Source organism: Amblyomma mixtum, chromosome 1, assembly GCF_055824585.1.
Source record: "Amblyomma mixtum isolate Tamu chromosome 1, ASM5582458v1, whole genome shotgun sequence".
NCBI lineage: Eukaryota > Metazoa > Arthropoda > Arachnida > Ixodida > Ixodidae > Amblyomma > Amblyomma mixtum.
The window spans coordinates 284,671,418-284,743,506 of NC_143012.1; the positions used below are offsets into that span (position 1 = coordinate 284,671,418).

Below are 72,089 nucleotides of genomic sequence, written 5' to 3' on the forward strand. Positions count from 1 at the left end.
GAGTACCAGAAGCGCTTATTCTTTCACTGCAGCAGTTTTCTGGCCGCGTGTAATATTCCCGTGCCGGGTGCCCTTGTCTTGGCCAGTTGCAGGCGTACGAGAAAAAGCGGAATTCCTGGTCCCAGCGAACTTTATCCATGTTGTCTCGGAATTAATCACCCATGGACTAACGGAAGAGTGATTTCGTGTGGTTTTCAAGTAAGATTTCCGTCTGCCCCGTTACATGCATGCCAAGCGGCATCGATAATCTGCTTACTTTAAAAAAAAGTGTATTCGGTCTCCTGCGTTCAGCGCATTTCGCAAAACTGTGCAAGCCGTCTTTGCATGAAATATTATATTTCATAGCGAAAAAAAAATTGCTCACAGCTGTTCAATAGGGAGGAGCTGCTACCACCTGTGCCATACTTTGCTGGAACAAAAAGGCAAACAACCAGCTCGCAATAGACATATAATTTTGATAGGAAATATAAAAATAGATTGATTTGTATTAAACACTATATTTATCTCTTTGTGACTTTTAATATGCATTTGAGGGTGTGACACGGCAAATTGGGATTAGAAATTAGCAATACGGTGGGAAAAAATTGTTAAATTCAATTCAACATTTTGCTATTAGTATGGGGATTTATATTAAGAGTCATTTAGAAATTATACTTTCAACATATGTTGCGAGTACCTTCTCGCACACTGCGCGCCACTAAGATCAATGTGTTATTTTATTGTCTTTTTTCTGCGATGGTTGTACTTACACTCATGATCACATCATGCACCTCTTTGCAGCTGCGATGTACAGCCAGGTCATCGTGCAAGAGCTTCGCGAGGAATTTGTTTCAAGGCACTGCAAAAGTTCTCTTACAAGAGGAGTGCAACGATTAGTGCCGATATGACTCATCGATTCAGCGGCTCTGGCACAATGCATTTCACGATGTACTGGCACCGTAGATGCAATAAATTTTGTTCTTTGAATCCGTTCTTTCATTTTTGTATGTCTGCTGACTGCTCATATGTAAAATGTTACACATACAAGCTCCGGTTGGTGGAAAACAAGCGGTATATGTCTGCATTGTTGCTGGCCAGCAAGAGGTGTGGTACAAAACTAGGTGCGACCCCCGATCGCGTACAATTTCCCACTGGCCTTGCAATTGATATGCCACCTATAAAAGTTAGATCAAGGGTGGAAAAGTGGGCACAAGTCGGAGCAAACCTGGGGCTATTATTGATACTGGCGGAATGTGGGCATACTATTGGCTCGAATTTCGGGCCATTATTGACAGATCGACTGAATGTGGGCATACTATTGGCGTGTGATTGGCTGAATATGGGCATAGTATTGGCACGAATGTCGGGCCATAATTAATAGATTGGCTGAATATGGGCATAGTATTGGCACGAACGTTGGCCATTTCTGGATAGGCTGGCTGAATGTTGGGTCAATGCTGGTAGCTAGACTGGCTGAGTATAGGCACAATCTTGGCATGAATGAAGGGCCATTGTTGGAAAAAGTTTCGGATTGCTCAAATGCCAGTGTAGGACCAATATTCATGCCAATTTCCACCACTCTTTTGCCACTGTTGGACCAATCAATTTGTGCTGCTTGGGCCCAGGTAGCACACGACGGCGGGCCAATATTGGAAATCCACTGGCAAAGCGTGGCCCTAACTAGGCCCAGAGTTGCCAGTGAGTATCCGATATTGGTTGTGCCACTCCTTAGCACATCCAACAATGGCCCTGGTTGTCCGTCGCTTTACCAGTATTGGCTGAGCCCTCATTAGATCCTGGCTATCATGGGCCAGGTTAGCCAGGATTGCCCCACTGTTTTCCATTGCTGGCTGTGCCATCATCGAATCATGGCTATCATGGGCCATGTTAGCCAGTGTTGTTCCACTCTTTGCCAGAATTGGCTATGCCATTTCCGGGAGCTGGCTATATTGGCCTAGGATTACCACCGCTTATCCAGTGTTCAAAGTATACTGGCAAACGTTGGTAAACATTGTGTCATCCATTAAAATGGGTTCAAAATTAATTTTATTGTCGAGTACCATATCGGCAGTTCATAATTTTCGAACGCGCTAAAACATGCGAGTTCAAAGATTTGGTTTTATTTTTTATTATATTTTAAGCGAACACTTTTGCAGTTTGTTAGCAAAGCTACCCATGATTCCGTTGGAAAAACTGCACTCTGGTTGCGCAGTGAGCAGCAATAATACGTTTAGAATTGCGATCGAAGTCCTGTTGATCAGAATTAACGTTCTGATTACACCCGAGACGCCTTCAACAAAAATTGTGAACAGGTGCCTTCAACAAAAATCAAATAAGTTTCATTTTATTAAATTTTTGGAATAAAAAATCACTTTTTTTATTCGCTCTAGGAATTCACTGCCGCAGTGCGCAGCTGGTGTCTGCTTCAGGGAGATCACGATACAAACGTAATAGATTAGCGCAAGTGCATTCGCTAAACCGAAATTGTGCTCAGTTTTGGCAACGTCCAGAAACGAAGCAGTCGCCTCGTAATTTTGAATTATGCGTTGCGCTCGTGAAATATTAGGCGGGTGCTTCATAAACGCACGCGGACACGTGCTAAGCGATTCCTACGCTTCCCTACGTCGTGCCCTGTGATTGCGCCTTTCCCGTGTTTTCTGATTTGCTATTTCCTTCCTTTTCTGCAAATCGTTGTGTTGGAAATTGTTGTTTTTGACCATTTTATTCTTCTGTTGCGTAATTTGCATTGGGGGCAATATAGCTCTTGCTCACGTCCTTGCATATTTACTCGCAAGTTTTTTTTTTCTTTCGAACATGACCTTTATTGATGAAAACCGTCGAAAGTAGTTGCGAACCACAATTCAACATGCCTTTGTTTGTTTTTGCTTTTTTGCGCGAAACTTCCTCACCAACAAACAATTTGAGGATTCATCGACGACCACTGAATAAATGGACTGACAACTGGCGTTAGACGCATGTTAACCTAGCTTGTTTGGCGCATGTACGGTACATGAAACTATGAAAGAGCGCGCATTCTGCTTGGATATTTTTTTTTTGCTTTATATTTTTGTTATTATGTGGTAACATTTTAAGCTATCTTGAACTAACAGAAGCCACATCATACGGCCCCACAAAATACGCGAGTGTCTCAAGTCGTTTTGGCGACATGCATCTTGAAGCTCCAAGTTTTTCACTTCAAAATTTTCAGGCTTTTGCTGCAGCTTTGTAGCAATACTTTGACGCTTCCGTGTTTCCCATCCACTTCTCTCTTGTAGATATTCCTTTCTGTACTGCCTGTGGCCATGTGACTCATTCTCCAAAAATTCCAAACCCTTTTCACGTGTTTTGGCCTCTTTCCCTTTCTCTTTCAAGTCTTCAAGTCCAATATCTCCCCACCTGTTCTCCCGGCCGTGCCCTTTTCCAGGTAGCGGGCTAACACCCCACCCCGCGAAGCGCTATTTTTTCTTTCTGGTTGTCACTTTCTCAAACCTGTTTTCCCTCGCGCGCAGCTACGCGCTTCGCTGTTCCTCCACCTCCCTGTCTCCACCTTTCAGCTCGAGGACTTTTCTCGGAACCGCAAAACCTGTGTAAAGGAAAATTCCTCTCTCCCCTCCAGCCAACCCCCCACCCCCCCACACCATCGTCTCCACTGCTCGTCTTGGAACCGCGCGACTCATCACAATAAGGCCCAAACTCTGAAAGCTTCCTTTCCTTAGAAGCCTTCCTAACCTTACGTGAGGCCGCCTTTCCGCGAATGTTCGATGGAGGAAGCCAGCTTACTCTGAAAGCTCTCCTCGCCTCTCCTCAAGTAAGGAACGCATGCCGCGTGTCTGGGTTTGAGGGTTCCTTCACATTGGCCAATAGGACGCCGAGTAGGAAGTTGCATTCCCGTGGTGACAACAAACATGGCGGCGCCCTTCGAAGCTGGGCCCCTCGATTCAAACTGAATTCGTCGTCGTTACTGCGTTTTTCAGTGCGTTCGCTGGCCATAAATGGGCCATCGGTCTTTCGCTTCCTCTCATCTCGCCTCTAAGGAAAGTATGAGTGATAAATTTGCCTTAATTTTTTATTTAGATTGGCGATTCAGCAGCTGTTAGGCTTAAGACCATCGGTTTGTTGACAGACATGGTTTCCGTCCTAACAACGAGATGGCGCCACTAGGCTGAGCTAGGCGGAAAACTCGTCCACCTGATGCAAAGGGAATAGCCACGTAAACGTCAATCGTCATGTCATTTCGTCGCTGTTTGCATAAGCTGAATTAAAAGTGGAAATTTGAGAAACGTTGTAACGTCCCGCAAAATACCTGCGTTTAGCGTACGTAAGCATGCACACACGAGCGGCAACGTGGTGGCCGGGAGGTGTGAACGAGGCAACATTTCGGCGGCGGCGGATTTCGCTCGCTCTCGCCGCCGAATGCCCAAGTGTGACAGAGCCACACCGTTGCAGAATCTGAACGCAAATTCTTCCTCTGAGTGCACTTCCACTGGATTCACCGCGTCGCGAAGCAACCTAGCTGTTCGAGGATACAGGTACACTTCATCGAATGCGTATTCACAAGCACGGTTAAGAAATTGCGTGTAGTCGCCCGCGTAGCGGTCAGTCCACGCTGCCATTTTCCCCCGCCTGCTCAACTGCACTCACGCCGGGCTCGCGTCCTTGCGCCGCGTCTCGCCGCCCGCATGAGTGTGCGGAGTCACTTGTGGCAGCAGTGAGGTGAAGCACTCCTCCAGGGCCAGGAGCGACGTAAGGACGCATGAAGGCAGCTGGCAGCTGCCTCAACTGTGAGGAGGCACCAAGGACGACCTTACTTAGGGCTCCTCAGTAAGGAAGCTTTCAGATTGACATGAGGGCTCCTCACTGCAGTGAAGGCTCCCTTACTGAGGTAAGGAAGCTTTCAGAGTTTGGGGGTAAGACATTCTTGACTGCACGGCGGAGCTCAACCACGTGCAAACCAACGCGACGAAAATGCATGCACACTCGAGCTAGCACCGTTCATAGTCTGCGCACGCGAAAAGCCACACTCATATATTAGGAGAGCTCCGACGCTGTTCGTACCGCCTGCAAGATCTTTTGTAAGTACTAAAACTCTTTTATCTTGATATACGTCTGGAAGTTAAAGTGGTTTTTGTAGTAAATGTTGCTTTGACTACATGCGCCTTTATTTTTTCGGCAGGAGAAGAGATCGAGCCAAAAAGCACGAGGACGACTTCTGTGTACCCACTCTCATTGCGAAATGGCTTGCTTGACGTCGTGCGCAGTGGAATTGTGGCCGAATGGTGAGAATTTAATTTTTCGTCTTTGGTGAGATGAACTCACTAAAGATTCACTACTTTGGCTAACAGCGGGTTTGAACTCATATGAATTGAGATAGGATGCATTCGGGAATATGTCCTTTACCGCTTATGCACGACGGAAATCAGAACCGCTTAATTAATTTTCCACTGCAGACTAGTTGGTAAGGATATGTGTAATACTTCCGTAGTGTTTCTTTTTGCCTTCTACTCTTGCAGACTCAATAGAAAATCCGCAATTACTGGTTAAAGCTTTTGCCCAAGTTCTCTCGCAATGAAAAAGGGCATTACTCTGGACTATCAGACTAGTATTTTTGTGTGGTTTTCAAGTTGCAGTTTCGAATCCAACTATAGCATGCATGCGAAGCAACTAAGGTAAAACAAAGGTGCCCTGAGTTCCTTGCGTTCAGCGTATTTCGTCAAAAGTCGCAAGCCGCATTTTTGACCCCATTAAATAAAACTAATCAAAAATGTTGTTTTGACGTCCATGTGGAAGAGACGCTACAACCTGTGCATATTTACTGGAATAAAAAATTACCTCGCAATTTAGAGACACAAGTTATGATATTAAAACAAAATAATACATTAATCTGTTTTCAATATCACATTAATTTCCTTATCTCGCATTGAATATATTTACTGGGAGTGCGACACGACGCATTAAACTAAATTAAACCATTTGGTGTAAGGGAAGTTTAGTAAATTAAATTCCACTTTGTGCAACTAATGTGGGGCTGGTTCTTAAGAATAAATTAAAAATTATCCTGTAAAATATGTTGCTAGTGTCTTCACGATTACTGTGTTTCACAAAATTCGGTGTTATCTTTGTTATGTTTGTTTTTGTTCTGTGATGGCCATAATTCAACTTACCATGACATCATGCATCTCTTTGCAGGCTTGGCACTTCGTGCGGCCATCGTGCAAGAACTGGACGAGGAATTTGTTTGAATGCAGTCCAGCAGCCCCCTTGCAAGTGGAGTGCAACGATTACTTCGGATATGACTGATCAGTTCACTGGAGGACAGCTCCGTTGAGCGCTTTTTGGATGCCTTAGCCGTGCCGCAGCAGCTTGCCGAGATGCTTTGTCCAACCTGATCGGCACTCACCAAACTTGAAAATAAATTGTTTTCCCACAGCCTCTGCCACCATGCTCTTGGGCCCCTTTTCTTTACTCCCCAGGGTGGCTGGTGGTAGCGCAAACCATCCTGTGTGCGCTAGAAGCGTGATTCTTGTAACTCAAAGCAATAAACGGGTCTTTTTTCTGGAATTCTTTCGCACCCTCATTTATGAATATTTGCTAGGTAGAATGTTATGTATGTACATCTATCCACAGTGCCGATCATTGGCGAGTGGGTTAATTGCATGTGCCAGCGTTCGAAAGCTGGATGCCATTATTCGAAAGCTGGAAACCATTATTCGAAAGCTGGATGCCAATATTCGAAAGCTGGAAACCATTATTCGAAAGCTGGCTACCAATGTTTGAAACTTGGCTACCAATGTTTCAAAGTTGGATGCCAGTATGAGACCTTTGCTGGTCCATGCTGCAGAACGAACATCGGGACTGCGTTGGCTGCTTGATCGGCCGAGCGTTGGCCCAAAACTGGCATGAAAGTAAGGCCAATGTGTGAAGTGGTAGCGCTCGGCCCAAATGCCAGTGTAGGACCGATGTTCGTGCCAAGTTTTGCCAACACTTGCGCGACGTTCGGCCAATGTTGTTGTGCTGCCTGAGTCCCCGCTCCTTCTCGCCTCTTAGGCACACGTGGCATAACGTGCGGCAACGGAAGCTACGAGTGGTTTCGAGACAGTTCCTGCTTGGTCAAAAGACCTGTACTCGAAGCAGTACTTGCTTTGATCCACTTTGCTGCCTCCCACTGACATCTTATGCACTAGCAGTGTGGGGATATGTACTACGTTTGGACTATGGGTCGTCCTAATGCAGTTTATATGTCCACGGAAGTGCTTTGGCACTGTCTCCCGCACGTGCATTTCCCTATACGCCTGCCATGGTTGTGAAGTCGGGCTGCAATTTGGGACTACCATATTCCATGGCCTATTTCTAAAGCATGTGGAAGTATTTGTGTGGTACCGTTTCGCACTTAATGTGCAAAGTGCGACGGCTCTATTGCCTCCATCTTTCACGCATTTTCTCAGAAGAAAAACACTCGTGCATCCGTTTCCTCGAAACTTTCAGATCCCATTCCTGATGGACAGGGAATGAACTCCGAAGTTTTCGCTAACAACCAACGTGCAGGCAGCGGTTAGCCATCTCAAATCCCTGTGGTGTCTGCAAACCAACCATTAGTGACCAGGAGTCTGAAGTGAGCCGAATCGACATTACTATTTCGTTCGTACTACCGCATGGATGTATGCGAGAGGATTTACATCGTACCTCCTGAGTTCATCTTGCGGTGTTTACGTCGAGTGGCAACCTTACCTAGTGGTCTCCCCCAATCCCGAAGCGGAGAGGCAGGTTCTGCTTCCCTCCCTCGAGAAAGTCAAGCAGGCGCACAGATTGCTGCAGGAAATTCTTTATCCGCGTCGGAACCGGTTAGTAAGAAAGGCTTCCCGTGTCCTACAATTTCTTCAAGAAACTCTGCTCCACTTGAAATGGTGACACTGACAGTTCGACTATAGGGGGTGCTTGCGTGCTCGTCTAGTTAGCAGGACTGTGTGACAAACTCTCCCTCTTTAATTTCTTTTGTAATCTGTTGCTACGCTGGAACCCCATCTGTAGCCAACCCCATCTGTATCCAACGTACTAAACTTCTTCACCAAAGCTAACGCCATTAAACATGGACGGAGACCTTCGCACAGTGATTCCTATAATATAATGAAGGCGAACTTCATATTCTTTCGCTCCCTCTTTCGTGCCGATGGAACCCATCACCCACCGGTATCACTCCCAAAACTCTAGTGAATTTTTGGGTTCGCGTATGGGGTTCAAAGGTGTGCTAAAGGGGATTTTGAGCTCATCTTTTTGTCACGGGAACTCAATCCACACGTTCCTAGCATTCTTAGAAACTTCGAATTATTTTCCTGTGAGGCCTAATATGCTTATAAACAGGATCAAACATACCGGCTCTCTCCTTTTTTAACGCCACAGCGCTAAAGTTTCCGTTAAGCAGAAAATTCGCTGCCGGTGTTGTCTACGTTGCACAACAGAAACTGTGGGTTGCTATGAGGGCTACACGCGCAATAATAGCATATTCATTAAAAAACAAATTGGGAGATTGGCTACCACGGTTTAATGCGAAACTCAGCTACAGCTGCCATGGTGTTGATACCTTAGGATATGCTGTGGTAGAGCATATAAGAGCGGCCATGCATCTGTATAGCTCTAGGGCACTCTTTTTAGTTTTTTCTTTTACCAGACCACCGCAAGAGAAGCGCCGAAGAGCCAATGATCCCCTCCTCAGGTGGCGCGTTTCGCCGCAGCTGCCGCAAATGGAGCATGCTACATTCCTCCGCTGTCGCCGCACCCTTCCTTCTCCTTCTACAGTAACGACGCTCTGAATGGTGACCGTGGTCTAGCCATAGCTTCTACCATCTTCCGGGCTGTTACTGTTGTTGTAGCCATCCTTTGGTTAAGCCTTATCACGCTGTCGCCATAAAGCCTACTTCCATGGTAGCCCTTCACGCCTTTCCAGACGTAACTACCCTCCAGTTGGTATCTTTGACAACCGCCAACCGGTTGCTCCTTCGTACGCTCTCGCCATAGCATTTTCCTTCCAGGGTAAAAATCCTCCGGTTGGGGTTTCCTCCACTCTCTTTCGGATGGTTCCGGTGGTAATTACTGACCGGTTCCACAATTCTCCGCTCAAGTCATACCTTGCTCCTTGCACGCTAAGCACCCTCCCCGTGGTTCCCATCGCGAAGCACGAACTGGCTACGCCGACCACAGCGTATACGACAACGACGCGAAACACAGGCGGGGGCGTTGAACAGTTGTCGCTGTACGATATCTAAGTTGTGCCTTGTTATTTTTCTTCGGAAATCAAGATATAGGAACAACAGGGCATGCCAATGTCAGCGGGCAGAGTACGAGGCATTCTAGTCTTTTCAACAAGTGTATTCGGAAAGAAGATGGTTTGGTTTGGTTTATGGGATTTAACGTCCCAAAGCGACTGAGGCTATGAGAGACGCCGTAGTGAAGGGCTCCGGAAATTTCGACCACCTGGGGTTCTTTAACGTGTACTGACATCGCACAGTACACGGGCCTCAAGAATTTCTCCAAAGAAATTCTAGCCGCCGCGGCCGGGATCGAACCCGCGTCTTTCGGGTCAGCAGCCGAGCGCCGTAACCACTGAGCCACACGGCGGCTATGCGGAAAGAAGAGTGAGACTAAATGCAAAATAGGGATCAATGCTCTGGAACAGGGAGCTTGGCATTATATAATATACAGTTCTGCTGCGAAAGTTAAGCAATAAAAAACAAACAAGATATCATTCTCAAAACAGAAAGTTTCAGGTGTTGTTGCTCTAGTTATGAGGACGCAGCAGAGCCAGGAGAGAAATTCACTGCCTGTACCATCTGTAAAATTCTCTCGAAAATTCACAGCTCGGCGCTCAAGTATTCTTTCTACCGGAGTTAATAAGGTCTTCAGATAGATTACTGTTCAGGAAAGGCATGTGTCTGCATAATAGTCGAAAAATATTGCTCACTAGCAGATAAGTTGGCTGTATTCCAAGGCCTGAAGCTCCAGATTGCTCTAGAGCCTGCTGTACGGAAGATTCTTAGCGGAAAACTTGTTTCTAGGAGCGGGCGAAAGCTTCAAAGAAGCCAAAATATACTACAACAAGGAAAGCAACAACATCGGTTCTGTGAAGACTAGGCTTTCGAGTTTTTGAAAGCATTCAGCAGAGCGCTTATTCAGAGTGAAGTGAGAGCACTCTATTCAGCCACACATGCTCACTGCCTGAGAGGGTAGTAAATCAAAAGGGCGCAAAGTCGATTTGAAGTGATTGCAAGCCTAGCGTTCGTAATCTTTCATCTGCCAACGGGCCTGCGCATGGTATTCGTTGATTTTCCTTGCATAGCCTTGCTTCTGAAAATGCTGCTATGGACGGAGTTATTGGTCGTTGTAGCGTTGTTGCTTTTAATACATAGAAAAATTTTGCAATATAGCAGAGGGAACACCATTTCGGGCTAGATCTATCTTAGCCCTTTTGTGGCTCCACTATAAAGAACACATCCGGCTGATTTGCGAAAGTCCTTTGTTGGCAGCAGGGAAACGTTACTGTATAATGATTTTTTTGTTATTTTTTGTTGTGGTAGGAAAGCATTCGCATTTTGCTTGTAGCCACCGCGCTGGCTCAGTGGTTATGGCGCTCGGTTGCTGACCCGAAAGACGCGGATTCAATCCCTGCCGCGGGGGTTGCATTTAAATGGAGGTGGAATGCTAGAGAGCCGTGTACTGTGCGATGTCATTGCATTTTAAAGCACACCGGATAGTGGAAATTTCTGGAACCTTTCACTACGGAGCTCCTCATACCCCGAGTCGATATGATACTTTAAACCCCCAAATCCATTTTGCTCTTGCGGTTGCTGCTAAACGCACTGGCATACCGACTAATGCATAAATCTGTACGTTCAGCCTTCCGCAAAATATGCAGGCTATAAGGTTGGCATCAAGCGTGCTTTGCATTTATTGTAGAGGGAATATTTTGGAGGTAGGGAGAGCAGTCGTCCTTACGCCTCCGGAATTAGGAACTCATAAACGTCGTAGAAGACCTCAATCGGATTACTTAAAAGCAAACCCCTTGAGCGAGATTTTTGCAGAAAATTTTGTACCATCGTGATATATGGCATAAAATTACAGTCGTTACAAACTAATAGCAATGTAAGCGGATCATATCTAGGAACCTCCTAATTCGTTATCACTGCATATAATTGCTGCAATAATATTCTACACAAAAGATACTTACTATCCGTGACATGTGTGAGTACTGTTTCTCTCTCCTGGGATATGTATATTTCATTTTTACTCAAGCAGTTAGTTGTTACTTCTAGTTGGACTACCATTAAACTGCGATCTTTGACATATTAGAAAGTAAGCCTCTATCGGCATAGTTACTTAATGTCCTCAGAGTAGGGTGCAGCGTTTGCCCGCGAATGCTTATGTAACTAATAGGTGAATAAAACAGTTATTAGTTCTCAAAATGATTCCACATGTACATGCCGATTTGGAAATTCGGCTAGTTTTTTGGCAGTATACTAACTAACTGATAAATTTTATGATGGTGATTAGTTGGTTGCGAAAATGATCAAGAATTATACAATAAATACCTCCGACTTCGGCAGGGTGCTAAACAAAAGAGAAGCGCGCATCTGCAGGGTAATTAGTCATCTGATACAGGCGCACGTAATATATGTGAGATAAGAACTCTGAGGATACGCGCAGAGAGGAAGATAAAACACGAAAACTTTACTCTACCAAGTAACGGTTGTGCTACTGGGCAAATGAAGATTTTCTTTTTCCTTGAAATCGGACACGGTCAGTAACATCACGGGGGGGAGGGTACCTTCATTTTATATGAAACAATTTTCAACACTGTTTTTTTTTTTCGGGACTGTTCTTTGTCACTTGAAGGGCGCCTTTATGCTCCCGCGACTGCTTCACCTCACTACACGTGGTTTAAATCCCAGGAACTAAATTCAAATAGTAAACGCACGCCCAGGGGTTTTAAACGCATCTGTTCGTCATTTCTTTTATATAACGTTGTGTCCTAGACGACAAAATGCTTACTTCTGGTTCAGTTTGATGTACTGTTATGTTTACGGTTCGAACAGCCCTTCCGTATTGCAATTATGTATCAATTTTGCATATGATTTCGTGCGTATTATTTTTTTTTATCTGTATGTATTTACAAGAACTGATTATGATGCTTCTGTAGTGTAAATGACGGCAAAGATCGCCTTTTTTTGTTGTTCTATAATGCAATACCGCTCCTGCTGCTGTACCCAGCCGAGGGCGAGACCCAGTCAGGAGGTTCAGCACCTCCTTTTGTCTTGTCTCGAGGACAGTACCTGTATGTTGCCCGAAGGAGAAATAAACAAAGTAAAAAAATAAACAAAAAACTTTGAAGCAATATAGATAGACACTGGAAGGCAGTTAGAGACTTCTAGCTGATCATTAATAGCCAACAGTATCTATTTTTGTAAATTCGAGAATGTGATTGTTTCAGCTTTCTGGCTCAAAAATGTTCATTTCTTGCACAATTTGAAATTCGTACACCCGCGTTGCGAGCAAAGCGACTGCCAGCAATGAACATAACTCTTCTGCGCACTTGCGACGTGGCCTCCTCGTACCCGCCACGGCAGAAGGATGAGCAGCGGCGAACAGCACAGTGGGCGGGGCAGAGAATGTCACTTGACACGTGCGCTGCGAATTTGACAGACGTCGCTTTACGCCTCGGCCAGCGTGCTACTTTTTGGACTGTGCGAGAAACAGCGCTGATTTCTTGAGCAGCAGCAGTAAGGGTAATCGGGTTTTAGTAGTTCTTAAAGCTCATATGCGCAGTTTTAATTGTCAGTTGCAAATATCTCTTTGCAATCAAGTGCTATCTGGAATATTTAGAAAGTAACTATAAGTATTTAGCTAAGCATACAACTGGTTAACATGATTGGCTTTACTGTACCGAAAAAGCCATATTTTACATCCAAAGCAACACTCACACAAGCGCACACACACACGCACACACACGCACACACACACACACACACACACACACATACGCGCGCACACACACACACACGCACACGCGCGCGCGCACACACACACACACACACGCACACGCACACACACACACACACACACACACACACACGCATGCACGCACGCACAGTTTAAAGTTTCGATGGCGGGATGAGCTTTCGCCAGAAAAAACCACGAAAGGGAAAATAACGTCTTGCGTATGGATATGGATCGCGATATCTGTATCAAAACTCAAACAGCTCGCGATATCAAAGCTCGCGATATCTTAGAAGAGTGTACCTTGGTGGCAATCGCGCAATGACGCATTTAAAAATGTGCAGTACACTACAAAGCGTAACAAAATAAAGCGTATGTATCCCCAAAAAGGCACCTAGAGAAATTACACAATAGATTACAATGGCCGAAACAAGCAGTGATTACATACAGTGTATTGAATTAGAAATATTATAGCGCAAACAAAGACACGGACAAAAAAGAGAGGAAACACACACACAAGCGCTAACTGTCAACTGAATTTATTCGGTGAAAGCCACACCTTTTATAGGCCGAAGGATCGTGAGAAAAAAATGACAAAAAAAAACAAAACAAAGGTTGAGTCAGAGCCATCAAATCGCGAGCGCATGCGCGGGTAGACAAGGGCATCACACTTCGGTTTATCTTCCATCTAAGTAGCTGCATTAAAATAGTCAATCTCAGCCTGGAACAGAGATAAAGAAGGTTCGCTGATGCACTCGCTGCCAAGTTTCCGTATGTGGTAGGCTTCTAGGCTTATCCGTGCTGTCCTGTCTTTACTTTTGCCAAGAACCTTTGTCTCCTCAAACCGGGCCACGCATGCTCCACACTTACTTACATGTGCAACAAGATGCTTGTATTTATCGCTTTTATTTTCTAAATTTAGGGCGTGTTCCCCTAGACGGTCGTTGACACAACGTCCAGTTTGGCCTACATAAAACTTTCCACAAGACAGGGGAATGGAATAAACCACTCCAGTGGAACACCTTACAAACGGCTTCTGATGCTTTTTCAGGCACTCGCGCTTTTTTGCACTGCAAATGCGCGGACAGAGCTTTCCCAACTTGTTGGGAGCCGAGAACAAAACTGGTACTCCATGCCTGCCAGCAACTTTTTTGAGGTTGTGCGAGATTTTGTGGAGGTAGGGCACAACTTCTGGCCTAGGGGCTTTTTGAAGAGCATCAGCCGTTTTTTGTCTCGTTCCACGTTTGAACTTCTGAAGGATGGCCTCAGAGACTGCTGTCAGAACCGACCAGGGAAACCCTGCAGCCACAAGCCGGCTTATCTGATAATTAAAGCTCTGGAACATCTGATGTGGGCACGATTTTTGGAGAGAAGATTCCAAGCATAGCGACGCTATTCCTCTCTTGATAGTCTTGGAGTGCGCCGAGACATACGGCAACAACTCCTTCTTTGCTCGTGGGTAATAGCCCCAGCAGACGTGTCCTTCACAGAACGTTAATTTAAGGTCTAAAAACTGTAAAACCGAAACTTCGGGCAGTTCATGGGTAAAAGACAAACCAAGACCGTGTTTATTAAAAGTATCTAAAACATCACCTACTGTAGAGGGGTAGGTGATGGTCTCCTGCTTTGTTAAAAGTACTAAAAAATCATCTACATATCTAAAAACTTTTAAAACTGTCCCCCCCGCCTTGAAATGCTCATCCAGCCGCTTATCTACCTTATCCACCAGGGTGTGGCTTTCACCGAATAAATTCAGTTGACAGTTAGCGCTTGTGTGTGTGTTTCCTCTCTTTTTTGTCCGTGTCTTTGTTTGCGCTATAATATTTCTAATTCAATATGAACTACCAACTCGCCCAACAGGAAGTTTTAATACAGTGTATGTAGGCCAGAAAATATTGCTCTTAGTTGTTAGAATGGGGACCATTGAAAAGCAACAAATCAATGTAACGCGGCGAAAAGCAAACGTGTAAAAGTGCAGTATGAATGGCCAGTGAAGGTACCGGGTAAAGATGGCGCTTTCCATCGAGTGCATTATGCGCTTCTGCAGCACGCAATTGCATTTGTATTTCTTTATTTCTTTGTAGTTCAAGCTTTATATAACCCCTGCGTGCCTCATATGTCATTTTGTTACTGTTGTATGTCGCCACGCTGCATTGCTTTGTTACTTTTTGGACGCTCCACATTTTACACTCTAAAAGGAAAATTTCCTGACCTACATTTACCTGTTTCATTGCTTGTTAGCTCCATTGCAATCAATTTTGTAATTTCGCTCCCTGCCTTCTTGGGGCTACATATGCTCCTTTGCTTTTTTTAACGTATTGCACAATTTGTAATGCGCCACCGAGCGATTACCACCAACGTCGGAGTTTACGCTCTTGAAAGATCTCACCCTCTTTCAGCACTGATACAGAAATAACCACCCATATATATCTGACACAGCTAGCCGTTTCGTGCTTTTTTTCTGACTAAGGCCGGTCCCGGCGACGATACGTTATTTAAACTTTCTTTTCTCTTTCTTCTGAATCATTGTTGTAAGTATATCGCTAACCGATCCCAAACAAGACTTTCTGGATGTATATATATTTGCAAATACATGTACATTTGAAGGAAGCCAACAGTCACCAAAACAAGGGGCAATGGGGATTGTTCCTACCTTTATTTTTTGGTGTCTATCAACAGTGCTTACCAATAATTAATTGTACCACTTATAGGATTACAAGCACTCACTCCCCAAAAACATTGTGCGATGTGAAGACAAAATACCGATTATTCAAAAACAATGCACACGAATATAAAAATATCTCTCAAACGTACATCCTACCCTCTTTATGCAATTGAGAATAACCTGCAGTAGAAAACTATTTGCTTCGGTGAACGATAGGAATTCGCTGAGGAGCTGGCGATCCCTAATCCGCCTGTGACCGAGTAGCTGTGGAGGGGCACGGAGACTCTGGCCCGCCGCCTCAATACTGCGAGGCTGATAATGGCCACCACTCACCCGGAGTTCGTAAGGCATGGTACCATCCGACGAGCTAAACATCGCAAGCAAAAGATAAAACGCCGGTTTATTCTGCCCCCTCCCCTACCTCCCCGGCCCCCCTCAAGAAAAAAACAAACAAAACACAGGGATGTGCGGCACAGTCATAGTACGAAGAAACTACAAAAACAGTGCATGAAAATGAGCTCTACAACGGTCATATGATCGCGGCGGTTCCAATGAGCAGCCCTTGGCTAACTGACGTAGCCACTGACAGGTGCCACATCAGGCTCTGTCAAGGTGCAGGCTGCCGACGGACCCTCGCTGCAACGCCAAGACGTGCGACATGTCCCTAGGCGTTGTCCGGCAACGTTTCGGAGGCGGCGACGAGCTACTCCAGCCGCGGTCAGCAGGTTAAGTGAGGAATGAGGACAAAGACAAAGAATCAGGAATGACTTCCACTACGGAAATCGAGGTGTCTAGCTTGTGTAGAACAATCACAACTGCCGGGTGAAAAATAGGGGTGGAATCCGAAAGGCGCAGTGGAAAGGACCGATTTATAGGGGGCAACATTCCCCCACTTGCCTTTTCGTTGGATCTCGAGTCGTCGGTTGCTATCGCAATGATTTTAAGAGGAATGTTTAAATGATCTTCTAATAGTCCACTTAAAATAAGGGGTGTTAAAATGTTTGCAAATTGGAGGAAAAGTTCGTCGCGGACAATCTGAATAGAGTATAAACTGCCCGCGCTGGAAGGATGTCATAAATTTGTACACTTAAAGTCTCAACCATGCATTGAACAAACTTTACCAGTTTGGTATGAAAACGAGGCCACTGATGACCAAAAAAGGAGGTCTGCTGGGCACAAATAATGCTTTGTGAACGATGCAAACGCGGTTCACATATCCCGAGGTAAGCCTTTATAGTTAAAAACCGTAGTCTAGTGAGGTCTCCTGGTTGGACCAATTTTCGGCCTGCATAATAAATAAATAAATAAATAAATAAATAAATAAATAAATAAATAAATAAATAAATAAATAAATAAATAAATAAATAAATAAATAAATAAATAAATAAATAAATAAATAAATAAATAAATCATATTACGAGAAAATACAGGGAATGTGGGCTTCAAGGTACAGCGCATTGTTATTCAAAAATTTAGGGAGAGCAAGGCACATCCGAAGCGCGTTTCGCTCCGAAATCACAACGGTACAAAGCTTATATGCACGCGAGCCTGAAAACAACACAGATACAAATTCTAATATTATTCTCACACACAAGGCAACTCAGTAATAACCCTTCTTTCAGCATTCCGGGCTGATTACTGCCCAATCTGCGTAACATCCCCACGGCACGAACCTCTTTCACCGCGACATGCTCAGTGTGAGGGCGCCAGTGAAAATGAAGTCATGAGTCGCACCTTGAGAGTTTAGAGATTGACCCTGAGGAATCGGTTAAAGTTGATTTGTCATAGAGACTACTGAATCCTGTATTGGAGAAAGCTGGATGGCGCACTTTTTAACATTGAACGTGAGGTTTAAGCTGCTCAACCAGTGCTCTAGAGTACTTATATATGATTGCAAGGTATAAAAGAGAGAGTGTAAATGAGAGGCAGCCGTCGTCGTCCACACAGACGTAATTGCGAACATGGCGATGGAGAGAAAAGGCATTCAATAGTATTTCGAATAGCACACAAGAGAGAACAACTGATTGCTGTACACGTCTCACTTGTTTGTAGTTTTCTGAGTGTACACCATTAGGGACGCAAGAAAATTCTGTTTTGGAAGAATGCGGATTTCCTCACAACAAAATAAACTGTGAAATGAAGTCTGTAACATGTGTAATAGGATGCAGTGCTATACACTGCCGTATTATTTGGGTACGTCTAGCGTAACAAAAGCAGCGTACAGTTGACGACGTCGACCAAGCCGGAAACCAATTTGGCTGGGACTGAGAACTACTTTGCGGTCCATCAAGCCCAATAGACGAATAAACCAACCATTTCTATTAATTTTATCACGTTCGGTTTTAGGGTGTGAACTAGCCTCTATCCTGATATTTAAGTAAAGAGATCACATTTGCCAGCTTCCACACCGAAGATATCCAAGCGTTTTTCATGGAATATATACGGCATCAGGGCAGGGAGCAGCAGCAGGAAGATGGTTGGTTTATGGTTGGTTTATGGGGTTCAACTTCCCAAAGCGACTAAGGCTACGAAAGACGCCGTAATGAAGGGCTCTGGAAATTTCGACCACCTGGGGTTCTTTAGCGTGCACTGACACCGCACAGTACACGGGCCTCTAGAATTTCTCCTCCAAAGAAATTCAACCGCCGCGGCCGGGATCGAACCGGCGTCTTTCGGGTCAGCAGCCGAGCACCATAACCTCTGAGCCACCGCGGCGGCGCAGCTGGATGAGGAGGAGCAGGAAAAACAAGTATTAAGAGCATAAATTCTTGGTGGACTCGGTGGGAGAACCCACTGGTCGTCATCATAATCCGGCCCCTCTAGTCAAGGTGACTGCGGCTATGAAGGGTTGCCTCCCAGCGCTTATATGTCGGATTAGTATTGTGGTCCAAGTCTGGGTTTTCCTTGCATTCTCAAACTATGTGAAACAGTGTGGCAACTGCTCCACAGAAGGGCCAGAGCGAATACTATGTGTATGTGTCTAAATACCTTTCACGCATTATGTACAGTTTGGGCACAGTATTAGTTTGTAGTGGCCTGATTATGTGCTCTTCCAATTCCAGAGTACTACTTCACAAAGCTCCGAAAGATTAACTTGAGAGTCATAATTAATTGGCGTCACTGGAGCCAAGACATTGGTTGTATAGGTAGTAAAAACAAGAACTTCTTTTTCAATCCCTTGAAAATTGAGTAAACCGTCTCAACGGTTTTTTCTTGGTGTAAAAACTAAATACATATGTGAGTGTATATACATGAAGCTGTTCACCTAGCATCTACCTCGACTTTCTCTTCTTCTTGTCGAATTGTACTCTTCTGCCTCCTGTTCTAACTTGCTTCAAATGTGTTTGATAATTTTACAATTCTCCTTTTAACATATTCTTAGAAATGTCTTTTGGGACTTTTGGCACAACGGACTCTTTGTAGAGAAATTCGTTTTTGTTCATATCGTCAACTTTGTTTTTAGCTGAAAATTTTACTTTGTTTAACACGCTGTTTTAGCGAAGAGATTAACATTTCGGAAAAAGATTTTTATGCTAATAGACATGTTATGACATGTTATTTGAGATTATATTATGAACAGTGGCAGGCCTAAGAAAACTTCTGAAGCATGTTAATGAGCAAGTTAATTAATGTAAATTCAATAGCTGACATTTTCTTTAATACGGTAACATAGCAAATTTTAATTACATACCCGTATATACGGCTAGTCAATCGCGATGAAAACATTAGCTTGTACACTTTAGAAATTATTCCTTCTCAGCCATTCACGGCAGGAAATTTCGGTAGTGCGAACGCAGGAAACCGAAACCACACGGCCGCGGAGCTCACGCAGCCACGCCTACTAACGCTCTTCAGCTCGTGTCGCGCATGTTATGTGCTGCTCAAAGTAGCGCTCAGGCAGGAACGGTCCGAAGAGATATTTCTTGAACCAGGGCAGTCATATGAGAAAAGACAAATGAACAGTGGGTAATCAAACTCCTGTTATTGCGTTGGAAAGAGGATTGTAAGAGCTTATCGGTGTTTATTCAAATTATTGTGCTTTAGCTTCCAGGCGTTTTTAAGAAATCGGAGCGTTTCAATCAGCCTCACTGCATTTTCTAGAAGGATTAAAGCATGTACATGGTTTGACATTGCATTAGGCGCAATGAAACTTGATTTCTTTCAAGCTTTGCAGGCAGCCTGCATATTTTCATTTTTCTTGAACTGTAAGCAAATATTTCACTGGACACATAACGCACGAGGCAGCTCACTTTTGTCACAGAAATACGAGACAAATATAAGCTGTAATATTTCACTTGATGTAATAAAGGCTAAAGTCTCCACGAATATACCTGGACAGCAATCAAAACTGTAAATAGTGGCTCACACTGCATCACACAGTACTAGACAGTAAGTGAGCAGTCAACGTAAAACGAAGGACTGCAGAAATGTTTTCATAATAAGATGAAGTCACTTCTGGAAAGAGCAATGGCAGTTTAAGCAATACAAATTACGTTCACGTTCAAGTCAAAATTATAGCCCCGGAATCAATCTCTTCCTGAAAGCTACATCTCCGAGCCGTAGAATATGGACGACGCAAAGCTTGCGCGGGATTTCCGGTGACGTTCTTTTTTGGGATGCGGCAAGTCGAGCGTGGTTTTCATGTATTCCAGGTCTTCTTTGTTTTCAACGACAGGAATGATGCTAACTAGTATTGGAACTTCATGTTTCGGCGGGAAAGTGAGCTGAGCGATCATCACAATGATTAGCGCCACTCCTGATATGGCGAAGATCACATCGCCGTGGCCCATGTCCGGATGTGCTAGCAGAAGGGCAGCACACACGCCTCCAAAACGGCCGATGCCAAAGAGCCAAGAAATCGTCGTACCGCGGATGGCAGCTGCGCCGACACTCATGACACTCGTGAATACGAGGATGTTGCAAGCATATACAAGCGGCTTGCCCAAGAGGAACAGCAGGTCCGTAAAGAGGTCGTATTTTCCCGCGAAAGTGAAACTTATCAAGCCGGATATGACGCCCAGCGCTCCTAGGGTTGCAGCCAGCACGCGTGGCGAGGTGGCTCTCCTGGCCGCAAGGCAGAGCAGCGTGAAGCCCGCGAGGTTTGCGCCGCTGGATATCCATTGGAACCAGGCTTTTCCTGCTGCTGATACCTTGAACTCGAGAAGCAGTATCGCGAACATCATGAAAGTAACGGCGAAACTTGAGGCGAACATCACGGACGCACGGCGCTGCACTTCAAGGGCTCCGGTGGAGTCTCCTCCGGTAGTTGTGAGACGGTTATCGATTCGGGCAGCCTCATCATTGAGCTTTTCCAGCATGATCATCGTGGTAGCTAGAGGGAAGTGATTCTCCTTAGCAGCACTGATCATAACAATGTCGGCGCTGGCCATGTGTTTGCTGGCGATGTACCAACGCGATGACTCGTGCGCTGCGTTGAATGCGTAGAGCGTGAGAACCGTTGGTGAAAGTATGAGGCTCTGCATAATAACCCAGTCGAGACGTCGCAGCAGCCTCGCCACGGCAAGCCACCCTTCAGCCATCACCATTCCAGCGGCCATGGCGGCACACAGGTGTAGGTTCCGGTGTCTGTGTGTCGACGCCTCAAAGAGCAACGTGGATGTAAGCACCACTACCGTCGCGACGCAGCCAGAGTTGAGGAACCTCGACAGGACGTACACGTGGTACGAGGCGGCGAAGCACCCGCCGAGAGTGGCCAGTTGCAGGACGGCCACCGTCAATAGGAGCACAGGCAGTCGACCGAAGCGGTCCGCCATGAGACCGACGAAACTCAGGAAGAGCGGCGAGCCAGCGATGTAGACTGCCTGTGCCACAACGCGGAGCGGCCACCGGTGGCACACCAGGTCCCAGCGGCTCACGATGGTCGTTCTCTCCTGCTCTGGGTCGTAGTCCCACTCTTCGCAGCTCAGAACCCGCGTGTCGTTAGGGTCACCCGGATTTGCGTAGACGGTACAGCTGCTAAAATGTCCGTCACTTTCCAGAGGAATAGCCATATTCCTCCAAGAGACAGCTGACATCTTCACTGCGCCTTTCGGTTGCTTGCACCAGTGGTCGACTTCGCCGGAGATGAGACCAAAGACGAGCGTGTGGCACTGCATAACACACATGGCCACCATCGTGAGAATGAAGAGCCAGCGCTGAAAGTTGCCGTGGCCGAACACGTCGCCACAGTCGAAGCACTCGCTGGTCACCAGGTCGATCTTGGCCAGCTTCCTGGTACCCAGCAGCGGCATCCTCGTAGTCAGTCTTCTTAATTCTTTCAGGCCCCGTCTCGGCGCGAGATTCGGCTGCTTTCTTCTTCTCCACAGTAAACATGGCATATACCCACGCGGGTAGATTGGCCTCGAGGTACGGTGGGGAATGCCAACGAGGTATATGTGCGGAAAAAATAAACTAAGTAGACTAGTAGAATGACTGAAATTAGAAAATATACTAATTGGTGAACTTTTAAAATATAATAAACAAATTAGATATATCAGGCGAGATTCGGCTGTTTTCTTCTTTCCCTTCGTGAATGGTGCATCATAGAGTTTCTTACTATTACCTAGAGGGAAAGCTGGCAGCCCGTCTATGGGAGTTTGCATGGAGACCCCACGTGACCACCTCAGCCACCATGGGCGCTCAAAGCATCATGGGGCGGTGAGCTACTTGTTGCGGAACTGCAACTTTTGGCGAAGAAATAATAGAAAAATAAAGCTGTTTGATAACTACAAACGTCCTAACGTTCAATATCTTGTCTAACGATTGCAACAAACGAGTAGAAAAGCATTTAAGTGCAAAGTTTGCCCAAAATAAGAGACGACTCGCTCTCCTATTGGCCAAGCAGTGAACACTATAAAAACTAATATTTCGTAATTAACAGGCGCACTTTTAAAAGTAAATATGTTTTCAAAAAAGATGTTGTTGCTTAAATGCTATAAGAGGTTTTTTAATGGCATTTCGGAAAAGTTAAACCTTTTATTGGCGTCGTGTGTCGTCGCGGTTTCACTACTATGAGTTTTGCCCACTGCGTTCGCGCGAAAGTCGTCTGCGCACACACGAACAGCGTTTTCAAAATGAAACGTCTTAGTAGTGCCACTCCATGTTCCCAAAAAATTACGACTGTGCCGCAACAAGTAGCTCACCGCCCCATGATGCTTTGGGCGTCCATGGTGGCTGAAGTGCAGCGCCGCCAGCTTTCCCTCTAGGTAATAGTAAGCAACTCTATGTGGTGCATGGTCACGTACTGCGTCAGGCACTACAACAGTAGCGATACCTAAAGGGCACCCCCACCTCATGGTAAGTCTAAAGTGAGCTGCCACTGATGAAATTCAATTATTGCGCCACTCATAATCGCAGGAATTTAAATGCTCTAGTTTTGTCAATGCTCCATAGATGGTGCCAGCAGGTGTCGAATACATTGTACTGTGAGGTTTTATGAAGTTAATGCCGTATCATAGGAGTAGTGCGTCATTAATTAGTGTCCAATATATTGAAGAAATACTCATTGCTGGGTCGTGATTGAGTCCTCAACCTACACCACGGCCAGCAGGAACTTAGTCGAACGGGCGAGAGGACGATGAAAGGGAGGCTGGTCAGAATGTAAGGGCTTAAAAGGAGGTGAAAACAATAGCGTTGTGGCAAGGAAAGATTGAACTGAAAGGAAGAACACAAAAAAAGAATTTTCAGGGAGAAAGAAGAGTACGGTCAATAGACTGTTTTAGTTCCGATTATAAGAACGAATCTCATTGAAATGTATTAAAATAATTTTAATCAACCTCGCTGAGCTCTAAACACCTCAGATATTCCAGCAACGCACACTTGTATACTTACTCCACAAATTGTGTACTGGAACTGATGAAACTGGTTGGTCCGGTTAGGAATCAAAAAGTTAAAATTTTAAAATGTATGCTACCGTCACGATAAAATTTTTTCATAAAATAAAAAAATTCTCGCTTGATTCCAATTAAATTGGTATTTGAGTGCATTTAAATGCATTTTATCCATTTAATAGATTTTGTTTTACTGGATGAAGGGGCACAGTTACACTATAAATGGCAGTATCTTTAGTGAAAACAATACAGTGCGGCAAGAAATCTCTGCAGCTGCCTAACATCCTGGCCGGTAGGCAGCAGGTTGCATAAATCATGTTCGTTTTTGGAAAGCACCACGGAAGGCATCGTGAAATTTTGATTTTTGTGCATCGATGCAATATTTCGTGAATAGTTTGTTTAGCTGCCCGACATCCATATTAGCAATCATTGTTTTGTAAAAGAGCAGAAACAATCTAGAATGTCGATTTTGAACAGTGAAGTAAACCAGACAAGTGTAATAAACTACAAAAATGCTAAATGCTTACATTAGTCACACGAAAATAACTCTATAGGCCGAAATTGCAAATTCTCATTTCACTAGTTTGTGCGACTCTATATTTTCATGAGAGTCATTTTGAAAAACAAGAATTCCTTTCAGGTTTATTAAAGGATGTCTAGAGGTATTATGACTGCAACACAATGAATTCAGGGGTAATTTAGTCTGCGATATTCTAGAAAAGTTTTCCTTTTGGGTACATTTCTGTTGTCATGTTTTATTTAGAGTGTTGATGCGGAAAAAGGAAAATGCGAAAACTAATTGTTGTTCAAACTGCGACACAAGGATGTGCAAACCTTGTAACTATAAGTTTCACTGGCAGAGGAATACCAACACACACAGCACATTTTCATTCCGCTAACGGCTAAGTGCTTGAGGTAGAATTGAGCACCCCGAAGTTCTTCCAGGGGCTAATATTTTGTATTTCCGTTTTTTTCTGCGCAACCATAAATTTAATTTTCAGTGATGATGTAGATTTAGAAGCAGGCTGAGTACGGTGCAGTTCAAAATTCATCAACCTTGGGCTCCTTTGAGCGGTGACACTTTGTCGATAAGCACGATGATCGGCCAGCGGAAACATCTCACTATTTTTGTTGGGCCAGATGTCGCAGAGAAATGGGAACATCACGATTCAGCTCCACTACTTATGCCAAACATGCCCGTGTCAACAGACATCACCTAACACCGGCCTGCAGAAGTATCGGCAAGGCAGCTTCGGAAACGCGGTGGCGGTTCCTAACATGAAGGAGAGAGTAAATCCTTCTCGTTTTCTCAAGGACGACGCTACAGCATGACATAGTGATAGGGGCGTGAAATTGATTGCCCTTCCTTTATCCCCATGTCCCGACCGTCTCCAACGCGGCGTAAAATTAAAGACAAACAAATCAGCCGCCTTGCTGTAATTAATTTCGGAGAGCTCGATCCGCGGCAGATTACAGTGGAGCGGTGAGCCCAGGTTAGAGGCCCTCCATTGTATGCACTCGCTGGCTGTTCTAGCTAGGTTTGCTCCCTCGTAGCTTTGAACTTTCAAGGGGGCCGGAGGACGAGAAGGAGTGATCAAGTACACAAAGAGATATTATAAATCTACTTTCGCCCTCGCTTTCTCCTAAGCGGACCGGTTCTGGGCGCCTTGACGAAGCAAGTAAAAAGACAGCGAATTCAGGGATACCGTGATTGGGTTATTGATTTATCTAAGTGGCTGACTCAGTCGCAGATCACAATGATGGTGCGGGCACCTCGCAGGTAGATATTTAAAAACGTACTAGAAGGGAAAAGTTTATCTGCTAGAGGAACTAGACTTTCTGGTGTTCTTTTTTTTTACTATTTATATTTGGGGAATATAATTACTAGGGTTTGCACTGTGGCCTTGATTTACGGCGGTGTTAGGACAGGAGAGGCGATCTTAGAGGAGGTGTCGCCTTTGTTGGAGAATAACGTTTGCAGACTTACTGTAGCCTTGTAGTTTTCAAAAAAAAAAAAAAACCTAAGGAGAGTTTTGAGCTAACTAATCAACTTTCGCCAGGATTATAAAGTGGATTCGCTTATCTTGATATGAGCGGTTCCATGGCACAAAATTATCGCATGTGCCAGCCTAACTAAGCGCCTTTTGAAGGATCACATCGGTAAAAAAGTTTCACAGTTCTTTGAGATGAGGAGCATGGCGATGGGGTAAGGTTTTCGTAAGGTCACGACAAAAATTAATTTCTTTTGTTAGGCCAGTACAGTCACTTCCGAGCTAGCGTGTTAGGCAGACTCCAACTCCTCATGATCGCGAAATCCATCTAGAGAGCAGAGAGGAATTTTTAGCACACTTGGATGCATAATGTTTTCAAAACGCAAAACGTAAAGCTTAGTGCCCTATCCAAAAAAATAAACTAAAAGCGATTCTCAATGTCCCATGCTATTTTTTAGCTGTGTTGCTTACACAATAATAGTAGAACTGGGCTTAGAGTATGAACTCAGCTAGAGCCTTATGCGGTTCTCTTCGGATGCATCCTGAAAGAGAGGTCGCCTAGACAGTCACACACCCACAGCACACGATCGTGCTCAGTGATGCAAACGCTGTGCAAGCCACAGAAGTTGCTTTTAACCTGTTTGCAATAGAAGTGAGGCTGAAGAGGTAAAAAAGAAACAACCCTTATCTGAAACGCGATGCCTTGTGCAGTAAAAAAGGGGTCTTCGCGCATACAACCATCAGTTTTGCGAATACATGTCAATACTTAGAGTAGCCGGTTAAGCAAAAGAAAGTTCCACAAAACTCAGGCCAGCTCAGAGACAGCGAGAGGTACAGAACAGATGTGGAAATAAGGAATCAGGTGCGGAGGGCGAGGGTGTTATCATGGCCGTTTTAATTAGTAGCCAGCAGAAACTCAGTAATCTTCCTAGACTACGAAGAAAATTTCGATGAGAAAAAAGGCTTGCTTTATTCGTTTTCAATTTTAAGAAGTTGCTCATTCTCCAAACTACGTCCCCTCACCCCCGGTTTCTGCCTTAACGTGCTGGTGAGTTTCCCGCTGCCTGTGGAGAGCAAGGGTCCTCAAACACTGCCTGAAAAAATTGTTTGCAATTGCCTTGTTTCACCTCTTAATCCGTCGCTAGCAATGATTGTATGTACACCCTATGACTGCCCAAGGAGATCCCATAGCACAGGTGCATTGGGAAGGACGTACGCGGAGGCGCTTGAGCATTAGCTTATCGTTACCTCCCATAGTGTATTGCCGGATTTCAGGAAGCTGGTACTAAGCAGCATCCAGCTGAAGAGTCATTACTCAAGACCTGGCTCCATCGGAACACTACTTGTGACTTTCAGCTTCTTTCGACTTCACTGTGCACTGCAACGAACCGAATATAAGGTGCAGCAGCATCGGCTCGTTTTTAGAAACTGTTCAGTCGGCTGTTCTGGGATATGCCAGTATCTTGCGCGATTGGAAAACTCTGGGATCGCTCGACAAAAGAGACACTGTGTGGGAACCATAGCGCGCTTTTGAAATTCTTATTAGTTTCTGCCTCTCTCTGCATGCCGGATTTTCGATATCGTCATAAAGCAAATACAGAAACCATAACTGCCATAACAGGTTTCTTTTTAATCTCCGTAGTCGGCCACATAATCAGCTTCTTAGTTAGCCTGAAACTGAAGTATTTTCTGAATATTGTGTATCCGTAGCTTTTGTTTAAGCATAAGGAACCGAGTGCCTCAGCAGTTCTCAAGCGCATGCTTTTTAACGTGCCGCAAGAAATGCTTGCGACTGGACGCCCGCGTTGACGCGTGTGGAAAATCTGGACGCACGAACTGCGTGTGCGGCACAACAAAACAAGAATAACAAGTGTAACAAAAAGAAGCAACTTTTTGCTTCATATTGTTTCTCACTCGCTGCAGGACTTCAGATTATAACTCTGCTGCGGAAGAGCGGACATATAAAGAAACTACACAGAAGGTTTACTACATTCGAATCGCTCCGAAATCATCGATTTTTGCTACGTAGAAGACGACGATCAGCGGGCAGTGCCGCGGAACGGATCGCTCGCGCTAGGCCAGCTGCGTACACGCAAGAGACGATTTTGTTCGGGTAAGGACCACCGGATAGGCCACGTAGGAAAAAACAAAGAGGAGGCAGTGCCGTGGGACGGAACGCATTTGCAAAATCCTCTCGCTCAATTAGGACTGCCGCTTACTCTTTCTGTTCTCCTCTCCTTCGGTGAAACAGTACAACGGCATGCCCTTAAGCTGGTGTGAACAAGTTCTTCATATGTGTGTTATCGAGACCAGGAGATTTTTATGTTAACTATTCCCTTTATTTCTCTCTCAGAATTTATTTATTTATGCTCATTATTTTAAAAAAATCTTTTAACCTTCACCTCTGTTTCCTCCAATGTTATTCAAATCTCTCAAAATTCGTTCTGAATAAATTGGTAAATTGGTTTTTGAAGAAAGGAAATGTCGCAGTATCTGTCTCAGATATCTCTGCGTACACCTCAACCGCACCGTAAGGGAAGGGAGGAAGGTGGGAGTGAAAGAAAGAAAGAAAGAAAGAAAGAAAGAAAGAAAGAAAGAAAGAAAGAAAGAAAGAAAGAAAGAAAGAAAGAAAGAAAGAAAGAAAGAAAGAAAGAAAGAAAGAAAGAAAGAAAGAAAGAAAGAAAGAGGTGCCGTAGTGGAGGTCTCCGGAATAATTTCGACCACCTTGAGATCTTTAACGTACTGACATCGCACAGCACACGGGCACCTCTTGCGTTTCGCCTCCATTGAAACGCGGCCGCCGCGGTGGGTTTTCCCAGATTCCGTAATTTTTATTTACTGACCATTTGAGACAAGCCTGAATTAATTTTTATTGCGAAAGCAATACTACTCCCAAGAACGGCCTTTCCCGTAGCGGCGGCCACTTGCCATGTTTGACCTTTGGAATGACCCCTGACGTCATACCATGCCTAGTGACGTCACAGCGTGACGTCATACTAGGAGTGAAGGAGCGAGAGACGGGCTACCAACTCGGCTCGTCGGGTAACGGCAAGAGCATCTTGTCTTGGCGCTGCATATGCAGTACAAAATATCTGCTTTCGCAACCTACCAGGATTAACCAAAGCTAAGCCCCCTTCAATTTTTTTATTTATTTGGATCTGCACCAAACCCTGGCCAATCGCCCACCGTGGGTATGTGCCATCGCTTCAGACTCAACAACAACAAAGACGGAGCGCTCGTGCTAGGCATACAGACAATACGTACAGGCAACGAACGATTTAGCTCGTGGTTGGTACCGATCGAGTTAGCGCTTACGAACGAAACCAAATTCAGGAAATGGTAACGACGCAACAATAGCAAAGAGATCAGCATTAGTAGGCGAATAAAGCATCTAGAGAAGCAACAGCCGGCTTCGTTTAGCGCCCGCAGGCATTGGCGGATGGTGAAGGCGCGAAACGAAGCCATCCGTTCCTGCGCAACGAAAGAAAGCATCCTTCCATTTTTGGCAACTTGTGTGAGTGGGAAGTAGGTGACTAGTTGGTAAAACAAGTAGCCTACACTGCTAAATTGGGGTGAGCACAAACAATCGCGAGGATGAGCGCACGGGACCTTCTAGCGAAAGCACTGACAAGATATTTTGTTTCTTCCTTTATATCTTACAGTCTTCTTTTGCCAATAGGTATCTCCATGCGAGACTTCCTTTGCTAGGAAAGGCATCGGTGTGAGCGATGTTTAGTATCTACACCCGCCAGAATTGTAGCGTGCTTTGACGTACGGAGCAAGCGTTTCCGAAAATGAACTATCTGCTGTCATTGGTAGAGAGAGGGTGTGGTAGATGGTCCTTGGCGATCACAAAATGAACAAGGGAGGGGAAAACCTCAGGTTGCTTGAGCCAACGTTTCGACAAGGGGACTTGTCTTCGTCTGGGCAAAACGTTCATCATTGGCAGGGATTAAATAGGGCCTTCGTTCTGAGGAGGAAGGCCCCGGGGGTGGGGAAGGAGGAAGGCCCCACCCCCGGGGTGGGGCCTTCCTCCTCGGCCACATCGCGGGCCACATCGCGGCCCGCGATCGCGACCTCCTGGGCCACATCGCGGCTGTACGGGGTCGCTCGTGACGTCGTTTATTTTATTCTACACCACTTCGTCCTCCGTCAAGGCGCAACTCGGGAGCTTCTCAGGGACAGGAGCAGTGTATTTTTATCCGAGGTAGTTCAAGAGCTCCTCTAAGCATGTTAAACCGTACACCGTGCGACTACTGCTTGCCATCCGCAAACAAACGGCCTCACGGAGCGATTAAATCGCACTCTGGGCGACATGCTCGCAATGTACGTCGCGTCTGATCATTCCAACTGGGATCAGGCACTTCCGTTTGTGTCTTTTGCGCATAATACCGCCCATCAAGCGGCGACAGGTTTCTTCCCTTTCTTCCTCTTGAACCATCCTGTACCATCGACACCATTTTACCCTACCAGTCCGATTCTTCTGAATACACAACTATCTCCGACATTGCCCACAAGGCTGAAGAGTGCCGTCAGCTGGCCCGCACCTTTACTTCCGACACACAAGGATACCGCAAAGACGTGCACGACAATGCCAGGCCTGATCCGACGTTCTCCACTGACTCTCTCGTTTGGCTTTGGGTTCCTGCCGACAGCAAGTTCTCGATCATGTACTATGGCCCTTATCTCGTCATCCAACGCACGTCTCCTGTCAACTACCTCACTGAGCCAGTTACACCCTCCTCGGACCACCGCCATCATGGTCGCGAGGCCGTCCCCGTTAGCCGCCTCAAACCGTACTAAAACCCGCCTGTCGTTTCTTCGTCGCAAGTCGCCGGGATGGATGGCTATTCCTTCTCGCCGGGGCCATTGTAAGAAGAAGAGGAGGACGTCACCGCAGTGCCGCACTTCGTCGTCATCGCTGGTGGGTCGGGCGCGAGTCTAGTGCTGGAGCTGCTTCCTTCGGCTGGTTCTGCCGTTCTGCTACGACCCGACCGTTGCGTGCGTTGGCCGTCATGACCCCTTAATAAATCCACTGTTCGTTACAAAGATCACCTATATCATCACTTAATGTTTAATGTGTCACAAAATCGAAATAGGACTTAATATAGACTCTCGAAGAGCCCGTGATGACATCAAATTCTGTAGAATGTTGAATATCGATCTTCACGCACTGCCTCCTGTTATGTCTTTGAGAATATTGACACAAATGAATTATTTGAGGAGTTTTTTTTTTTCGAAATGAGCCAAATCCACAAACCGAAAGTAACGCAACCCCAACTGTAGTGGCAAGCTAAGCCAGTCAACTTTCCTTTAAAAAACGGATCAGAACAAAATGGGTCAAATCACACCAACTGAGCTAGCCCGCAGATCACGTTTCAAATCGAAAACGAGCCAAATCCTTCCACTGCGTGCATCGAAATGAGCCAAATCCGTTCAACCAATAGAAGACTGACCCGGAGGCCACGTGATTCAGCCAACATGGCAGCCTCCTTCTGGCTCGTGCCGGCGGTGCTCATGCGTGATAGCGCGGACTGCGTGGTCTGTTTCGCGAGCTCCTTTGTTTTTTCAAGACTTTTGCTTTGACGGACTTAGTTCCGCATGGATTGCGACGGGTATGAAGAGGTCGGTGAACGTTCTCTGGAAGGCGTACTGTACGGAAGTAATGAGATCAACGTCCAACCTGCCTTTCAAGATTACTGAAACGAAGGTTTTTTACATTCAGAGAAATGTGACAGGCCGAAGCCCTCAAATTAGAGCCGAACCCCACTACAAGGTTTCGGTGTCTAATTTTGTATCGGTCCTAAAGAGGGGAAAGACCCTTGTACAAACACCGAAACAGTGCGAGCTGTATGCACACCACCTCAACGAACTGAAGGTGAGAGACGTGACCAACCTTCTGGTGACTCACTTTGGTGTGTCATGGAAAGAAAACGAAGAACTTGCGTATTTTGAGGCTGCCTTTCGTCGCTGTCAAGAAAAGGAGCCCATGGCAGATTGCGAAGAAGGCTGCTTATGCTGCCAGGAAGACAGGCCTGCTATCGATGTATGAGTGTAAAGCGGGTGACGCATACTTGTAATTTTTTTTTCTGCTGAAGTCACAGCACAAGCATTTTTCCATATTGTTTTGAATGTAACCTGAAACATACTGCAGTAATAATGAAGTTCGAGAAGAAAGCTAGGTCGAATCTGATGCTTCCTTTCGATATGAGCCAAATCCAATGTTTCCATTGTTGTATAGGCCAAACTATGCACGTAAATTTTTGGCGATTAATGCTGTTCGACTGCTCTATCTGCCCCATAAAACTTGTGAGGTACTAGGTTGAATAGCAGCGCATTCCTTTCAGACAATAAATTATGGCCTTGTTCTAAGTTTCTGTTTTGGTGGATCTGGCTCATTTCGAAAAAAAAAACTCTTCATTTTGTTCATTAGAGTTAATGGGTACAGCAAAGGTCTGAATGGTGTCAAATTATCACATGAGTGCATAGAGGCGAAAAAGCCCATTTTGCATGTGGTAAAGAAGATAAGCATTTTAAACGTACTGTAGTATGTCTTTGCAGGCGGTATGTCTCAAGTTCTTCAGCCAGTGTAATTATTTAAATTGGTCTGTGACGCAACGGTTACCATGTTGCTGGTATATCAAAAGGCACAGCTGCTCTGAACAGCCGGTCACTACAGGTAGAACACGCTCAAAAAGAAAAAAAAAAGAAAAATTGGTAAATGCGGTGCTCATTCACAGCACCTTTCAAAAATCCGTTAGGTATCATGTCAGGCCCTGCAGACCTTTTGGAATGGAGGTTTAAAAGGAATGAGATATTTATTTTTTTACCCGACAGCACTGCTGTCACCTACGCATTTCACCAGACGTTCCAACAGAAGCTCAATCTAGTTTTGATACCTTCAGGCAATAGTCTCCTGAATGCGTTTTAATATCCGTTGAGAAATTACTGTTTCCATCTCAAGAAATTAGAGTAAAAATTCTAATGCAGGTTTCATTACTGTTCATTGCGGCCAAGATTTTGAAAGCATTACAATATTTCTGTTTGGGAGCTATAATTAAATCTGTATTCGTAGCAAGGACGAAATGCGTCGTTTCCTGAATAATCATCCACCTGTTAAATCTCGTTAAGGTGAGACTCCCACTTCCCGTAGAAACACGTGCAGCAATAAGCTCCCCTAAAGCTGGGCTTGCCACGCTATTTCCATCTCGCGAGTCTGTTACAGCGGCTCCTCTCCCGCTTGGACGAGCTACTTGAAAAGAGATTTTCCGCCCGAGAACAATTTCGCCGCAGTTTGCAGCGGTAACGCGAATAATCTCCGAATAAGACTCGGGGAGACTGAGGCTTTGGCTCATACGGCATGCTGCGGATGTCATTAAAACGAAGATGCGAAGAGCATGATACGACGCACACCTGTCACATCGCGCTATGATGAGGACCCGCTACAAAATATTCTCGTATGCAAATTTACCCTTCTACGCTTAAACGTGCATACATTAGTGCCGTTTCCTTGACGTGCGGCGTCTTAGGGTGCACCAGTGTCGCGTTATATTTTTTTGCGTTATTGCAGATGCATGTGTCTTCTCATCTTAATGCTGCGAAGCAGCCTGTAATGCGTGAAATTATTCAGAAGAGGTACGCCGCAGAGACCGTATTCTCTGTGTATTTGGCAGGCAGGTTTCTGTGAATTTTTTCCTTATGCAGCAATAGTCGGGACGCAAAATACTGCTTTCGTGTGAGGACCCATCAACAATAGGTAACTGCGCTGCGGCAAAGGTTTTTTGTATCAATCTAAAAATTATCACGTAATATCGTTCCTCTACCTTCTTTCAAAGTGCTCGCGAACTGAATTTTAAAATTCAAAGTTTGGTTGAATAATTCAGCAAATCTTTTGACCTGTGAAAAAAAAAATGGAACAGTTTTGTACTGCCACATTTTTCTCACGTCTAGACTGTTCCATCGTTTTCCTTTGCGAGATTATCGCGTTCAACGGCGCACGGTACTCACCGAATACATAATTTCCGCGATGTCTTCGCTCTTCTGGCATTTTAACATGTGGAAGACGGTGTGAACAAGTATGCCAATTAAGACGTGTCGTTTGGTCTTTGATCCTGACTGCACGACTACTTACACTCATCTGCCTGATCTCGTTGATAAGCATCGCAATGCCGCAGGTGGCTCTAAAATGCATCCTCTTCAAAATGTAGTGGTCTAGAGATTGAATTCGTGATTATAGAATGTGTCTTCTTAAGGCTAAGAGTATGTAGAAACCAATAGGCAATAATAGAAGGACTGGCATCCGATAGGAGCAATGGATAACTTCGGGATTTCGTATTAAATTAAAGTTGACAAAATTTCAGCATGGACATTACCAGCTACTGACTGTAAATGACAACTCACGCCACTGCTGCCCTCAGAAACCTAGGTTTAGATTATATATTTTTCTGGGAAAGATTCCCATAACAAGGGCGAATATTCGCGCAAAGACTACTTGTCCATACTGAAGGCAGAGAATATCACTAGGAATTAATCTCAATCTAACAACCGACTTCTAGGCATGTCTAATAAGATGCTTCTCCCCGGCAAAACGATAGCGTCGCAAGAATTGAATTCCAGAGTGGTATACCTACATATTCTGGAAAAAATACTTATGTAATATCCCTAATGACACACATACATCACCAAAGCACAAGGGATCATGATGCACTATTAAATGTTTTTTTTTGTGGCTCTTTTTATCCTGAGCCGCAAGATATAAAGCAGAAACCTGTATTATACAATTTAAATGACAGCCTGCAATAGAAGAGGCTCTGTTGTATTCCTTTTTCTTCTTTTTAGCACGTTCTTTCATCCAAAAAGCCCTGGTAGAATATACAGCTTGTCATGATTTAAGTGCGGATGTGAAGACTGTTTCTGAGAACCTATGCAGAAACAATTTTTTTTTGAAAAACCTAAATACATTTTCTCAATCCCCAATTTTGAAAAACCTAAATACATTTACTCAATCCCCAACTAAAAAAATATCCTCGAAGTGGATATTACATATTGTACAGAAGCGGGAATTACCGCACCAGATTAATGAGGGCAGAACAGGACTAGCCTTGGTGCATGCAGAAGTAAAAGTAAAGCATCAGTCCATCCCCTGAAGAGAAGCTGCTCGCGAGGCACGCTTCATAGGCACGCGAAACGGCCAGGAGTTTTCAATCTGCGAAAATGATCCATGCGAAACAAGACACTACGAAGAAATGAAGACACGGTTAACCACCGTTTATGCTACTCAGGACCGTAGAATACTAAACACTAGTTCTTTTGTAAGAAAACGAAGAAAATTTACGGAGGATGACATGTGCACTAGTGGAATGGAATGCTGATCCTGACATAACCTCCCAAATGGAGATTTTTTGCAGCCATTTGCATTCGCATTTATGTGTGTGTAATTTTTTGTGGTCTTGTTGTATTTAGGTTTTGAAATATCGGTGAGCACAAAACGCTCAAATTAGCACCTGCCGACCCTTGTACACTACAGTGCCGCAATAAAAAGTGGTCTCTTTAATCAGGGTTGTCATGTTAAACAAGTTAGACCTGTTAATAAATGTAAATCTTGTGTTCAGACTTGTGCTTTGATTTTCTAAAATATCAGTATCGTCATATACTTTGATATAACTTGAAAGTATTTGGTAGTGATAACATAGGTGTTGCACAAATGATACTTGTACGAACGAAGATCACACTCTAAACTGTTGAGTCTTTCATAACATGTAACAACATACTGCACTGACAGGCGAAAGAAAAGTAAACCAAGGGATGTAAAGAAAAATTTAAGCACATGCTTTTCAGTGACCTGAATATTGTCTGCGGTTTCCGAGGAGACTTGTTGCGTGAAGATTGAGCTGAAATCCATTACTATATACCACTCTGAGGCGCGAGTTTTAGTTACGACCTTCCGCCTGCGAGAAACATCCCATTGACAGTGAATGTCAAGGCCAGCAAGAAACGGCAAAAGAAAATATGAAGCAATACCATGCAACTAACAACTCCACAAGTAAACCAAGATTGGCTGTATATCAGACTGACCGAAGGAAACATGTCGTTGGTTTTTTTTTTTTGGCTACAGCCTCAGTGTGAATGGACCGAGTGGGAATTGGCACGAAGAAAGCCTCTACAACTTTTTTTTCTGTATATTTCCAGCTGATGTTCTCAGGTGGCTCATCAGAATGAAGGTTTTGAAGTGTCTCGCGCTTAGTAGCTCCTGGAACACAGCATCTTGCTTACATCTGTCCCTGCGTTCTGTGAAAATTTCTTAAAAGTTCTTGACCAGTGGATAAGAACGTCGCATAGATGTGTAAACGTGTGCTGCTGTGTGCACACGTTTACACATCTCGTGTGCACTTCAGCACACGAAATGAAAATATGCCGTCAACTTAGACTGCAAGAACACCAGTTTTCCAGGATGCTTCAATGTCCAAGCAGCGTAGCTTTCCACAAAATACGGGATTCTTCGAACACGTTACAAGTCTAGTACGCTAATACATGTTAATTGCACTGAGATATGAAGCATGTAGCACGGAAAAGTACCGCTTGGAGCGGTATCAAAGAAATCCTCACTGTAACTCCGCGTCGGAGAGAAATTCGGTCGACTGCCATCTGTTGTCACCTGCAGGTCGCACGTCTGTTAGTAGTAGTAAAAGACTTTTATTCGACCAAAATTTATAGGCCGAGCATTTCGACCGCCTGGGCGACCAGAAGCCGCTGTTCTTCTTCCCCTTCAGCGCCAAGCCAGTCGAGCCAAGTGGTGATGGATAGAGAGGGTGGGGGGAAGGAACCCGACTGCTGAGCAGCCGGGCAATAGAAGAGGCAATGGGCCAGGTCCGCATAGATACAGGGGCAGTTGGGACAGGAAGGGTCCGATCGATAGCGATAGAGGAAGAGGCGGGACGGGGTGATAACTGCATTCATCTGAATGTGCCGAAGAAGGCGAGACTCCGGCACCGTGAGCGATGGATGAGGGGGAGGGTAAAGGCGTTTGTCGAGGCGGAGCTCAAGGTAGACCTCTTTTATGGTGCGGCGAAGGGTGAGTCTCCCACCGTCCTCCGAGGGCTTGGGCCAGGGGATCAACGGTGCCCGGAAAAGTGTCGCGGGCGAGCTGATGGGCCAGCTCATTGCCGTCAATCCCTAAATGCCCAGGGACCCAGCGGAGGAAAACGATGGAAGGCTGCAGTGCGGAGACCGCTCGTTCGACCTCCTGTTGGAGAGAAGTGGTCAGGGTGCGTTTCTGTATGTTGTGTATAGCGGCTTGTGAGTCTGAATAGACTGTGTACTCTTGGAGAGAGGGAAGGAGGGCAAATGACTGGAGGGCATGCGCAATGGCGAGAACCTTGAGGGACAGTGCGTCTGGAGGGTGTAGATACGGCCAGCTGGTGTGGGTTTCAGGAGCAGGGAGGTGTGGATGGTACAGGGCGTAGCCGCAGGAACCTCGAGGAGCCACGAAAGAGGCATCCGTGTAAGCTACACCCTGGGTATCAAAGAGAGGGGAATGGTGCTGTGCGGCCGCATGACGACGTCCGGCGTGCAGGACGGGGGACATGTTAGTCGGGAGGGGAAGGATACACGTCTGTTAATTTACTTCTTGGAACGTGACAACGCATCGTATTGGTGGGGCACGTCAGTGGTTCAAACACTATAGAGACACTTAAATAGCAGTTCTGGGCGTAGTAAACGAGGCCACACAAGGCTTCCACTTCGTTGTTATGTTTTTACATTATTCATCGTAATCTCGATTGCAGCCGCCGCGGTGGCTCAGTGGCTATGGTGCTCGGCTGCTGGCCCGAAAGACGCGGGTTCGATCCCGGCCGCGGCGGCTGGAATTTCTTAGGAGGAGAAATTCTAGAGGCCCGTGTACTGTGCAATGTCAGTGCACGTTAAAGAACCCCAGGTGGTCGAAATTTCCGGAGCCCTTCACTACGGCGTCTCTCATAGCCTCAGTCGCTTTGGGACGTTAAACCCCATAAACCAACCATAAACTAATCTCGATTGCACTTACCGTTGACGTTGTGGCACCAGGAACAGGCACCAGCATCTAGCTACACAATTCAGAGAATAAGTTTTGTGAAGTGTTGAAGTGTTGCGTGTTGCTCACTCAAGATGGGACACGTTTGAACTAGAGAGTGAAATTGGCGGATAGAAAACAAAATGTGCTTGACCGTCTAGGCTTCAGGCCAGAACCTGACCGGAGAGCTTAAAGGTGACACAGGTGTCGATCTCGAATTAAGCTTCCGCATGGCTGTTACAGCGAGATAATGGAAATGGCTCATCTCAACGACCGCCCATTTGTGACGCTGACTGCGCCAGTGGAGTCATTAATAAAAGCGTATCTAACACTGCAAGCGATGTCGCGCGGCCGGTAATGGTTTCGCTCGCTACGGAAAGCACTTTTACTAGAGTTCTGCGAATATAGCAGCTAGCTATTCTCGTTGTACCAGACAAAAAAAAAATGCACTTCGGTAGCGGACGCAGTGAGTATGAGGAAGAATTTGATCGCGGCAAGATTATTGCCATAAAATGTCCGGTAAGGATCTGCAGTTATGGTGGTCAATTATGCGGAAATCTAAAGCCCGAAAACTTTCCTTCATGGGTTGGCAGCGGCGCATGTTAGTTTGTGAACTTTTTAGAACAGAAAAAGCACAGTTTTTTCTCTTATTCACGAAGAAATTCATCGTTTTTTCATTCGAGAGCCACGTTACAGACGAGTTGCTATTCTGCATATTGCATTCAAAATGTGGAAAAATAATATGAGCAATGAATGTTGGTAAACGTGTGCTTATGTACAGGGCAATTTTATCTTTAACAGGTATTACATAAGGCTGCGAGAATGAGAACAGTTGTTACTGCAAACGTAGTTCTAAAAAAAACACAGACAGCTAGTATTAACGTGCCAGGACACCTTATATTCTATGAAAAAGATTTCTCTTTTGATTCTTTTCGCTCTCTTGTTTTGGTTTCCGCTTCTTTGTCGTCACAGTTGATGCGTGTTAGCTGTATGTATCAAAGAGGAGATCCGCCAATAATAAATGAGTGAAGAAATCAATTGGTGGAACAGCCTCTGCAAAACGAGTCGAAAGATCATTACTCCGCATCAAACCAAACCTTTAAGTCCAAGGCGGTCTCTTTGTAGCACAACCATAGTACCGTATCGACAGTTTGGCGACCTCGGTTTTTCTTTTCGTATAGCTTGTAAACTATCGCTGTAGAATAAGTTGCATTCAAACACATTCTCATCGAACAAAATCCGCTGCAGCTATTGTATTGGAGTCACATGCTTCAGTAGAATTCATTACTGAGCGCCGTTTGCAACTATGTTATTGCGGGCTACAACACAATACTACTGACATCTTCGTGATACCAGTATAATAGGATATGGAAATGAAATAACGCAATGCGAGATTACAGACTCTCAAACGAGTCCTGAAAACTGTGTTAATGATCATTTCATCGCAAAAATAGAAACTGAAACAGAACTTATCGAAAACAGAATAAATTGGTAAAAGGGGGTACTGCCACACCTACGGCATAAAAAAAAAAATATTATCGGAAACCGAATAGAACACCCAAAAAAGAAAGTATATAAGGCAGCAGTCATGTGTCCAATAAACTGTCGTGAATTGGGTTTTGCGTTTTTACATGTCGCTTTCTTGTCTTGGCAAAGCATTCTCTTGTACCGCGCAGGAAACAAGATGCAGAACCACTTAGTCCTGCTTTAGCACTGCATTGAAGAAGTGCTCACTTTGCACGATTTTCATGGCGCGCACTGCCTGAAGTCTTCCGTTTTTGGAAAACGAAGAGAAGAGTGATTAACGCGTAGAATCATGCTAGGCTCTTACTGTATTGCCACCTAGTATTGCCAGGTGGCGCATACGAAGTAGGGCGACGACGACGAAGTAGGGCTCGCGCCGTGAGGGATCTGTCGCCTTTGCTGACCCAGCTTGCCTGGCCTTCTCTGTCTTCGTGCCTGCTATTAAAGCCCCCTTCGTCACTCACTTGGCTGCGGGCATGTACAGAAACTCTGTTCTAATATCACGTAATCGGAGCGAAGCAAGTATCGAACATAGTCGGATATGACTGAATTTTCTCGTCATTTTTGTTTTTTGCTTACATCCACTTTGCTTTAAATATTTCCTTCTCGCACATGTGATTGGGGATGTTAGGGCAAGGACCGATGTACGGGTGCCCTGTGCTGGACAGTTACAGTGCAGTATGTACGCCTTTGCAAACACAAATACCTCCATTTCAACATCCAGGATGTTAGGAGTTAGCCCAAAAAGCCTATGACTGGCTTGACAGGGGATACACCCCTACACACTTGTAAAGCGGCAGAAACAATGCACGGATGGAATGCTATCAACAACAAAACGACTGTTGTATATGCTACATATTCCCTTGCAAGTCATATGTTCATAATGGTGAACAAAACCTAAAAAAATGCATGAACACATGATATGGAAAAAAAAGTGAAAAAAGTACAAAATCTTTTGGAGAACATTCGCAGCACGCGAGACTGCCTAAGCAGGCCCTCTAGACTCCCAGTGCGAATTGAATTAAGAAGGTTTTGCGTAATATACCCGAGCATATGACGGCCGTAGTTCATGCGAAAGGATTATATGTCTTTGTGTCTCAATCCCCACATCTTTAGTTGAAATTGTTTTAGAAAACCTTCACCATCAACGAACGTCACGTCGGCCTGCCAGACCACCATTTTCTAATGTAAATAGCTCCAGTTACTAACCTATAATACAAAACTTCCGTTCGCAGAGCCACAAGCTAGGCGCCCAGGCGTATGTTTGAGCACTCGAACGATATGGCGGAGGGACACACTTACAGACGCGCCGCCTTTGTGTACTTAGCTTCATTGCAGAGAAAAGCTGTCGCCGATTATAAATCACTAAGGCTTACTTTCGGCTTACGCAGTACGAACATACTAAATTTGCGAATGAAATACGAGGAAAGCAACGAATGAATAACTGTTCTATAAAAATAATTGGTTTTATTCCAAAGAGAATAACTTCATTTTACTTCGCGATCGTAGTTTAGCTACTCTCGATAGTGAAGACGCTATGCGAAAAATTGCGTGTTCCGTAGGACAAATTTCGCTAGTTCACGATCTCATATCAGGCACTCGTATTTTACGCCAACATATGTGACTCCGACCATGAACAGCGACCGCTAAGCCAGGCTCTCGCAAGGCCTCTCTAGGGTGTATAATTAGTCCTACTTCTTATTTTCTGCAACCGATATTACTTTCTTGTCCAGATAAACTTATGGCATGTCCATAGCAACATGTTCAGCACCTCTTCATTTTTTGGCACCAAGTGAACCTCTATAAGTTGAATGCTTAAGGGGCCATCACCAACATACATCTGTTGCTCTTTTTGGGCGCCGTAATTAAATACCATTATAGAATAGAGCCCTCCACTACGGCGTCTGTCATAGCTTTAGTCGCTTTGGGGCGTTAAACCCCATAAACCCACCAAGCATTATAGAATGTGTTGTAAATGGTACTGTCTCAATCACACATTCCAAGCTGACATACATATTTGTTTCTGCGTCAGAGTTACCAATGTATTTGGAAACGTCTCCGAGTCATTGACAAAAGCAAACACAGTTTTGCAGCCCGTTACTTAATGATGATGATTGTAAACGAAGAGGCTGGTAGTAGCTAAGGACTGACTCTATGCTCTGTGGAAGAGGTACATAGTAGTGCTACCAGATTTTTTATATGGCAGGTAGGCCGTGTAGGCCCTAGAGCAAGTCAATTACTGCTGAAAATCTCAACAAAATGGGGGGTACTCGTATTCCCAGCTCATTGCATGAAGTGGCAATACACTGCAACCGTTTTTTATAGTGCGTTTTTCTGCATTATTTTTTTTCACGATCTGTCTAGTGGCGGTAAACAATATACACATATTAAAAAGCAAGGGAAGTGCCCTTCGAGGACGGGTTCTCCACTATAACCCGGAGTCTGTCACGTTCCAGGATATACGCGTTCCTAGCACTTCTGAGATCTTCATTTTTCGTGCCGGTGCTGACGACTTTCTTTTCGTTGTTGGCCGAAAGCTTTGCTGGGGAACAGCTCGATTTAGGATCTATTAAAGTGACAAAGGTCAGAGACTAATCACTGTCGACAAGCAACACGAACATTGAAAGCACCGAAGATTAAAGGAACAAGGCAAAACGCTAGAAAGCGAAAGTGGCGGAATGAAGAGAACACATGTTCTCCGGCCACGTAATAAGCTTTGTATGCGCCACGACGATCAGCAAAGGAACACTAAACGGATCGGCCCACTCTAAATCGCGTAAAGGCCATCTATCAAATGACACGGAGAAGTCCGCCTTTGGCCATTCGTAGCAGAGCGACCACAAGGAATTTCCTTTTCGCAAGCTATCTTAGCGTGTTCATTCGAGCTCTCTGCATTCGAGGAAGAATTTTTTTGTTTTATTTAATAAAGCTAAAAGCGTTTTTTTTCTAATGTTCAGCTGTTTTTCTTGCCCTACATGTCCCATGAACAGTTCAGCTAGCCCTGCCTGTCACTAGCGCATTTTACTGCTGCTTTGAGCTATCATTTTAGAGCGATTCCTTTTTCAATGCAATTTCCATGGACCAACATGCCCCTTACTCCATCGGCACGTTACCGGCGGAGTAAGGGTCTGGCCTAGCCCTAATTGCTCTAAGGGACACCTACAACAATTGACGAGATTGGAGGGGGTCTCTTTTGGAAGGATTAGAACTGGGGCGACCCTTGCCCCTTGGATGACGTGCTAGTGAAGCTCTTAAGAGTGGCGAGCACGTGTACTAAATATTCTACAGCGGACGCTGACGTAAATATTCGCCACCTGGTGTGGATGTGTCCTGGAAGAAAGGGTTCAAGAATAAGTTGGTTGCAGGAAGTAAGGCAAAAGGCTGCTAGGTCAGAGGTGTTCACCCTATGGTTGACGGACGACACTACGAGCGGGGTCTTTCTCAGGCTTTTGGATCAAATTAGCCTTCACGACCTTTGACAGTATTTTCAGAGCAGCATCTTATGCCACATGGCAAGTCCCGGAAATAAACAAAAAGTATCAGTCTCCATGACGACGAAAACACTGCGAGTGAGTGCATGGCAGCAGGGACCAAGCCCAGACAGTGGGATTCGGACTGTCGAAGTAAAACCTTTTTCAGATACCGTCCGGTAATATTTTATCTTCGTCCATTTCAGCTCGATACTGTCGAGCACACTTTTCTTCCTTCTCCATTGTATGCGACAGCAAACGTAAATATTTAGGTGATATAGCTAACTTCCCTTTTATGGCCCGCGCCGCGAAGCAACATAGAATAATATCCGTCAGTCTACTTGAAGTGGACCATAACTTATGTTCGCATTACCGACCGGCATGGTTCATGGTCGCGCACATACCAAGGAACAGTTTCTACAAAACGGCGAAGTATACTTCTTCCAATACTTTACTAGTAACGCATTCATCATGATTTGTAATGTATCGTTGCAAAACTATCTAAAGTAACATCGCAAAACAACGCAAAGAACGAGGGACGAGAGAAAGAAAAACAAAGGACAAGCGCTGACTCCTGGCATATCTTATCAAATCTTGGTGAAGCATTCTGTAGGCTATGAGATGATGGAAAACAAAAATAAAAAGTGCACTGCATTGTTTCATCAGGCACGTGTACTTTACACTCACGAGGATTCGGCAACGCGGTAAGCGGTAGAGGCTTTTCATATCGCGAAGGACCAAGAGAAGTGCATCAGCAAAACATAAGTTTTTCTAAGCGAGAGGGAGTTTGCTTCCCTTGAGAATGCTTCAGGGTCACACGAATCTCTGGGCGATTTTTTTGTTGTGTTTTTATGGTTTATCTGTATCATCACTTTCAATGCCTTTGAGCTTTCTTTATATACGAATGTTTTAGCAAATAATGCCTTTAATAGTGAGTCAGCGCTTGTCCTGTGTCTTTATTTCTCTGGAATCTCGTTTTATGAGCTCTTTTACAAGCAACCTATGCCAACTAGTCATACTCAATGTTTTGCTGTATATAAAGTTAAGGATATTTCTAACGTGTTTAGCGCAGTTGTTAGTCCGGTTCATTGTTCTTAGTTCTTCCTAGAAACGAAACGAAGTTCACTGAGTTCAAACTAGGCAGAAAATTATCGTGAGCTAGGGTTTCCAATTGCCATCCACCTTGTTTATTTTACCTTGCCAAACTTTCCTATCGAGGAGCGCCATGGAATAAATAGAATGCAGGAGGATTGACTTTGACTGCTTGAATTGCATGCGAGCCTGCACTCCATAGAAACTGCGAAATCACTACCATGCATTTTGCCTTCCGTAAAGCCCTCCGCTTTTAAACACCCGGTATCCAGTAGTATAGCGAGCACGCTGAACTTTCATTGTATTGACGCTGAGGATTTAAGTTCGGGTTACGAACAACGCGCAACCTACTAAAGCCGAGCTGCAGTTGTAATAAGACCGGACCTTCCGCAGTACACCAAGCGTATCTCGTAACTGGAAAGATGAACAGAATGCTTGTTTTGTTTGCAAGATATTTTCATTGCCAGTTTTTGACCGCAGTTGAACTTGAAAGCAACTAAAAAAGTAGAAAGGTCAGTAATTTGAGATCCAGCTTCGCCATCGTGTGTGGAAACCGAATTGTGGGCATGGAGTTATGTAATGAGGAAAAAAGAAGCCACGTTCATTAGTTTTCTTGAGAAAGCACTAAAAACACGAACTAAATAAATATTGAATATTCGTGATGCACCTTGCCACAATTAAACATCACAATATTGACGCTGTTTCAGTTTGAGCAGCAAGTAAAACATATCTCAACTACAGTCGAAGCTTTATGCTTTCTAGAGATACAAAAATGTTGATCGCTTCCTGAAATCACCCTGGGCTGTTTTGCTGCTCTAGTCTTCTCAAGAGCGATCGACGTCAATTGTGTCCTTCAAGATTCATACGTTCAACAAATACTGCCATAAGTATGAGGTATATAAAAAGGCACGATCGGTAATAATTTCTTGTCTCGATAACTTCTGTCTTCTGGCGAACGACCTGTAGATAGTTTTTCAGTTCAGTGCAAAATAAAATAAAACTCCTTAGAGCTGTTTTAAAAACATGTATTATACTCATATTTCTCAAGCATTTCCAAAACCAGTATATTCGATACTTATTATCTTTGACGTTTGTCATGGTGATGTAAAAGTGTCATGATGATGACATTTTTAACAGCTGCGACGACTTCATCACTCAGTGAAAGCACTGGATAACCGCCATCTCCCTTGCCTTACTCATAATCCTAAAATTTATTGCGGAGAATAGGCCAAGAAGAGTCGTTTAATTATTTCCTTTCAGTTACATTTCTATGAATAGCACCTGTAGTTGAATTACAGCTCCTTTGAATACACTGCTTCAGCGCCAAACTGCTGGGTAATAAAGGGAGATTTTTTAAAAGTCCGACTAGACGCGTTGTAGTTTTAGAGTAGTTGGATGCGTGGCGCGCGTGTGACGCTGTGGTGTAAGGTTGGGTGGGTCACATTGCGACGTAGTGGGCCGCTACTGACGTTGGTGCCATCGGATTCGTAAGTCATCCTTACAGGATACCATTTCTCTTGCCAAACACGAGAGCCTGAGGAATCTGTCAAATAATTTGTAACTGCGGTGCGACAGCTCGAACATGGCTGCAATGTCTCTAAGCCCAAATTAGTTAAAAACAAATTTTGAGACCAAATTAGTTAAAAACCTGTATAATTACAGAACGTCGCGTCATGTCTTCATCGGTGGTACTCCCCCAGAGTTGTTAACGGGCCGTCACCTTAAGACAGCTATAGACCACCCTCAACAGGAGGTCCTCCAAGCACGAGCGGAATTCAAGCTACTGCAGGAGAAAGAACGGTGCGACACAGGAGCTCGCCGAGAGGGTCTATTCAACCAATGGTTTCCCCTTGGCGGGCCCGAAACTTCTGGCCAGGGACCGATCGGCGACGGCAACCGTCGATGGGCCTGCCACTGCGTCGGCTCCTCGAGTTGTGCAGAAAGACGCAATCGCATGGAATCGGCAGGGTGATCATGTACTTCATCGGGCGTCATTGGACATCTGACAGCAGCGGCGCGCTTTCGCCGTCACAGCCGACAGTGCGGCGGCCTCCGGAAACAGGTCGCGGCTTCAGGGAAGCGGAAGCAGAGAGGGCGCTAGAGAAGAGAGGCGACCCAGGACTCGAGAGAAAATGAATCCCCACCAAGCCTGCACCAGATAGCGCTCGAGTCAGTGTGAGCCGCTCCAGGGAGAGGCGGCTGGTGGTGCGTTCCTCTCGGTAATGAAGACGTCAGGGTTGACGGGAAGGAGTGACTCTTGTGTGTGATGCGGTGGTGTGACGTGATGGGCCGCAGTGTGGCGTATAAGTGACGCGCTGCGGAGATGTGGTGCGTCGCCACCGGCGATGGCACCATAGGATACAAAACAAGGGGCGCAAGCACGGACCGATGAGTAGGCGTCCAGTTGCTCGACCAGTGAAGATTTTTAAATTTTTTTTTCTTTGCTCCGAAGCTGACACAGACGAGAAATACGTAACAGAATAACAAGGTTTAAAAAAATCCCATCTCAAATAGACCTTTCAGTCAATTTTACCAACTTGAAACTGCGTAGGCCTGGCCTAGCTTATTATATTGTTACGTTGCCCGAAAGGCTAGTCACAAGCAAGGGCGACCGGAGCGCAGAGCGAACAACACAGGAGACACCGAACACTAGCGCGCGCACACCAGTCAGGCACTTCCTTCTCATCGTCTTCTGTGAATATCCGTTGCATGGCCCCCCGTCCGGAAAAACACCGTCACGGTGTACTGGATGACGTTGAGGGGCATGGCGAGAGGTGGGGTTTCAGGCGAGAGACGTGGACGATATCACGTTGAAGGTGGCGGGAGGAAGCGTGCTGGAAGGCCGGAGCGATCTCGTAAGTGACAGCGGTTACCTGGCGCAGGACACGGTACGGGCCAACATAACGGGACAGAAGTTTTTCGGAGAGGCCGACGCGGCGAGATGGGGACCAAAGCAAGACGAGGGAGCCAGGAGAGAAAGAGACTGTGCGGTGACGGCGGTTGTAGAACTCCTGCTGGGAGGCCTGCGAGGCGAGAAGTCGGGAGCGTGCAAGTTGACGGGCGTAGTCAGCACGGGCAATGGCGTCTTGGGCGTATTCAGAGGACGGAGCAGCAGGAGTAGGCAGTAGCGTGTCCAAAGGCAATTGGGGCTCGCGGCCGTATAAAAGGTAAAAAGGGGAGTAACCGGCAGTATCATGGCGGGAGGAGTTGTACGCGAAGGTAACATACGGGAGAGCGAGGTCCCAGTCGCGGTGATCGGGGGAAACGTACATAGCGAGCATATCGGTCAGAGTGCGGTTGAGACGCTCAGTAAGTCCATTTGTCTGCGGGTGATAGGCGGTGGTGAGCTTGTGCTTAGTAGAGCAGGACCGAAGAATGTCGTAGACAACCTTGGACAGAAAGCAGCGGCCGCGGTCTGTAAGAAGTTGGCGGGGAGCACCATGGTGCAATATGAGGTCGTATAGCAAAAAGTCCGCAACATCTGTAGCTGTACTGGTTGGCAGTGCCCGCGTGATTGCATAACGGGTGGCGTAGTCCGTGGCAACTGCAACCCATCTGTTGCCGGAGGTGGACTCTGGAAACGGACCCAGAAGATCCAAGCCGACGCGATGGAAAGGTTCTGGGGGCACGTCAATAGGTTGAAGTGTGCCAGCTGGGAGAGTAGCAGGGCGTTTCCGGCGCTGACACTCATCACAGGCTGCAACATAGCGGCGTACGGAGCGGAACAGGCCGGGCCAAAAGAAGCGACGTCGCGCACGGTCGTATGTACGCGATACACCCAAGTGGCCAGCAGTGGGGAGATCATGGAGTTCATGAAGGATAGCAGGACGAAGGTGCTTGGGGACAACTAGTAGGAGGTTGGGGTCATCCGGATTGAGGCTGCGGCGATACAAGATTCCGTCAGAGAGCACAAAGCGCCGCATCGAGGGATCAGACGGAGTGGAATTGAGGCGATCGATAATTGAGCGCAAATCGTCATCGCGGCGCTGTTCTTCGCCCATGTTGGCAAGGACAGAGATAGAAAACAGGTCGGCTTCGGTGGCAGGGCCAAACAAGTCACACTGGCCAATGGGGTAACGGGAGAGGCAGTCGGCATCTTGGTGTAACCTGCCAGACTTGTAAGTCACGGTGTAATCATACTCTTGCAGACGCAATGCCCATCTCCCAAGCCGCCCTGCAGGGTCCTTCAGAGAGGAGAGCCAACATAGCGCATGGTGGTCAGTTTTAACCGTAAAAGGGCGGCCGAATAAATAAGGACGGAATTTGCCAACTGCCCAGACAAGGGCTAAGCACTCACGTTCTGTTATGGAGTAATTGCGCTCGGGCGCAGAAAGAAGGCGGCTGGCATAGGCGATGACACGGTCCAGACTGGATTGTCGCTGAGACAGCACAGCGCCGATGCCGTAGCCACTGGCGTCAGTACGGACTTCGGTGGGGGCCGCAACATCAAAGTGCGCCAAAACTGGTGTGGTGGTCAGCTTGGCGATCAAAGTGGAGAAGGCTCGTTCTTGGTCAGGTCCCCAGACGAAGGTGGCGTCTTTCTTCAATAGGTCGGTGAGGGGACGGGCGAGGTCAGCGAAGCCCTGAATGAATCGACGGAAGTACGAGCAGAGCCCCAAGAAGCTTCGGACGTCGTGGCAAGATCGGGGAAGGGGAAAGTCTTTCACGGCCCGGATCTTATCGGGATCAGGGTGAACCCCCTGGAAATCAACGATATGGCCCAACATAGTGATCTGACGTCTAGCGAAACGGCACTTCGAGGAGTTAAGCTGTAGTCCGGCACGACGAAAGAGGGAGAGAATCTGGGAAAGGTCTTCGAGGTGGGATGAAAATGTAGGCGAAAATACAACGACGTCGTCCAGATAACACAGGCACGTGGTCCACTTAAATCCCTGCAAAAGGGCGTCCATCATGCGCTCAAATGTGGCTGGCGCGTTGCATAGGCCAAAAGGCATTACTTTGAACTGATATAGGCCATCAGGGGTCACAAAAGCGGTTTTCTCACGGTCCTTCTCATCGACGGCAATTTGCCAGTAGCCGGAACGAAGATCTATGGAGGAGAAGAATTTGGCTCCGTGTAGGCAGTCAAGGGCGTCGTCAATACGCGGCAGAGGATAGACGTCTTTTTTAGTTATCTTATTGAGGTGTCGATAATCAATGCAAAACCGCCAGGAGCCGTCCTTTTTCTTCACTAGTACCACTGGAGAGGCCCAGGGACTGTGGGATGGTTCGATTATGTTCTTGGCAAGCATTTTTGTGACCTCGTTGTTTATGACCTTGCGCTCGGCGTGGGAGACACGGTAGGGCCTGCGGCGAATGGGAGGGGCATCGCCGGTGTCAATGCGGTGCGTCACAGCGAGAGTTTGGCCCAGTGAGGTGTTGTAGAGGTCAAAAATGTCGGAGAACGACTGGAGAAGGTCACGAAGCTGAGAAGTTTGGTCGGGGCGGAGATCGGTGGGCATCATGGTCGTGAATGCGTCCGAGGTCAGCGGAGTGGACCGCGGTGGGTCTGGGGGGTCGCGATTAGGAGAGACATCTAATGGAGCCAAAGGGCACTGCGCGAGTGGGGACAACGTAGCGACGCACATGCCGGCTGGAAGCAGCTGTGAGGAGAAGCCGAAGTTCAAGAAAGGTAGAGACAGGTTGTTGGCTGTGACGGTGGCGATGGTATGGGGCAGGACAACACTGCGGGTCAGTGCGAGGTCAAGGACTGGCGCAACGATGTAGTCACCATCGGGAACAGGGCGAGAAGGTGTGAGGGAAACGAAAGATAAGGCTTGAGGGGGCAGGTGGGCATAGTCGGGGCAGGTCAACCGGAGCGACGAGTCGATGGGGTCAGGACCGAGTTGGGGAAGCTCAAGGTGAAGGACACCCTGCGAGCAGTCAATCAGGGCAGAATGATCCGACAAAAAGTCTAAACCGAGAATGAGGTCATGGGCGCATGTGGTAAGGACGGTGAACTGAACCGGCGTACTGTGGTCTCCGATGGTCACGCGAGCGGTGCACAGTCCCTCGACAGCAGGCATGGCACCATCCGCGACGCGCACACGGGACGTTGCAGGCGTAAGTACTTTGCGTAGGCGACGGCGGAGGTCAGCACTCATCACGGAAATATGGGCACCGGTGTCAATAAGGGCGCGCACAGGAACACCGTCAACTGTAACGTCTAGCAGATTGGGTCGAGTCGTCAGTAGAGGGTTTGAGGTCCGGGTCGTTGATGCAGCGTCACCTCCGGGAGCTGCATCACTTAGTTTTCCCGATGAGAGGGGCGGTAGGACGCAGCAGTCGAAACACGAGGCGACTGCGGTGAGCGTGAGCGGCGGGCTAGCGGCGAAGGCGAACGGGAGGACTGTCGTGGAGGTTGATCGGCGGCCTCAGACGTCTCGGATGGGCGGCGGGGTGAAAAGCGGCGAGTGTAGTTTGGACGGTAGTAGGAGGCGTCTCGCGGGGGTGACGTCCAGGGACTGCGGCAGTGGCGGGCAATGTGGCCGACCCGAGAGCATTGAAAACAGATTGGGCGGTCGTCTGGCGTGCGCCACTCATTCGGATCGCGGTAACGCCGTGGTGAATAATAGGTGGGACGGAAAGGGACTGGAGGTGGTTGCTGTGGGGACGAGTTTCCGATGGCGCACAAAGCCGGAGGGAGGTTGAGGTGGGCGAGTTCTTGCCGCACGACAGCCTGAATAAGCGACACGGAAGGCAGTGGGTCATTAGGTGTGGTCGATGATGTTACCACAGGGGCTAGGGCTTCGAGTTCACGGCGAACAATTCTTGTCACTGTGTCGGTGGCAGGAGGAGACTCTGAGGGCACTTGAGTTTGAAGTCGTTGGTCCTGGCAAGAAGATGTAGCGGCTGTGTTTGGAAGTCGGGAAAACTGTTGAGAAATGCGACGGCTTTTGACTTGTTCGAATCGACGGCACTCCTTGATAATGCTGTCAACAGTTGTGCAGTCTTTGCAAACGAGCAGATGAAAGGCATCGTCAGCAATGCCTTTCAGCACGTGGCCCACCTTGTCGGACTCGGTCATGGTGGCATCGACTTTGTGGCAAAGTGCCAATACGTCCTGTATATAGGCCACGTAACTTTCCGTCGACGACTGCGCACGAGAAGCAAGCTGTTTTTTCGTAGTGGTCTGCCTATCGTCAGGTCTTCCGAAGAGTGCTCGCAATTTCTCTTTGAATATATCACAACTGGTAAGTTCTTCTTCGTTGGTTTCAAACCACACCCTCGCCGTTCCATTCAGATAGAAAATGACGTTAGCAAGCATTAACGTTTGATCCCACCGGTTATATGCGCTTACTCTTTCGTAAAGGCTTAACCAGTCATCGACATCGGTGCCGTCGTTTCCCGAAAAAGTACCGGGGTCACGGGACGAAGCCATGACCACGAAAGGAGCAGCAGAAGTGGTCGGCGACTCGCTGGGTGGGGCCATGATGGTAGTAGCGCCGGTTTGACGACCGCTTCGGAGCTCCGTGGTACTGGGGACGATACCCGACACGCTCCACCAAAGATGTTACGTTGCCCGAAAGGCTAGTCACAAGCAAGGGCGACCGGAGCGCAGAGCGAACAACACAGGAGACACCGAACACTAGCGCGCGCACACCAGTCAGGCACTTCCTTCTCATCGTCTTCTGTGAATATCCGTTGCAATATTTTCAAAAGAAAAACAATACTGCGTTATAACCGAAGAGGTTATTTTTCAGCAGACATGCCAGGCGCCAGCGCTAAACTTCTCGGCGCCAAATTTTGTTTGGCCAACATGTGAGATTCCGTTTTGTGTACAATATTTTTGCCACCAGCAGATATATTTAATTCAGAGGTTAAAGGATGCATGTGTGCCAGAATTTCAAGCAAAGTAAACATGGTATAGTTGGCTGAGCCTTTTTCTCGAAATTTTCTCTTTAACATGACTCCCCTCGTTTGCATTCTTGTCTGTATGATTATCATGGTTTGGTTTATGGTTTATGAGCGATTAACGTCCCAAAGCGACTCAGGCTATGAGGGACGCTGTATTGAAGGGCTCCGGCGATTTCGGCTACCTGGGGTTATTTAACGTGCCCTGGTATCGCATACTGCACGGGCCTCTAGAATTTCGCCTCCATCGAAATTCGACCACCACGGCCGGGATCAACGTTGCCGGGATAGCAGCTGCGTCTTCGGGTCAGCAGCCGAGCACCGTAACCACTGAGCCACCGCGGCGGCTCCACATACTAAAGCGTTTAGTAAAACGTTTTGCTGGGCAAGTTGCGTTGTTCACGGGAGGGCATGTCCAGCCCATCTGCTATGTATTGTCTCTGTCGCGCTACAAGGGTTCCAGAATGTCAAAGCGTTTGAGATCATCTAATGGTTCTGACGGAACATACAAACTAAAGTTAGCCTTCTCGGTCTCTTTCGGCTCTTAATGGATGCACATTACAATATAAATGCATTTGCTATACTGGCAGCTTCATTAATCATTCTTGGAGGTAGTTAGGCGGTGTATGCTATATTAAGGCCGTGTATACTCTGAAAGCCCATAAAAAAAAACAAAAACAAAATAGGTTCGTTTAGTGGCCAGTATAGGGCAATTACGGACTGCTGGAAAGTTTTCTGTGCCTCTAGTGGCGAAGTTAGAACTTGAATTGCGAAATAAAGCCACAGGGAATTATCAGCGTTGCAACACGCCTAAATGGTTTCAGTGCACTTGCATGCTACTGAATTAATAGAATAATAATGGCCAGAAGCAGTTGAGCGTCTGTCACCCACACTTCGCGCACTTTTACGTGAGAAGCACCCAGACACCCTTAGAGCGTGTGGGGGCAGCGGTCTCGGACTCGAAGGAGATGCCCTCGACTCAGCGTGGCAAGCTCAGCAGAGACAAGCCACCAAGTGACAAGAGGTTTTTGGGCGTTCGGTGCCCAGCTTTCGCTGGTCGCAAGCCAGAGAATGGGTCGGAGCCAAAGGTTCACAAAACAAAACAAAGTTTATACAGCGATGAGACGATACAGATGATTTCACAATCACTAGTACAGACATATACAAAGTGATTAACAGAACAATGCAACTTCGTGCAAAGTTAAACTCGAGAGAGAATACAATTCAAAGGCAATATTGCACCTAAAGTGCACTAACACAAGAGAGAGAGGTAAACAAACAAAACACAATTTGTTCACCGGGCACTGCGGCAGTCCGACGACCAGAGTTCCACGACGATGCCGTCCCGCAGACTGGCGAACGTTGCCTCGTTGGTCCGATGCTGGCCGAGTGGTGTTTCCCCGGGAGTCGAACGGGCGCGCTTCGATGAAGCTTAAACGGCGGTCCGGACTGACTTGACAGCGGTCAACGTCCTTCTTTTATAGGCTCGCTTCTCCCGTCTGTTTGTTGTACGCGCCAAAGTAGGCGCGCACATACACGCAGTATCTCCTGTATAGTTTCCCTTCTTTTCTCTCGCCGGCCGCGCGTCCCCATTGGTCAGAGTACGGCGGTCGCATCTCGAAATTTCGAGCGTGTTCTGGCGTGGCGCCTTCGCCGACGTCCGAGTGCAGAGGAGGGGGACGTGGCTTAGCGCACGCAAGGCTTCCCCCTCTTCCCCCGGTCAGCAGAAGAACCGACTCGCATGTTCGAGAGAGATCGACGTGGATGACTCATCCCCTCGGCACACGGCGTGGCGGTGGAGAGAGAGGCACGCGTTCGGCGGGGCTTTCCCTCTCTCCCGTTGGGCTCGCGCCGGCGAGACGCCGTGCGCGCGGCGGTTTTTCTTTCTTTGTTTCTAAAATGCGCCGAATTTTGTGACAGCGTCACCAATACGTTCTCAGAATTTAATAGCAAATTTTGATCGTGGCAACATATAAATGAAAAATGATGTGTCAGCGTGCGCTCCAGGTCTTCGTTTCGCTAGGCTTAATGATGGCGGAGCGCGGTACCGTTCCTTCTGGTTGGCGTTTATGAGTTCACTTGTCATCACTTCTTCAATGCTCTGGTGTCCACTGTGTTCATTTATCTACAATTTTCCTCGAGAATCAATTTAGTGTAATGAGATTTCTATTGACCTTCCTTCTATGAAAGCCAAAAGCAGCAATTTCGTTGAGAAAACTAAACATGCTTTGAATAATAGTAAATAATTGCAGGAAACGAGTAATTATAATAGTTTGGTTTGGTTTGGTGTATTGGGGTTTAACGTCTCAAATAAACTTATCCTATGAGGGACGCCATAGCGAAGGGCTCCGGAAAGTTTTACCATCTGAGATTCTTCATGTGCACTGACATCGCATAGCACACGGGAGTCTAGAATTTTGGCTCCATCGAAATTCGGTCGCCGCGGCCGGGATCGAACTCGCGTATTTCGGTTAAGCAGCCGAGCGCCGTGTTAGTCTGACCGGCACTATCAAAGTAAACGAACATACACCGCCTTCAGGCATGTGTGTACAATGCTACCGCACTAACTACGTAAAAGTCGTCCAATTTCGAACCGTTAGTCGGCGGCCACAAAATGACATTTAAGGGTGGAGGTGTGTGTCTCGCGTCGTGTCACGTCACTCAAAAGACTTCTCAGGATTGCGGTGTGGCGTGTGGCGCGCGGGGAAGGGCACTTGGCCGTACCGTCAATCTTAGTAACTATCAAAGACCATGCGCAAACCAAGGAAGTAATGAGAACAACAGCTCCGAAAGCGTCGCCGCAAGCGAGAGCTCAAGCGACTACTACAAGACTATTCGGAGTTGTGCGCCCGCGAAACGAAGCGAAACGGTCAAGTGACCCTGGTGTGCGAGAACGCGATGCCGAGAAGCTGAGACAACGACGCCAGGTTCCTTCGCTTCATGCAGAGGGTTCCACAAGCCGCCAGTACACATGTTTATATAGAAAGAGAGCAAGACGGAAAACGAAGAATGGATGGAAAACCTCGACAGCGTATGCGTGATCGCAACCCTAAAAATAACCTTCTTCTAGGAGGCAGGCCAACTCAAACACCTCGCACAACACCTATATGGGCCTCGTGCTTGAAATAACTTTCTAGGTGCCACACAGCAGTCACGTTAGTAATTCTCGCTGGAAAGAGAGAACCTCTCATCGACTATCATGACTAGAGACCGGATTTTAAGCAAATGCCTATTTTTTTCAACGCTTCGTAGGCGCACCATTTTTGCATATGAGCACGAATTAGGTGTTGACAATATGTTTAATACTCTTTTTATAGTGCCTATAAATGCCTATTTTGGGTGTCAGTGCCTATAAATGCCTATTTCCGACGTCGGTGCCTAAAAATGCCCTATTTTAGAGAAAAGGGGCCTGAAATACGCCCTGGTTTTGCTTTCAGATTCTGTTTGCTTTCGAATTCATTTCGGTTTTGAGTAGAACACACACGTGGCAACATTAGATGACCTCGTCAGTTGGCTGTGGAAACCTGCTGGAAACAGTTCAACTGATTAAAATTTCCACCTGGGTAACCTGCCTTATTTTCGTTCCTTGTGCCCCAGCCGCATGTCATCATCATCAAATGGCATTTGACGGTAATCTTGTTGGAGCAGGCCACACTAGACAGCTGGCAGTCGTGCGTGCATACAAAAACGCATTCGTGCACGCACGCATTCGTGCTTGTCTGCTACTTCTTCCATAGCTTTAACAGTGATTTCTAGATGGATGATGTTTATTTTACCATGGGTCCTCGTGGATGTACGTAGGCCCGTGCAGAACTATGATTCTTTTCGGCATAATCCGCATCAAGCAGCACTGATTGTAACATTTTCTAGCACCTCGTATTTATGGTTTCCAGACCCTTCTAATGGCAAGCACCATTTGATAGTCGCGTAGCTCCAGACACGTGAAGCCACAAACTATAAAACACTGTTTCCACAAATGACAACATATTTATTAATGTTGATGCATCGTGTATGCCTGCAATAAATAAGTTCAATTCCTGTGTGAGCGAAGACTGAACTCATTTGTCAGGTGCTTTGAATTGACAATGTTTCTATCAATTTCTAAATACATGGCCTGCTGTTAAGGTGTTCATTGTTTCTACTTTTGTACACGACAAGCGAATTGTTTGTTTCGAGGTATACAAAAGTGTTTTAAAAGGGTTGGTAACCGTCCCTTTTGCTCTGCTGAAGCATGTGTATTGTACGAAAAGTAGCGCGACAACCTTAAAAAAAAACGGCTTATAATATTTGCACCTTTCTTAACGTCCGAAATCATTCCTGCTGTGTTTGTTTTACTTTACGGCAGATATTGCGCGCTGAAGTTCGGAACTGTGTGCACTTTTGATAAAATTTATAGTGCCTATTTTTCTCCGTTAGGTGCCTAAAATGCAATTTTAGCCGCCTATTTATGGCGCCTAAAACGTGCTTTTTAGTGCCTAAAAATCCGGCCTCTAATCATGACCAACGTCTGATTATGGTTTAGCGCGAAATGTTACGCGACACACCATTTCCACGAGTTTACTCAATAGTGCAAGAAGCTTCCCGAGAACACTCGATATTAATAGGTCCTCTTTAGCCAGCACACTTCTAGTAAAATATGGGTAGTCACCCTGCAGAACCTGTGTGAAGGGCCACAGACGTGCGTCTTGCAGCCCGCGTTCAAAGACTTCACGTATAATTTACTATGAACTTTTGCGGGAGATATCAGATGTCATTTGTGGTAAAAATATTTTCTGTGCCTCCTTGAGAAAGAAAAAATTGGTCAGCATAGTCAGAAGAACAAAGTATGCACTGATGAAAGTAAGAAACTCTTGAATGATAGGGATAGCGTCTCTTGACGGCAAATTGCTACAAAAAGGTACCGATAAAACTAGGCACCGTTTTTTCGCTTACTTCATAGATAGCCCTGTTTCCAGGGCATAAGCCTCAATAAGAACCTCATCTGCTGATAACAGCTAAGTGCTACGTCTTAGTAGTCGTCAGCATTAGGTATCATTTTGTCAGAGCTTCACACAACGGCTGTCAGCCAGTCAGTTCTGCTGTGATAATTTTCACTGCGGCACCATTTCTCCCACGGCTGGACGCGAGCCATGCTGACACCACTTTAGTCGTATAATGCCGCAACAACAGGAGATTTGCCCCAATAAAAGAAAACAGAGCACTGTGAATGATAAGAAATAAAAAAGCGATGAATGAACATGCGGCAACGAACCAGAAGGCAACTATAACAATCAAGAACAAGACTGAGCATCGCTGTTCACCCTCCATCAAGTACCGGCCTGACCACCCGTTGTCTGCTCAGTATAGCTCGTCTGCTGCATTGGCCACAGTCGACTGTCGTCATCCATCGTTGCTTTCTCTTACGATCTGCTCAGGCTACTTATCTGGTCCTCGAGAAATAGACACACTCGACCTAAATACCGCCGTCATATTTTACTGGTGACATCGGCGATCTTGCAACACGCCGGAAAAAGCAGTGTTGTACTCTTACTGAAGAAAGGCGACTGTTACTTTTCAGATTCTCTCCAAACCCCATTAAGCGCACCACTTGACATCGGCGCTCTTTATCATGTGGCAACAACTGCTCAAGCCGTCTAGCAGTTCGCTTGAACTTACAAAGAGGCGTTTGTCTTACAATATGGCGCAAGGAACAGTGCAATTATGGTGACTTATAACTTCCACGGGCGTGAATATGGCGTAGTTTGAAGGGATGGTCACTCCTATGTGATGTGCCGGGTGCTATCGGGTCTTATCTTTGTTTGTGAGAAAGAGCCCAAGAACTTATACACAACATTTTAACAGTATGTTTCTGCCGTGGCTAGTTTACCATTTATTTTCCAGTTATCCTGAATACCTGTTCCCGGAACTCACCGAAGGAAGATGTTGTACTTATCCAGGCCAGCTATATCATTTTCCTGCCTTTTATTTCTGTACTAGGTCTCCACATCTCCGCAAAGATGTCTCTTGTTTTCAAAAATTTTTGGCACTGCACTTCCCGGTCCTATTGTTCGAACGTTCAGGTCTCGGCCATTGTAATGTTTGACATAATGCGCTGGTATGGTGCATTATTTGCGAGAGTAGCCCTAAGTTCTTTTGTGACCGAAAACAAAGCGTTGAGTGATGTCTGGCAATGGACTTGTTCCATGTGAAATGTGCGTAAAATTAGTATTAGCAATCCAGTTTTAGTTCGCCCAATTTGCTTGCATTTTTTCAAAAGAAAGATTTCTTTTTAATGGCATTCAGCCCTGAAAGCCTTTTGAGTGGTCTCATGCCTAAAGAATCTTTCTTCTTGTGCGCAAAAGTCCGCATGTAATGAAGTGGTGGATTATTTCTATATTTCAATTATTTTTTTCCTGAATCATTGTCCTGATAAGTTTTTGTCTTGCGGCTTTATACAGACTTAGTTTAAAGTCCCAGTCCATCAGTTTATCACCCACTGTCCGCTACAGATGATTCTCAGGAGCACGCCTGTTCTTACAGGTGCATCTACAAGCGATCATTTATTAATACGTAAAAAATAAAAAGAAACAAATAGTAGAGGAAATATATACTGTTTACCATCATCTCGTTTTATTTATGCGCCAAATATCTTGTTGATGAGTCACTGATTCACTGGAGATGCACGCGGTTGGCATAAGAATAAATTTACGCCACTATTTCTGCTGCCAAAAATCTGTTACAAACAGGCGCAAACAGAACACATGGCGCTGAAAACAAAACAAGCAATCCGACAAAGTAACACCCCTCTCAAATATGCATCTCACGTCTGTTCCTTGCATCAATGTTTCCCACCTAGTATTGACTAGGAGAAGTCAAGAATTCATGAGTTGTTTTTTGTTATTTAAACAGAGGAATGCATTGGGATGGGAGTATTCAAGCCAGATCGCCATGTTTGGTTTATGGGATTTAACGTCCCAAAGCAACTCAGGCCATCGGGGACGCCTTAGTGAAGGGCTCTGGAAATGTCGACCACCCGGGGCACTTTAACGTGCACTGATATCGCACAGTACACGGGCCTCTGGAATTTTGCCCCTATCGAAATTCGACCACCGCGTCCGGAATCGAACTCACGCTTTTCGGGTGAGCAGCCGAGCGCAATAACCATTGAGCCACCGCGATGGCGACAAAATCGCCATGTGTAGGTGAGGACCCTCAAAAAGTCAAGATGTTAATTCAAAAAAGCTGACACTGGCACTGCAATTTTATCTGCACAATAAGTGAATTCCCAACGTTTTTATAGCTGCCTAAAAAGAGGCAAATTGGGCTTTTTCGCTAAGAATTTTGGTAAACAGACTCGAAGTTCTCAAGCTGCTCAAAGGCGACAGCTTTAAAGAATGCTTCCCAACTGCAGAACTAATAAAGCACATTCTTTCTTGCAGCTTGACCGCTCTTAAGAGAGACACAAAGCATAATCTCATGGCTGAAGTATGAGAAGCGCTTAAAAGTGAAATAACAACGTGTCATCCCTTCAACAAAACAGCAAATGTAAAATCAGTCTTTCATCTGCTACTTGCATTGGTCGGAACCTGATATTTGTTTTTACTGCTAAACGCGTCGCCTTCTAGGGTACCGGACCCTAGAGCCATGATCTCCTCCTACTGGTGATGCACCCACTGTCAGCATAAAAAAAAACAAAAAACACTGATTTATTCCGGAACAAACCAATACTCTCAAATTGGCACAAAAGAAAACGAAGCGGCTGAAAAGGGCCAGCGGACTAGACTCTCAAAACTGGAATACTCGGACTACAACAAAACGGGCGTTAACACCTGATCGCGGCAACATAAGCACACTGAGGCTCGAAGGGAGCGAAGCAGCAGAGATAAAGGGAGGCTCGAAGAGGTGCAAGGCTCGCGTAGTAGCCACTCCCGCCAAATGCTAATCCATCTTCGGAGACATCGCTTCCATCTTGTGTCTTCTTCCTGAAAAGCTGCCGCCCCGTAGTGTGTACTAAGTCCGGACGACTAGTGCTGACCCCTAAAAGCATGACAGAGCCGCAGCAGCGCCCCAGCCAGAATTCCCTCGCGCGCAGGTTTCGCCGTCCTTATCAAGTCACCACCCCAACGATCACATCTCACATCTCGCGAGCCTAAGTCTCCTAAGTGAGCTTTCACTTAGGCGAATTCAAGAAAGCGCGCGTTGTTTGAATCGATAAATAAGGGCCGTAGAGCCCCACAGCGCAAAAAATCTTTATTGTGTTGATATCTCTGAGATATGCAATTTTTTATCTATAAGATAATTTATATTTGTACTAGACTTGTCGCCCTACTAATTTCAGCTTTCTGCTGCGAGGCGCTTTGAACGACTACAGACTCTACTTTCTCACCGGCAACGAAAAACTGCTGCGAGTCTCCTACTCTTCGCAGGTGCGTTAGCCACGCAGTCAGGAGAAGGATTAAAGATGTCAAAGACAGACGCAGAGGAAGCAAGCAAGATGTGCTAGGCCTGGTTTAAGAAATGTGCGAGTTGGATTTCACTTCTGCTAGCGATAGGGGTGGCGCCAGGCCGCACCCATGCATTTTCTTAAATGGGTATATTCCTGTTTCTCTGCTAGCCTATAATGACGAAGCTTACCTGGTCCGCACACTGTGGCTAGGAATACACGGCCCACGAATGCTTCTACATAGCTTTCTCCTTTACCTTATCGAGCTGGCAGGAATTGCTCTCCAGGCCTGAGGTGGGCGCAGAGGAAAAGAGGAAACAAAGTAGCGGGTGATGGACCAAACTCCTAGCAGGCCGTTCGAATTCGGCGTCAACGGAGGAAGTGGGTTTTGTTTTTACTTGCTCGATAGAGTGTTGCATTGACACCCTCCCCGACAGCACGTGTACTGTTGTATCTCTTCCGCAGGTTCTAGTGTGCAACGTATTTTTTCTTTTTTAACCCTTACTAACGTTTTGTCTGTCATCCCTAAGAGTATCACACGGTGCCGACTTCATCATATATTTCACGTTGCTTAGACCAAGCTGAGCTGCTAGTACGAGCGAATAAACCAGCGGGAACAACTAGCACCACCTCCTCTTGCTATGAATTCCAGCGGACACTACCCTATAGAATCCTCAGAGGCGGCATTAGGACGTGTGCCGAATGCCGCCTTTCTCAAATCCAAGGATCAGACACGGCTCTGGGCAGTGTTATGATAGTTTTCAGCCCTCTCCCCTTTATTCTTCTTGCACGAGTCTTTGAGCCGTCACGTTTGGTCATGCTCTCGGTTCTTGCTAAATGGAGCCTGCACTAATAATTGCGCTTCCTGCGGCTTCGTCGCTGTGTGGTAACATCGAAGAGAAAAACATTTTGACAATGTGGCATGCTCTCAACTTCATTTCATTGTACAGAGTATCTGTAGGCGGTACTCAGCGTAAAGAAATTTAGCCTTCCTTGTCACTACAGGCGGTGCGTTGGAAGACCAAATGACAATTCTGAAGCAGTGTTTCTTTTTCGATTTTACTACAATATAGGTCTGATAATCAGCGAAACTATTAGTATTTTATTAGTATTTAATTGGTATTCCAGACGGTATCTGTATGCGTAGTTGCACAAAAATACAACAGAGCCTAAGTGCGATTCGTGAATGGGTAGCATGCTAGATTGTTCAGGTGCAAGGAAGTCTGAAGCTTGAATTCGAGGGAACCAAACAAGAAGGTTTAATACGGCCCAGTTACGAAAGCTTCGTTAGCTGATTAAAAATGAACAGCGAAGAGCGTCTGGCTAGAGAAAGAAGTCCAGCGCCTGGAATGTGCTCTCTCATATTGTGGACCCTGAAACCTCCTGGGTACTGGCCTTCACTTCTAGACGGTAGCGAAACAAACTTGACATAATTGGCGCATAGAATATCAGTGCACTTTTCCAATACTCACAGGCGCTCGCTGCCAAGTGTCATGCTGTGGGAATGATGATGTGGACATTGACACACCACTTTAAAATTATATGCGCACGCGGATTGCTTTTCTAAAAAAGTGTAGGGGGTGCTTGCGACGCCAATCAACATTTTAAAAACTACGGCGCGCTGTCCTTGATATCAAAGGTCCGAAGGATCAAAACATTGCGTATTGTTTACTCCAACGCATGCCTTTACTTCAGCGCGGTAGTTAGTCGTTGTCATCGTGCGCCCTGCTCCGGGCTGCCAACGTGCCCCAGCAAGCAAAGGACGCTATCCCTGCTGCCCAGGCCGCGCGTTTCTTTATAACCGTTTTTCGGCTGGTTTTAGGTCGGGGCCATAGCTGCTCTTAAAATATACGTCAAAGTCTGCAGTCATTGGAACAGTGTAGAACCATGTTTAGATAAAAAACATAATTAATGACCACAACCGTTTTCTAAACAGAAAAAACAAAAAACGGGAATGACAGGTAGATAAAACTTGCATTGGGAGATTTCAGCTTCCTGAAGACAAATATGCCTGAAACAGAATTTTTTACACAAAGATAACACACAATCCCCTCAGATACATGAGATAAATCATTACATTTTATATTTGACACTAGCGTTAGTACTGAATCATGCTAAGTATTATGAACCTCACAGCCAATGCAAAGAGATATCGTGTTCTCAGTTACGTTGCTGCTCTAAGCCTGCGGCTTGCGCGTTTTGAGACGTCCCATATACCTGGGCTTTTGTAACTCCTATCCAAACGAAATGCCTTCGCAAAAATCCCCAGCAGAAATGTTCCCGTACTTTCTTCAACTGTGTGCTCTTAAAGCTGGCACTGTAACTGCTCCTTATTATGTCAAAATTAGCCTCTGAGTTAACGTGCTCTTATGGTAAAGAGATTTTTAAAGACTATTGTTCTTTCATTTCATCGACTACACTGGAGCGTTTGTTGGAGCATCCATGGCAAAACATTCCGAAAACTGCCAGCCGCACCTTGTTTGAAAACGTACACTGTGGCTCTAGTGTGAAAACAATGCCATGAGTCTCCTGAAGTGCTTCAGTATATTTCTATGACGAGAATGAATGCATGACAGTGCAGTTAATACGCATTACAAAGACAGAACAGCAGAAGAATGGAAGTCAAAACAGGGCTGACGGTACTCTTCCAGACGAATCCGACCCTCATCCTGTGTTTTCCTCTCTTTCGTGGTTACGTCTTTTTCGTGGTGGTTTATATGTAACGCTGTTCACCAAATGGCGGAAATTTCTACATGATTTCATGGAAGGTTTTCTCGAGCGTCTGGAGGAATCCCTCCCACCTTATTTTTCGACAGCAGTTCTTGCCATTGGGTTTGTCGTGAACTTGGTTCCGAAAACAAGGGTACTACGTAAGTGGGAGATAGTGGGCGATGTGGAAACTATGCAATTGCCACAATGCAGCTATAAAATGAATGTTCCGCCTGCGACAGCCTTTGCGTGCACCAGAACAAAAAAGTCGCAGCACACAGTGCTCGCATAAGAAGCCTGAAAACAAAAGTGCCGGTCAGGAGGCATGAACACTTCAGGGATTCTTCATTGATGGCTGATGGTGTCACTGGAAGAACTTCCTTTTCCACAGTGAAGGACTATTCTAAGAATTTCAGCCACGGAATATTTTATTTTACTGTCGCCCGAGCAATGCGTTGGGCACGGCAAGCTGTTTCCCCTGCGCCTACGGCGCAAAAGTAAAAGCCCGCGTACGCGCCGAGCTCTCCGCATTTCCCTGTCGACCCGCGCAGTACGCTTCACGGTTGGGAGGAAGAATGGGAGCCAGCGTTTGCGCACAACCTTTTCCTCACCAATGCCAGCCGCTAAAAACGTGTGGCTCTCACTGTAAACGCAAACCAATCTCTCCCTCCCCTGGAAGCAACCGCCTCAGGCTCCGTCCGCGCCGAGCCGATCGATGGGCGTTTCCAATCTAGCGTGTCCCCAATACGGAGTGACCCTACAACGCTCACTGGGTGCCAGACACGCGCTCAGTACAGGTGCTTGCTGTCGCTCTCTCAACGGCTTTGGTTCGCGAATTCCAATGACGCGTGCGCACGACCGGATATCTCAGCTTTGCGGTAACTTTTATTTCGATGCGTTTGTCCGTGCGCATCAAGTTTGAGTTCTGTTTATTTCCTGCTAGCTTAAATATTAGTGTCATTTGGAAATTTGTTCATTAATTAAGGTGTGACTGTAGCTTGACGAGCAGTTGGAAGAATGTCCTATGTGCTATGATATAAGTATCCAAGTACTTTAAGATTTAACTGACATGCATCTTACATCGTTCTACTATGCAGCTTTAACTTTGCCTTTGCCTAGTATCCTTTTTAAAAAATTCAACCGAAGTGCAGTATGCACTCAGATTATTACTTTAATAATGGAGAATGCTAAGCCACTATAGGTAAAACATCATTTGAAAACTGCTCACTCAAACCGCACGAGGAGAAGGTGATAACTCTGCCATGCTTCAACGGTGGTGACCTGTGCAGTCCAGTTTCGTCAATAAGTTTACGTACAAATTCTTAGAAAATTTAGGATTACTGTCGATGAGCATCTCGCCTAAAGTCTGCTCTGCTCAATTTCGCACGGCGTGTGTTGAAGATGTTTCTGGCCATGTGCGTTTCGGTTTCTTGTGTGGAATGCTTTTTCAAAAAATATTGGCTGAGGGTTAGCGCTTCTTCCTTGTGCTCTCTTCGTGTAGTTTATTTTTTTCAGCGTTTAGTTTTCAGACAGTTAATTGAAAAATTGCATGTTTTTTCTCCATCACCATAGGTTTTGGCTGAACAGGAGCCATTTGGCTCCTCATGAGGAACTCGTTAGCCTGCTTGCTTCCATGAACTCGCTACCATTTACTACGCTATTTCTTTCCTGTTTTTTTCACGTGGCTTTTGGCTTTAATATGGTAGGTAATCCTTACTACACGGAAAAAGCACGGCCTACCGACCAGACCACTAGGAACAGGAATCACACATTCCCGCCAAGAAAGAGGAGAGAGAAAGAATATTCTGTTGCAGGATCTTACTCAGGCCGCTTTAGCCATACCTCGAAAGAGCCAAAATGTAAAAGCGCCTCTTTGGTGAGCCATGCGGGGGGGGGGGGGGGGGGGGGTATCAAAAAATGCCAAGTCGTGGAGTTTATTTAGAGTCCTCCGCTACGGCGGCGTTACTCATATCCACGTAAAAATATTAGACGTTACCATTACCTGTCTACCCACCATTCCAAATCAGACCAGCGATGCAGTTTTATAATCTCAAGAATGGTTTGGTTAATGGGGGTTTATCGTCCCAAAGTAACTCGTGTTATGATTGTTGCCGTAGTGAATGGCCCCTGCAATTTCGGTCGCCTGCGGTTCTTTAACGTGCACTGACATCGCACAGTACACACTCTAGAACTTCGCATCCATAAATTCGACCTCCGCTGCGGGGATCAAACCCTCGTTTTTTTGGCACAAGCACCCAGCTCCATAACCACTGAGCCACCACGGCGGCAAATCTCAAGAATGGATACAATGCCAAGAGGCGTGTCCGTAGTGTAAGAATACACCACGCGCCACGTGGTGAGTTGCGAAGCTAGTCGAGAAGTAGGATCACTGCCATGTACTTTGAACCCTTAGCTTCCCTCTTCCCTCAGGTTTGCCGTGCCCCATCAGCGCTTGACCAAGCAGCACACTTTACCACTTGAGAATACCTACGCTGATCAAGACTTCCGCCAAATCTGGCGTGTAATGCGTGATCAGCTCTCACAATGCATGCAAGAGGTGAATGACTAGAGGTCATTCACAGTCTCACCTGTGCTTTATCTGGGGATGCTAAGGATCAAAAGAATGTAAAGTGGTGTCGTGAATTCGAGAAAGGCCGAGTCGAGTTCCATCACAAAAAAATCAGCCGGAGGTCGTTTGTAGCGATTGATCACATTCTTTGCAATAATGAAGGTGGAGTATTTTCAATGAACGGATGACGATGAGGCCTATTTCATGAACTCGAGCCGCATGACTGCATGAACAGAAATCAAGTACGCTGCATATTGAAAAACCATGGAAGGTTCGGTTTGGTTTTATGGGGTTTAACGTCCCAAAGCGGCTAAGGCTATGAGAGACGCCGTAGTGGAGGGCTCCGGAAATTTCGGCCACCTGGGGTTCTTTAACGTGCACTGACATCGCACAATACACGGGCCTCTAGAATTTCTCCTCCAAAGAAATTCAACCGCCGCGGCCGGAATCGAACCCACGTCTTTCAGGTCAGCAGCCGAGCACCATAACCACTGAGCCACCGCGCCGGCAAAAAAAAAAAAAAAAACATGGAAGGGTTGCCGCAGTGCATTGAAAGCATATCCAGAAGGGACTGCTTGTAACTTGCATAAGCCTGCTTCACGACAGCGCCCGGGTCCGTTCCACGCGTGCCACCATGTCGCTTCTAGAGAGAATCAAGTGGAAAATTTTGGAGCATGCTCTCATAGCCCGAACCTGGCACCCATTTACTTTCACGCGTTTGTTCATCCGCAGAAATATCACGCTGGAAAAGCATTCGCCGATAACGAGGTCAAAATAGGAGTCCTGACGTAGTAAACACGGCTGGAGGGTCACTTTCATGACCCCAGAGTCCGAAAGGCAATTTTTAGGCTGAAAAATTGTTTCGATAATATCGGCATACATCTGAAAAAGTGAAGAAATCTAAAGTGGTAACTTTGGAGTTAAATATGCGTCGAGTAAAGAATTTTTATGGCGAAGCCGAACTTTTTATTTTTATTTTCTGGACGTAGCCCTTAACAGAACTTTCTCACAGCTTTTTCTTGAGCAGATCGTTTGGATGCCTAATCTTGGAAATTGCAAAGATGAGGAAATAAAAACCGCTTACATGCCAATAAGTCTCGTCAGGGCTCAACGTTTCTTCCAGACACACTTGTCAATCCTTCGCTTTCATCCTTAAAACAAATAGGCGTTTATGTTACAGCGAGAGCTGTTGTACATCTTAACCTTTATGAGAGGTTCACCTGCGGAACGCTTCAATGAAGCCGGTGTGCGGCGCACTGCAGTAGGACGCCACCACTGCCTCGTCTGACGTCACCGCCATGAGCAACAGTTGTGGAGTGAGCGTGGAAACTGGAATGTCTGCTGCAGCTCGCAGCTGCTGAGAAGGCGCAGCAAGTTCTCCGCCATAATTTTCAATACTTCACCGCAGCTCTCGGCCGCAATTGCGATGCGCCCACAGTCAAGCGCGCGTATTGGCTAACATATCAATTTATTTAAAAGACATCGCAAATGTGTACCTTGGATTGTCACCAAAGAAAAAAGAACGAAAGAGGTTTAGCGATGGCTGCATCGATCAGCCGCATTGTTGAAGGTTGGGCTTGCTATCAGGCTCGCTGCCTTCGTTCGTGTTGAAGCACGCGTTGTTGCCTTCTAAGAGGTGCGGTAGCCGAAATTAGCCACTCTCTAGGAAAGGGTGAATATTCTAAACATTCCAATAGCTGAAAATTCTGAAGCTCTTTTATTCAAAGAAAGTAAATTTTGTTTTAAATTCTTGTCCCGAGTCTACGAATATGTTAGTATAATTTAATACTTTTAGAATGATTTGCATGTTTCAATAAGGCCTATCGCATAATTATTCCACGAATGTTGGAAAATGGGGCCCACACCGACGGCGCATGCCATCCAATCGCGGTCGCTATGCGCGGGGTGAAGAATTTAGCAAGACCACGTGGTTCATTAATGTTCTGGCGTTCATAGTCCTTCCACATTGCCTTTAGGATTGGAGAACGTAGCAGGGCTCATGATGTTAAGCAAACTCCACAGTGAAGCTTAGTCGCCGCGGCCAGTGATTGTACGTAGCCGTCACCCATCTCGTGGCCTGACATGCGGTTCTAATTTTTCTCATTCTTAACCAATAGCAAAACGTAATATTTTATTGCGAAAGCAATACTACGCCAGGTCTAACCGCTCGTCGCGTGGCCCATGGCCCGTTGACTCCCCTGCTCCTCATGGAGCCGCCGCCGCGCCTAACAGATGGTGTGACGTCAGCCTCTCCGTTGCTATGGCGATGCGTGACGTCAGCTTGCTCTCTTCACCGTAGCCAGGAGGAGCTGGTCGTGCCGCGTTCCTCGAGGAGTCTCTTCATGGATGTCACCGACGAAGAGTGTGTATCCGAATCTAGTTTCTCTACTGCTTCTGAACAGTTTAACTCTAAGGCGACAGCCAAGCAAGCTAGGAAGAATGCAAGAAAGAGGTTACAACATGCCCAAGAAACGGAAGAACAACGAGACAAACTACTGAGGAAACGACGAGAAGCCGAAGCAGCTGAACGAACTGTATCGAGTTCAGAAGCTGGGATTAGGCAAGCTAAACGGGATGAAGCCAAGAGGAAACAACGTGCCCAGGAAACAGAGGAACAGCAAGAAGAACGTTTGCGAAAAGGACGAGAATCAGAAGCAGCTAAGCAAGCCACTTCAAGTTCAGAATGTGAGTCCAGCCATGCTATACGGAATGAAGCTAGGAGACGAAGCCGTTGCCGAGGAAACGAAGAACAACTGGCCAAACGTCTTGAAAAGCGGTTGAAAACCAAGGATGTCCACGCTAAACAAACAAACAATCAGCACGACTGTGTGTGACCAGCATAAAATTGCATTGCTTTCACAACCAACCAGGTTTAACCAGAGCTAAAATATTTTTATACGTATAATTGGACGATCAAAGATTTATTATACTTACTTCGTGTTGTAACACGCTGGTGGAGATAGTGATGCTTCAACTATGGCTTTAACTACGTAGTTGTGGCACCACGCAGCAACGTCTCCGCGAGCGTTTCCCACAAGATCTTGTGCTTGTTCAAATATTATACCAGTATTTGCACAAGCAGCAAGTCGTGTTGGAGTCCGCTTTTTACTAGACATTTGTATTTGACTCTGTTTTAAAAAAAGCACTGAAAGCGCAGCCCCACCATTTTTTTTTTTTTGCATCGTGGCTAGAGAAGATTCCAGCACGAGCTAGTCCTTATTTCAGTGCATACAATTTATTGACACCGTTCAGAGCCTGATGTGTACCTAGCAAACGCTTGCGCTTCACATGGTGTGCTTAAATACAGCGTAACCAACATAGAAACGCTGCTCTCTTCCTGTTGTGACACGAGCGGTTAGAATCTGTCCGATTTTTGAGCCAGTCTGGTGGAAATAAAGGTGCCTTTTCAAACACTCTGTTATGTAGAACCGTTTCGTCCTTTTAGTGCCACATTGAAAATAGTCAGTGGTAGGTAATGATTTTGTTCGTCCCGATACAGAGTTTTCTAACTCAAATTTTTCTTTCAAAAATTCTCAACATACATTTTGTGCAATACTTCAATTCGAAGGAATACTCCAATGCTGAAGCCTCTTCGCTGCTCAGATTACGAAGAAGTGATTAAAAGCGCAAATACCGTAATGCGCCTAAAGAGCAGAAAGACACGAGTGTGTGTTTGCAAACGAGCTTATACTCTTCAATAAAGCCCCTTCTCATTGAAGAGGCTATACCCCTAAAGTCTTTTCACAAGTTAGGACACAGAGAATAAAAACGTAAAAATAACTATGCGCTTCGAGAGCAAAAAGGGCACGTGTGGTCTTTACTTACACTTACACTCCAACCTTACACTCCTGATCAGGGCCTTTCAAGATTCAGGAGACAATATAATGTTCAAGAAAGAACGAAGCATGGTATTGTACTGTCTGCTGATCTGAAAATTTGGAATAATATTTCCATGCTAGCATATTGTGAATGATTGATGATTGCGCAATAAATAAACGAACGCCTTACGTTGAGCACCCCGCTATGCGACAGCGTCTCGCCCATTGCGTTGTTTGTTATCATGACTGATAAGCGCATGTACACTCGCCCGTCGTTCCCAATGAACTAGTTGTCGCTTGCTTGAACATAATGTCAGCGACACCACCGCTGGATTAAGAAAGAAACCTGCCACAGGAAATCAGCTTATGCGTATCCGAAATATGCAGCTTTAATGTTGAACTGATCTCCTCTAATTTGGTTATGAGATGTGTGCCCACTAAGACACATTTTGGCATGTAAAGGATTATGGTGCACAAGAATATTTGCGTATGTTTTGCGGGGGCTTGCGAATATCATATCACTTAGATAGCTACAGTCAGCTTTGAATATAAAATGAAAAGCAAATGTGTTTAACTATAGTTGTAAGTTTAGACTATCTGGAACATTTAACTTCCAAGCATAAATGAGAGTGGTCATTTTTTTTTCTATGGGCATATATCCCGCTGGTGAGTTGTGTTAACGCTGCCTACTTTCCGATCATATATTACTGCTTTGCTGCTCTGTCTATCTTATTTCCTCACGCTCTGCACAAAAGTTTTGCTTTGTTCATCTTCAACTATAAATGTAACGTATCCCCCCGCAGTAATACTCCCGGAGCGCAATGCATATGAAAAAATGAAGAAAAGTTTATCATCTTGAACTCTTTGTGGCATGGTATGTAATATTTATAGGGTATCCCATGTGGGGCGCAATCTCCTGAAAGAGCACTCAGTTGTCAGAGACGCTGTAGTGGAGTGCGACGCATTCATTTCGACCGGGTTGTGTTCTTTTTTAGCGTCCAACCACATTGTGAAGCACACACCGTGATGAGTGAATATGTCATTTAGGAAACATAACCTGTAAAAACATTAGGCGTATATGAAGGATCATAGTCATTTATTTTATTGTTGGAACTATTCTGACCTGTGTGCAAGATCTGTTTGAAGTCTTTTATTCGCAGTGAATTCTGTTCAAACCGCTGCTAGGGCTTTGACAGAGTTCCAGATTGTCTTGCTAGTAACGATCTATCTGGCCACTGCAGTGCAATATTTTTCGTTTTCAATATCACTTTTGTATCACAAAACCATCATAAAGATGTCAAAAGTGAACTGTGTGAAGAAACATGCCACTGTACGTTTCAGCCCCTTAGCTTATTGCCGAAACAAAATGATATGTGATAATATTCTTCAGAATAGGCCTATCCTCTCGTACTTCCTCAATACTGGTTATACAAGGAAACCAAAGGACGTGGGTTTGATCCCGGCTACGGTGGTCGCATATCGATGGAAGTGAAATGCTACAGGCTTCAGTGTACTGTGCGATGTAAGTGCACATTAAAGAACTCCGGGTGGTCGAAAATTCCGGAGCCCTCCGGAAAGTCTGAGTCGCTTTGGCACGTTAAACACCCTAAACCATAAACCTTATAGAAGGGAAACTGAAGAACACAAACAAACATCCATTTGAACAATGTTCTCACTGCATATGTTTTCAGCTTCTTTTACCTTTCCTTTACAAGCTTTTTAGCTTTCTCCGTTTGCTCAGGCTCCGTAGAAGCTTGGTACTAATAACTTATGTGGTTTCGTAGTAATATAATTGTAAATGCCTTTTTTCATCTCACCCGTGATCTGAGTTCGTGTACCGCGTGTATGTATAGATGTGTGTGTATGCAAGTTCTTCCCTTTCAGTAAGCGAGACAGCGGTTTGGCATAAAACCAGGTTGGAACCTTTTGCTTGCCTTGACACGTGAAATGACTGTTATCTGTAATTATCGAGCCAGATAAACTAGCAGGTGAAAGCTTTAACTTCAGATATGACTCCCTATATCTTTTCCCTCATTAAACAAATTCTATAGTGTTCCTTGCTGTGTTTGTAGGAAAGCGCAAAATCTTTTGCTCTCCTCAATGTTACATCTTTTAAAACGCTTCTTGGAAGTTCAAAAAGTAAGAAGCATTGTGTACACCTTTCGAATTTTCACACGATATACTCCATTTTACAGAGCTCTTCTATCCATAATTTTATTCAGGTCCTTGTTTAAGGTGGTTCAGAAGGTATTTCGTTCTTTTTGCTTTAGATTTCTCAGTGCAAAAAAGCAGACATCTCTAACAACAATCGAATGTTACTCTCCAAAACTTTGAACAGCTAGTGTACCAGAAGTGCTTTCAGAAAAACTGGCCGCTTCAAATCCTGATATGGGCTGATTTGAAGTTAACAACCTAGGTGAATAATCATCAAATACAAGCATATGAATAATATAAAAAAGATACAAAAATTTTGTCGAGTATGGAAATGTGTCTGCCAGAAATATTCGGCATTTAAATATTTTCCATATTCTTCGCTTATAAAGACCTCAAATTATTTTTTAAAGCCTCAAGAAACATTTAAAGCTCTTAAAAACAGCCTACATTCGTGCATGGTTTAACAATCCGGCGCATGTCGAAATAAGAGGTTCTCCTTCAGTCCGCGCCACTTGTTTATTTATAGCTCTTTTAATTCCAGCTTGGCAGTCAACGGATTTGACTTACCAGATCACGTCGTTCAGCGCATTTTCCAGACTTGGCGGAGTGGCATTCAAGCTATATAAAAGCATTTTACTTTGAAAGTAGTGGCTGTTGGACAAAGTATGCAATGTTTTCATTGTCTCTTCGACAAGAAAAACCTGGCATTTCTTCCGGAGCGAGTACATCCACATTCGTGAAAAAAAGGCCAACACCACGTGCACGAATCTCATGCGCTGTATGCAAACACCGATAGAAACGTACTCTGCTTGAAGACTATGGAAAATTAAAAGAAAAGAATCTGCATAGGAAAACGAAGGCTTCGTCTTGCAAATAGCCGTTCTATGTGTACTAAAGCTTTGCGAAGCTTAAGGAGTAATAAAATCAGCAGCAGAGTTCGAAGCCGCTTAAACTAAGAGGCAAGGAGATTCTCTTATTTGCAATAC

The 72,089-nt window shown here is 45.7% G+C and overlaps 2 protein-coding genes across 2 annotated transcripts in view; both read right to left on the reverse strand.

Moving 5' to 3' along the window:
- Nucleotides 1-20,169: 20,169 nt before the first annotated feature.
- Nucleotides 20,170-21,876, reverse strand: LOC149371927 (solute carrier family 22 member 7-like). Its single transcript, XM_089581363.1, has one exon. It carries the CDS (start codon nucleotides 21,874-21,876, stop codon nucleotides 20,170-20,172), a length of 1,707 nt encoding a protein of 568 aa, XP_089437489.1.
- A 44,471-nt stretch (nucleotides 21,877-66,347) lies between these two features.
- The window catches only part of LOC149371928 (uncharacterized), a 510,412-nt gene continuing 504,670 nt past the window's right edge, over nucleotides 66,348-72,089 (reverse strand). Inside the window, exon 4 of the mRNA XM_089581374.1 lies at nucleotides 66,348-66,488. Within this exon, the coding sequence (XP_089437500.1) occupies nucleotides 66,348-66,488 (141 nt within the window). The remainder of the gene's footprint in view (nucleotides 66,489-72,089) is intronic.

Excerpts from the sequence above, each read along its gene's own strand:
- LOC149371927 (XM_089581363.1), bottom strand. The coding sequence starts at position 21,876 with ATGCCGCTGCTGGGTACCAGGAAGCTGGCCAAGATCGACCTGGTGACC.